This window comes from Protopterus annectens, chromosome 1.part0 (genome assembly GCF_019279795.1).
Source record: "Protopterus annectens isolate FY-2018-M chromosome 1.part0, PAN1.0, whole genome shotgun sequence".
Taxonomy (NCBI): domain Eukaryota; kingdom Metazoa; phylum Chordata; order Ceratodontiformes; family Protopteridae; genus Protopterus; species Protopterus annectens.
The window spans coordinates 1,988,411,859-1,988,483,947 of NC_056725.1; positions in this window are offsets into that span (position 1 = coordinate 1,988,411,859).

Below are 72,089 nucleotides of genomic sequence, written 5' to 3' on the forward strand. Positions count from 1 at the left end.
GAACAAATAAAAGAATCCTTTAGCATTTGTATTTACTTGCCCTCTAAATAAATCTTATCATAACAAACTCCCACTACATAAAAACTTCACAAGAATTGGGTGTTAGCACATAGTGAGTGTGTATCATTCCCAAAAGATGTTAACATAGATTCTTAGAAATATTCCATAAGACATATTTGTCCTTAATTAACTCCTAAACTTTTGGAATAGCAGATGTTTAAACGACTGACTAAAATCAATAATAATTAACTGGCATCAGTTAAAATGACAACAATTAGTAAAAACCATTATTTATATAAAACTTACTATGGATAACAGGTCCTAAAAGTGAATGACTCAAAGCCTGAATTAAGATAGAGATAGCTGTAAATATCTACCATAATAATAGGGTAATACTGAAACTCATAACTTGTTTGTTGTGTCATCACAAGTCATAGATATTACTGAGCTCTTTCCCTGTCATAAAGTGCTAATATACTAAAAGATATGACTTTATAATAACTGAAAACATGACATCGGAAATATAAATAATATCTAGGATACAATAAGGAAATCAACATATTAAATGCAAAGTAATTATAGTTCAATCAAAATTATTCATACATATATTTGTTAGTATTTAGTATGGTGTTTGAGTATCCTTACAGTTATTGCCATTAGTCATAAGCATTTCCTGCAAATGAATAAGCCTGTAATAAACACTTGCTAACTGCATAGGAAAGTTATTTATAAAGATCTATTCATAAAAAAAAAAAAACTCCAGTATATTCACTAGAAAAAGTGGCTATAATTAACTGTTTACAAGAAAAAATAACATTTCTGTATATATTTGTTCACAAAATATAGTCACTATTATAAAAGGGAACCATGAATATGTTTGCAGACAGTGTAGCTCATAATTCTTGTAAGAGAAGCCTGCTATGCCATTTTAACCAATCAGAGTTTTGACATTCACAGTTAAGCTTGCATATACACATTAGATGTAATGTAATCTGATCTGCATGCATAGAATGCATGATGTCATGAGCTAAATAAGAAAGCTTCATTTCTTAAATTTCAAACAGACACTTTCCCACACAGCACACTACACAGTACAGTTTCCTGACCTCACTTTAACTGTATCACAATGTCTGCTTATTTACAGTAACAAATGCAAAGTTTAACTGTCATATACTTCCAAACAGTAAAATAACATTCAATACACAAGAAATCACCTCCGGACATCACAAACCATACAACACACATAAAAAAACAATTTCATACAGCCTTTCCCATAACTAAACTCTATATAACCAGCAAATGTAGAACATCCAAACACAGTCATTTAAAAGCATTCTAAAAAAAAAAACACTTCTCCCATTACATAAAAACTTTCTAATTAATAGGCAGAACAGTCCATAAATTCATGTCATCATTCTTATTTTAAATACAAAGTCATTTTCTGAAGCAAGCACTTACCAGGAACACCAAGCACGAATGATCTGTATCACAGAGACACTCAGACAGCTACGGACATCTAGCAATAAACCACTGCTGCTAAGTAGATATACAAGAGATACATACTGCTAAAAATGCAGGAAACATAGTGTCTCTGCCAAATTCAAGTGGAATATAGCAAGTCTGTTGCCAATGAGAGGGAAAACAGTCCTTTAACATTAAACTCTACAGGAAACATAACTTGTAACCATCTAAAAACCTTGTGCCATAAAACATACAAGTATATAACTGCCAGAGAGACCCAATTTATGTCAAAAGACAGCAAACAGCTTTATGTTCACACAGGTACCAATATATATTCTGAAACAATCAGAAGTTATAAATATTAAAGAAACTAGTTAATATATACTAAATCCTAGATATGCCATGTTATCCCATGTATCCAAAACAGTTTTGATAAATTAATCTAAGCAGTGACTATCCCTGTGTAATAACTCAGAAGAACATTTAACAGGGCAAAGGGCTATATATTATTTGAAATAAATCATGCCATCATAAGGTCATAAAAGCAAAGATAGCTTACTGTTCAATTATATCACTCAATAAACCAGTAATATTATACTAATATAATAAAAAGCATAAACAGTTATTTAATTTGTATATGAACAAATAAAAAGTATAGAAATGAAAAAAGCAAAAAGAGAAAGAAAAACAATAAGAAAAATATTGTCATGACATACTTTACTTGGAAATTTAGCAAGTATAAAACAAATTAAAGTCCAGTTGCAATAGATGCTTTGAGAGATTTAGTGGGAACAGCAATCTTTGACTCAGTTTTTTGTTTTTTTCTTTTTAACATCAGTCCAAGAAGATTTATTAGCAACTCTCTTCAGAAATGCAGATGCCCATTCCAAATCTTGGGACTATACCATATAGTCGAAGTTTCAAAATTTCGAACCTCACATGAGTGAACTCATACGAGCGAAGTTCGAAACATCGACTATATAATAAAAAAAAATGTACTTTACCACTCTGAGCAGGGGGCCAAGCCCCCCCCCACACCCCCCTACTTAAATATACCATCTCCGAGAACGCACTTCAGTGCATTAAGGGAAAATTTCCCATTCTGCACGTGAAAAGCCGTTGGCTTTCACCTTCGACCTTTCTGACGTTCGAGTAAATGATGTCGACCATCTATGATTCGAGAATCAGAACGGTTGCTCATCTAATATAGACCCCATATCTTCAGGTAAGGAAATAATGTTATTGCTTTTAATAAAGGCAGTGGCTTCCTCTAGGGCATTAAATGATCTCATTTCATTCTGATATAGAATTTTTATTCTGGCAGGAAAGACAAGCTGAGTTTTGATGTTATTCTGCTTTAATAATTTTATTAATGGCCAAGCTTTTTTCCTCTAGCAAAACCCAGCTAGAATAGTCATTATTAAACCTAATTGGGTTTTGATTAAATTTTAATGGACTTTTCCTCCAGGCAGATTTTAGGACCAACTCCTTGTCCAAATAAGATAAAAACGTTATGACTATTGATCAGGGAGGAGTAGAGGAGGATGTTGACACTGGCTTTCCTAAAGCTGTATGAGCCCTTTCAATACCAAAGGACAGACCCTCCTTTAAATCTAAACTCTCTGGAATCCAGGTATTCAGGAAAGAGATGATATCTTCTCCTTCAGCTCTCTCAGGGATGCCAAAAATCCTTATATTTGACCCTTTCTCCCTGTTTTCCAGGTCATCCACTTTATTAAGAAGCCAAGTGTTTTGTTTGATGAGGAAATCTTTCTGGCTTTCTTCTTCATTCAGTCTTCCATCAAGATCATTCAGCATACTTCTAAGTGAGTTATTCTGGATTGATGCTGCTGTATAAGTTCCTTGAGAGAATCTGTTTGTTTCTGACAATTTTCCTTGAGGTTTTGTAAATTCTCCTTAAAATCGTCCATTTTAGTGAGAGTTCATATAGAACAGATGTCACAAGCTGCATTTCTTTTTTTAAAGCCATGTCAGAATGAGAAGTCTTCAAATTGCTCATCTCCACAAATGATATATTCTCCTTTATAATTTGACAAGAAAAATCTTTCCTAAGTTCACCAAAGTTACTAATAATATAGTTTATACTTTTATCTATCAATTCTAAGTATTTTTGCTAAAGTAAAATGAGGTATTTCCTGTTTTTTATACTAGTTTCATGGAGCTCTGATAAACTGCTGCTGTCAGTTGGCCATCTTGGCTCCACCCCTGTAAATACTTTTATAAAGCATTACAAGCTGAATTTATTACATCCAGGTCAAACATGGCTAGGACCATTATACAGGGGTCCTGGGTCCAATCAGCAGTCAGGGTGAAGGTGTAGGGGGAAGCAAGGTCTTTTTGAAGTTGGCCTGCTATTGTTTCCTAGGCAGAAAACAACTCATGTAGCTTAAGGACGTCTGCAACAGTGAGGATTTCGAACTTCTGACATTATAGGAGTAAGTGCAACTTACACAAATTCACTTTTACGCTACTTAATAAACATAGCTACTCTGAAGTAACTTAAGAAAAAAAATATTTAATTTAGAAACAGAAAGTCCATTTTTCATGATGACAGCATAATTACAACAAAAAGAAAAGGCACCAAAACTCTTGCCCATGACCTTTAAGTAGTGGTTGATCTAAGTGTGATTTAGACTAATTATTGCAGGCCATGGGCAGCTCAGAGTACGTGGGCTTCAGATGTCATTTGTTTTTCATTTGCTCTTTTGTTTTCTTGTTTAATACTTAGTGAGCAGAATGCAGATCAGCCTTGTCTGTTTGAGAAAACTGCAGAGGTCTGCACCATGTACACTCACTGTTTGACTAACTGCAAGAATTTAACATCAGAAAAAAAAAACACAGGAAAATCATTTTATTTTCTGTTGTGAGTAAATCTGTTAGACCTGGTGTAGAGATCATCTTAGATTAAGTAGTGATTAATCTAAGTAATGTTAAACTAATTGATACAGATCCTGTGTAGCTTAAAGCACTTGAGCTTCAAATTTGAATTGCTTTTTTTAAAATTAGTTTATTTGTTTTTGTTTAATGCTTACTGAGCAGAATTGCAGTGAGTGTAGCACCATGGTAGTGTATTTATGTAGAGGGTAACTCATGCGAGTAAATTCTCTCCCCTTGAACTATTGGAAAGGGTATCTGCTTCTATCTCATGTGAATGAGTTATCCATTTCTGCTCAATCTAAATACCTTTCACTGGCCTTGTCTATGCTATGGGAGTTCAGTGGCATTCAGCTTACTTAAAACTACTTGAACTGCTTTCCTAAAAACCTTTTCTTAGCTATTCTTGCCTTTCTACAGTCCACCAAGCTCCCCCTGAACTATTCCCACTGCTCCTCTTAAGTTCCTCAGTAACCTTCATTACAGAGCAGCACCAGTCATCATGGGAAGACAACAGACCAATCCTCCTTCCATTGCCGGCCTTATATAACTTGGTATCCTTTGACTGTGTAAGAACTATCTCACACTCACTGAAAACAAACTCTTAATTAACCCAAATGACTTTATCTGTGAGTAATGTAATTAACTGGCTAAACTAAAGGCATCCTTCTCTCATCCAGCTGCATGGTTTGAGCTTAGCACTGCCATTCCCCCCACCCATACCTACAAAAACCCATATACTGTAAATACAACACCATCTTATACTGATGCAGTTAGAAAATCTCTACCACGCTTAATAGAACTCTGAAATTTAGGTATCAGCGTAAAACCACAAATCTACCTTCTGTACACTTCAGGTCTAAACTAGCATGTGGCACATTCTGACACTACAGAAAATGCAACCGCAGGAAAGGTCACACAACCAACATACAGAAGCCTTGATGATAGCTGGACCATGCTTGAACATTTAGCAATGGTCTGGTCATAAGTGACTCTATAGTTAAACACACAGATGCTCCATTCACCAGGCTGAGCAAAGGCACAGTAATAGTTAATTGCCTTTCAGGTGCCTGGATACTCAATGTCACTAGAGCTCTCAAGTTCATTAACCCTAGTTAACATATGACCTGCTCATTACACATGCAGGAGTGAAGAATTTGAGTCACCCTTGAATCATATGAAAACAAATTTGATGGAACTCTTAGAATATATTTCTGAAATGGCTGGGGAACAATTATTGAGCAGTATCATGGCTTATCACGAATGATGCCTCAATACAAACAAATGATAATTAGCTTTAATCATGGGCATAGTTACTGGCGCAATTCTAGATGCTCTGATCTATATCACTTTTTGAAGAGAAGATTGACAACCTTGCATGTTTTGCTATGGATAGCCTACATCTGTCAAATCATGGCTTCTGTATATTGACCAAGAGTTGTTCCTCCCTCATAATGCCTTTTTATAGGTAAGGTCAGTCTCTTCAAATTACCTATGCAGTCAATCAAAATAAAAATAATATTAAGATGGCACTGGTCTGTACTAAAAGCCTTAACAAAATGTTGGAGTACTTATAGGCATTTGTAACCCAGAAAAAGTAAAGATATGAGTAGCTGAAACATGGTTTCAGAACAATGAAATCATCTCAGCAGGAATTTAATGACTGCCAATCCTTCAGACCCAACCCTGAATTGGAAGGTGTTGTTCAAGGTGGTGTATCTGTGTTTTCAAAAACCATTTCACCTCTAGACTCATAATGGTGGACAATGACCTTAAACTCCTCCAGTTCCTTCTTTCAACAAACAAAACCTATACCACATTGTTGCCAACTATTACACTCCCCACCATGATCCCAGCAAACAAACGACATATCGAAATGAATTTAGATTCCTCCCTATAGAGCCCAAATACTATCCTCTTGGATGACTTCAACTACCCATCCATTAATTGGAGAATCTATTCTATCAAAAAACAGGTATGTACAAAGATTGCTAGAATTCATTAATGCCACCCCCTTAAACCAACAATTCCAAACCCCAATGAGGGGCTCATAAATATTGTACCTGGTTTTCACCAGTCTAGCCCTTTCCCCATTGCTCAGTTCCTATAGTTACCAAAGCAATGCTTATGTCAGATCACCATGCAATAACACTTACATGAAGTGCGAGACCCAAGTTACCTCATAACCTTTCAATCTTCTGAAACTACCCCAGCCAACTGATGACCTGATGAAATTCAAACACCCCCTTCTCCTTGATGATCCTACTGCACATGCAGTCATATTCATATTCAAAGGTAAGTTCTATGCCTACCTCTAGGCTTGCTATGTGGCCTTGGTCTCCATAAGACATAAACACAATGGTACATCTAAGAGAAAAAAAAACATTTGATTGAACCAAATATTAAAAAAAGTATACAATAAGAGGAAGAAACTCATAATGTCTAAAACAGAGTTAACATCCCATCAGCTAGAGAACTCAAAAAGTTCAATAAAACCTTTGGAAACAAAATCAAATCCTCTAAAAGCAAGAACAAAATGAGAATTGCTGGTCATGCTAAGAATAATCACAAAGCCTTTTTCAGTTCTGTCTGGAACTTCAGAAGCAGTAACCAACAATGCTATGAGAAAATAAAAAATAATGCCACATACTCATCCCCTGAAGACACAGCCAACATATTAGCAGACAAACTCAAATCAAACTTTACTCTCCTATCTCTGCCTAATTATCTGTAGCATATTAGTATGTCTATTCTAGTTCTCTGATCACCTCTGAACAAGTCCTATGTGTTCTCTCCAAAACTTAGAACACTAGAACCATCAGCCCAGATAATGAGCCAGGCTGCCTTCTTGTCAGCACCAAACATTGTCTGGCCAACTCATCGTTATGTCTGTTCTTTTTCAGCCTCATCACTGGATTCATATCAGAGTTATGGAGCACTGATGCAGTCTTATCCTACTCCACAAAGGGTGACCCAGCACTGATCTGGAAACTATAGACCCATATGCCTCTCCTGCTTTATCCTTAAGGCAATGGAGTGCATCATTATGGAGATCATTACCAAAGACATAGGCAGCCTTCAAAACTTGGACCCAAGCCAGTTTGGATTTATCAAAGGCAGATCCTGCCTCCTAAATTTGATGCAATTCTTTTTAACAAGTCTCTGAGGCAATGGATTTAGGCAAAGTAGTTCACAGTGTATACATGGACTTGGGCAAAACTTTTGATACTATTCCACACTCTGGCATCATTGACAAGCTAATTGAACTAAATGTAAATCCTTATGTTACCCACTGGATAACAAACTGGCTCACCAACATTACCCAGTCTACTAGTACTGGAGGCACACTCTAAACAAAAAGAGTAGTTACCAGTTGTGTATCCCAGTAATCTGTACTGGACTACTCCTCCACCTTGGATTTTATTTTTCCAACATAAAGACAAACAACGATGGCCTGCAGTTAATGAAGCTTACTGCTGATTGTAAACTGAGAGGTGTCCAACAATTTCTTCAGAAGGGCCTCACATGTACTAACAGGTAATGCTTAGACCACACCCTTAAATTAAATGCTAAGAAATGCAGCATTGTGTCCTTTGACAAGCAGGGGCATGCATGTTCCTATCATATAAGTAACACCCCCTCAACATTGAACTGGTCATTAGGGATTTGGGCACTTTGACAATTAACTATCCTTTGACCTCTTTGTTATCATTGCTATTAGAAAATCATTTTATATAGCAAGACTAACCACCAGAAGTAGATCTTCTAGATCCAGGGAAGTCATCATCTTGCTACACTCTTTCCTTATAAGGCCAATTAGAGAGTATAATGCTCCCTCTAGTATGTACTTATCTAAGCATGAGCCAGCTTAAGAGACCACAGTATTTCCTTACTAAGACAATCAAGATCATTTCCACATTGAGCTACTCTGACTGCATTAAAATGCTCTCACTGTTTTCCACATGTGGACTGCTGCCAAGCTTACATATCCTTGAAGGTTCAAGTCATCTGAAGTGCCATGAACCATGAAAATACTTGCATATTTATTTATGTTTTTTATTAAACTTTTACTTTAAGTTGTGTTCAATTTGTCTTAGTCTTATCTACAATATGTATTACCATGCAACCTCCTTCACATCCATAAAGCTAATAACATCCTAAATATCTGCTTAAGAGATTTGAGCTTCCACTGCAGTATAAACAGAAACTGCTCATGTGATAGATATCAATCAGAGAGAAAACATATTTTTATGGAATACACAACCCATGGATCTAAAGCACATAATTCCCTGGTCCTTTTTAAATACAACCTGGATGACTGTATAGGTAATCATAAGTACACTCCCAAGACTGAATTCTCAAGACCAAATGGGAAAGGGACATAACTATGACCAAATAAATGATCTTGTAGGAAGTCTGGTATTAATTAATGTCCTGATAAGTATAATGAGGGATACTGTTGCTAGGCTATAAATATTCTCCCAGATCAACAGTTTAGTATGAACCTATAAGGAATCAAGGGCCCAGAATTATTACATTTAAAATATTTCACATATAGTAATTGTATCATGAATATTTGTTTTCTGTTTTGTGAATTTGTTCTTGAGAACAATATGTTTGAGTGTAATAGGCAGATCTACTTATAGAGCCAGAAGACGGTCATAGGCACCATGTATGCATCTGCCTCTCTCACATTAAAAGTGGTAACATTTATGCAGACAAGTTTTTAGGTTCATAGCTTCTTACTAATGCTATGGAAAAGTATTCCATCAAGAATCTCAGCCACATCACCCAGAACTGGTTGGAAACTAGCAGTACCCCAAATTAAGTACAGCTTCTCCACATGTTCCTGGTGAAATTTTGTGATAACCCATCCAGTTTTCAAGACTGCTTTTAAAGGTTGCTAGGAAAGTACTCTGCTTGATAGATAAGGGCAGTGCATTTCAGAAACCAAGCATATGCTAGGTTAAGTGCCTGTCATATCATCTGATTCTGCTGATGTGATAGTGTAGGCTTAGGTCTCTAAAATGGGTGCTGGCTTTACCACTTCTTCTATTTAGGTAAATGAGTTCAAAGAGAATCAGATCATTCATAGCATGGGAAGCTACAAAGGCATCACCCCATAGGAGTTTGTATGATACTGAAGAGTGTGACAGAGCTGTTTGTCTATCAGAGTAACTAAGGATACTGAGACCTGATATCTTTTTGATGAGAAAACTGTGAGGTCTCTTAAGCAGGTTAGGGGCTTGGTGAGGTACATGATGAAAGGTGCATTATAGTCAATGATGGGCCCAATAAAGGAAGAATAAAGTAGGACAAGAACTTCTTTGGAGCTTGAGGAGATGGCATGAAGGATAAGCTATGTAAGGCAGAAGGATTTTCTAACCATTTCTGAGATATTGTGATCAAAGGAGTGTTCGTTATCAGCACTAGTATTGCTAGATTTGCCAAAGGAGACTAATAATTAATACACAGATATTTTATTTTGCCCAATCCTTGCATGAAAACTTGAGTATCAGAATGGGATTTGATACAGATGTTGCTAAGTTAGAGTCATATTGTTGCTAAGTGCACTAGTGCTGGCAAGGCTGCTGAGACAACTATAAGGAATTACTGTGTCATCTTGATGAGTTGCAGTAATGCTAAAGATGTTATACCTTATTTTTGTCACAAAAGTTAAATAATTTAAGGGAATTGCTTGTGAAATGCAATAATAATTATGTAGTACATGTACTACCATTAATGCACTCAAATATCAGTTAAATGATATCCTGGTTCAGCACTAATATAGTGCGAGCGCTGACTTTAACAACCCTTAAAAAGGTGCTTAATAATGGTTAAACACTCTCTATGTTATTAACATTGCATCTGACACTATAGTTGTGTTGAAATAAGATGTTATTCAACTGATATCAGAATGTAAATAGCAGCAGAACATGAAACAGGTTAATGTCAACTCCATTTCCATGTGCTGTCTATATTATACTCACCAAAAACATACTATATTTGGGAACCAGCTGCTTCCCTCACATAGACAGTATGTAAATACATATATCAGTTCCCAACTGTATTAGCCAGCACAACAATTCCCTTTTTTTTTTTTTTATGTTTTTGAAGCTAGTATTACACGGAGCTGACAAATCTCCATGCACTACAATGAATTATGATCAGCTCTCTATTCATAATTTAAGATTACCTGTTCTTGACATGGATGCCGAGATTCACCTTTCAAGTTTCACTCTTGAGGTGAATTTCTTGACATCCATTATAAGCAGGTCATGATTGGTGACCTAATCATAATCCTCTATTTTTATGAAAACTGCATTTTTAAATATGGACATTGCCTATATTGACCAGACATATAACTTTATATAGCCTGATACAGTATTGTGGCAGGTATGTGGTTTATAAAAAAAATGAGAAGGGTAACATACTGCTAATTATGAAGCAGCATGATTATATAACAGAAATGTCTACTGCACTGAATAAAATGGAAAGATATGTTCAAGTTACCAAAAATACTGTTATTAGCATATGTAGAAGGATTAATGATGTTATATTATAAATGTTAAACAACATAGGATATTCATTTGCCTTTATGTGATTTATTTCACATCACAGAACACTAGACTAGGTTTCAGAATACCTAAATATCACATGACTTTGTTTCTGCTTGGAGCAATAAGACTGGAAGGCCAGGAATTTACTTCGACACTAAGATGAAAAACGTATTTGGAAAAGGTTCCTTCCCATACTAAAGATACATGGTATTTTTTGAACAGATTGAAGATGGTTATGAAAAAACAGGCACATTTGGATTTTTGTGACAGCTGGTATCATAATTTTATATTCAAACATACCTCATGAAGGAAGGCTTGGTGTTGTTTCCATCTTTTCTTAATGTGGAAAGATGGATTTACCTACAAGGAAGCTAAATTTTGTCTCTTGCCAGAGGTAGCCTTGCAATGAATTTATTTTGTTTTATGAATAATATATACCAACAAGTTAAGGGAGGGGTGATACAAGTGGTATGATTCCCAGTTATTCAAATTTGGGCTTGTAATGATAGGAATAATTACATTTGTATGAACATGAGTATTACAAATCAAATATTCTTAACACTAGATGTATAACTTTTTGGTGAAGGTTCAGATGAAGGTGTTTTTAGATTTTCAAAAGGAATTGGAGATGGAATCTTCTGTTTTAAAATTTATATACCAAATTCAGAACGAAGGTGTTAGTTATCTGGACATCTGTATTTATAGGGAGAACATGATAGAGGTTTAGGTACAAAGGTTTATAGAGAGGATACTTTTACCAATACATACCTCCATTTCAACAGTGCACATATCTTCCATAGCAAAAGGAATATCTCTAAAGTTCAGTTTGTGAACGTAGGTCACTTAATTACAAATGAAGCGGAATTGTCTCATGAATTTAATCACTTGAAACAAATATTCATGGAAAAGGACATACACTGAATGTTTGACAAAAAAGAGATTTTGCTGTGATTAGTGAGTTATGAGCTGAAATATTTAAAGTTATACTTAATGCTACAACAAGACAAAAGTATTAGGGACACACCATATGACTTGAGTGATGCCCTCTGTCTTGGTTACTTAGTGGCTGCACCATCAATCCAGAAAAATACTTTTTACACATCTGAAGATGATACTGGATAAACCTAACTTAGTGAAGTCAATAGGCATATTACCAAAGATTACCTATAAAAGAGGGAGAAATATAAAGAACTTTCCTGAGCAGTATGGTTTTGATACTAATGTATAGAGGAAAGCTACAATTTCATATGGTAGTTACCAGAATAAGTACATTAACACATCCAATTTTTTACTGACAAGAACAACTAAATATTTGAGAGGGGGCAAAAGGGGTGTTTTCCTGTACATCAAAAGTGTTAATTTATTTTATCAGCTGCATTAGCTGTGAAAGATTTTATGTGGGAATACTACTAGAAAATTAGCAGATTGTATTTGCAAATACAAGTATGCTATTAAGCAGAATAATACATCTAATGCACTGGTTAGGCATAGTTTATAGTATAATAATTTCAATATTTTTTTAATAATTGAAAGATTAGAACTAGATCTAAGATGACATTTTCCAAAATGAAAATGTTTGTTTAACGGTAAACTCTCAGCTCTACCAACAAATTTTCTGATCACATTCCCGAGCAATTCTTATTGCAAGTTTAGGAATTGTGGAGTGCAGAGTTTGAGATGATAGAGTAACAAGTGACTGTCCTTAGATTGGATAAGGCATACTTCAAAGACCAATACATGTAAGGTTCAGTTAAGGCACTTTAATTTACTTGCAGCAAGGAGACAAAAACATGCAAATACAAGGATTTCTCTAACTACTAACAGGAAGTATGTTCATTCTTAGACTATTTTATAAGACATGGCCTTCTAAGCTGACGTAATCAAACACAACTTTTAGCATTGTTCTACAGCAGATGTTACTTCAGATTTTCTGCTGACATGACTAGATTTGTGGGAAACTTTTCAGAAAAACAACCTGGCCTTGGTGACTATTGATCTGTTTACAAACGTCTATTGTACAGTGTTACTTTTCAAGGTACTTTTCTAATACAGATACAAGCAAATGCTGATTGCAGTTCATATTTTCAAGCAGACTTTGTACTAATTATCTGTAACTTCTACAGCTGTGTATTTTCTCATGGCACAGCGGAACTTCTTGTCTAAGTTTCATACAAGTAGTATTGTTCTATTCATTATTTTCCTAACGCAAGCAGAAATCACCTGCTTCTCAGTAAATTTCCAAGGCACAAGCAAGATTTTAGCTAACAGTACAAGGTCAGAAAGCAACTGCAGTTTGTACAGATTTATGCAGTATGAAATAGAATAAATGTGTTAACTCTTTTCAAGCTTCTAAATGCACTAAGCATATTGCTAATACACGCATTAATACATATTTTTCTAACATTTCCCCCCTATTAATATGTTTATTCTTCTTTCAAGATAAGCATAAACAGTTTGTTTTCTTCTCCTAACCTCTTCCACTCAAGATTTGCAGTTAAGAGAGTCATTCAGTTTAAACTTATGAAAGCTTTTTAGTCTTTTAACAGTTCTTCAAACTCAGTACTTTGATATAAGGTTTCAGAAACTGACATGTCTATAAGGTCTTTAATCAGTCTTTTCATGCAGGGGATACCACAACAAACACATACTCCCAGTAGGAGCATACCTACACAAATGGCAATCAGGATGTTCATTAGTATGGTACCCCACCCCCCCAAACCATGTGTGGAAAAAGTCCGTCAATGGGTTTGGGCCTGGTTGGTCATGGCCGACACTTGCTGAATTACCTCAAGATGATTGTCTATCTCGTGTTTATGGTCAGGAATATATGAACAACATTCTTCTTGGATTAATGCGCACGTACCACCTCTCGCCACTAGGGTGAAGTTGAGAGCCATGCAGTTTTGGAGCACTACAGTTCTCATAGCAGTCAGTTCATCAGTCACCAATTCGAGAGCAGAAAAAGTTGCGTTGCTCATTACTTTGAGAAGTTTCAACAGTTTTCTCAGCTCCCAGATCGATTTCACTGCTCCGTATGCTGGTGATATGCCTGCCCATGATATAACACTATCACTCAAGTCCATGTGTGTCAGTCCTTTACCTAGAGAGTGATGGTCTTTCCAATGTGCATCGATTTGTCCCACTGGATTTACAGGTTTCTTGATGACTTCTCGGACATTTCGAATTTTCCCATGAAGCAAAACTGCAGTGTGTCGTATGGCCAGAACCAAGTAACCCAAAAAACAACTGCCAGACCAATTCTCAGGTAATCATTTGTATGCCTTTCTGCCACACACAAAATAACAATCCTCTGCTTTAGTAGTAACCTTGCTATGAATGTACACTCGCCCTGCATGAAACATTTTTATATCAATTATAGACAGCTGTTTGAGTTATGTTTTACTTCATCAAGTGTTTTGTGCATCAATTCAAGAAATGAATCATAGTTTGTATTACAATAAAGATCTACTTTGTTACCTTTAGTGTAAAATCTATAAGGAACAGTCACATTGCAATTGCTCCAATCCACCTGAACAGTATCATTTTTATAAAAATACACAGTTCCCTTTTGTGGAACAGACAAGTGCAATGCTATTTTATCTTGTGCTGTAATGGTTGAGGTATCATAAATGAAGTTCTCCCAGGTCTCATTGACCTCTAGGGGGACTGTAGTCATTAATAACCCCCCATATGCTGTTGGCAAAGCTGTGCAAATCCAGCAATTCGAAACATTGAAAGTCTCAGCATACACATATTTAATTGCATGGTAAGTGTTAAAGTTTGGATGCCAGTTTATGAGTAACGCCTCACGTTTATTCAGTTCAGTCTGTGTGGCTGGGAAAAGGAAAGGCCACAACAAAAAGATTATTGTCACTAATACAGTCAACAGGATGATTATGCAATACTTCTGAGGAAAGAGTTATTCTGCATTCCTGTTTCTTCTGGACTCTATCATTTTTGCTCTTGGCATGTAACAAGATTTTTGTCCAGTTCAAAGTTTTTAACTAATTTACACTGCGTCAAGTGGATCCAAGAGGCACGTTCTGCAATTTTGACTGCAGTGGGTGTTGACAAAAGCACTTGATATGGACCTTCCCCCTTCGGAGACGCCCAATTTTTCCTCTTAATTATCTTCAGCCAGATCCACGCTCCAGGGGGCACTGCCACTTCTGATGGTCTGGTTCGTTCTTTATCTGAAACAGAATTTAACTGCAACAAATGTTTAGAATTTAACAAAGTATGCATATACTCTGCTAATGTACTGTCAGCTTCCTGGTCTGTGGGCATGAGAGATTTCCACTGAGATATATAGTAAGCCCTTCCAAAGAGCTTTTCAAAAGGAGTCAATCCTTTTGGATTCGGAACAGTTCTCATGCTCAACAGTGCCAGGGGCAGACAGTACACCCAGTTTCTCTGTGTTTCTATCATTAATTTTCTTAGCTTACTCTTTAAAATCCCATTATGCCTCTCTACTAGCCCTGCTGATTGCAGGTGATATGCACAATGATTCTTTAGAGAAATGCAAAAATGTTTACTTAACTGCTGTATGGCCTGATTCACGAAGTGTGTGCCGTTGTCACTGTAGAGCCTTTCCGGAATGCCGAATCTAGGGATGATTTCTTTAACAAGAACTTTGGCCACCATCGTAGTGTCTGGATTTTTAGTCAGAAAGGCTTCCACCCATCTGGAAAACATATCTACAATGACAAGACAATACTTCTTATTTTCACATTTATTCAACTCTATGAAATCCATACAAATAGTATGAAATGGATACGGTGGTGTAGGGAAACTCCCTTGCTTGGGCTTTAACGCCCCTTGTGCATGATGTTTATTACAGATGTGGCATAACGAACAACATTTTTTAGAGTAGTTTGTAAATCCGTACGTCGTGAACACTTGGTTCACCAGCTGTACATTCCCCCCTGTTGAGACATGGCACTGCCCATGGCTCAACAAAGCTGCATATCTGAACAAATTAGACAGCAACATCGGTTTTCCAACTTTAGAGATGTACAGCCCCTTTTCGAGAATTGCTCCTCGTTTTACCCATCTTTGTTTTTCAGTTTGCATAGTAAGTGTTTGCATTGTCTTCAACATTTCTAAGTCTAAAATCTCGGAGGGTTGTAGTTCCTCATTCAAAAGAAATACTTCTGAAGCTGCCTGCTTTGCAGCTGGATCAGCTCTCGCATTACCTTTTGAAATCCTGTCCTGTTGCTTGGTATGAGCTGTGCATTTACAAATAGCTACTTTCTGAGGTAACTGAATAGATTCTAAAAGATCTAAAATAAACTGTGCATGATTGATTGGTTTGCCAGTAGATGTTATCATTCCCCAAATTTTCCACTGTTGCGCAAAAACATGTACAGTAGAATAAGCATACTGGCTGTCAGTAAAACTGTTTACACATTTACCCTTTGCTAAGGTACATGCCCATGTCAAGGCAATCAATTCTGCTGCTTGTGCAGATAAACTATGTGGTAAAGATTTTGCTTCTATAATGTCTGTGTCAGAAACTACTGCATATCCTACTAGGTTCTGTCCTGCAGGACCCCTTTTGCATGAGCCGTCCATGTAGTATGTCACCTCGGCATCATCCAAGGGAACATCCGTAAGGTCTTTTCTAGGCAGTTTCTTTTGCTCAATTACCTGCAGGCAGCTGTGTGGTGTGCCATCTGCAGGGGTTGGGAGCAAGGTAGAAGGGTTCAAAGTCATGCATCGTTCGATTGTCATATGAGGTTGGCTCAACAATATAGTCATACAGGAAAGATGCCTAGCAGGGGAAAGATATGCTACCTTCTCTTGCAGTAAAATAATCGTGACTGCATGAGGCACTTTTAATGTGAGAGGGTGGAACAACACTACTGAGGCCGAAGCATGTACTGCCATTGCAGCTGCAACTACTGCTTGTACACAGTGAGGTAAAGACCGTGCCACTGGGTCCAGTTGTGATGAATAACATGCAATAGGGCATTGCTTGTCCCCATGCTGCTGTGTTAACACTGATGTCATATAACCTTGCTTACAATCTACAATTTGGAAAAAATGTTTATGATAGTTTGGTAATCCCAAAACTAATGAGGACGCTATTAACTGTTTCAGTTTGCAGAAAGCAGATTCTGCTTCTGGTGTCCATTGTATCAAATTCTGTGCTGCCATAGGCTTTTTATAAATCAGCTTAGTTAATGGTGCAGATTCCAAGGCATAGTTTGGAATCCAACTCCGAAAAAATTAGTCGTACCCAGGATGGACATCATTTCCTTCTTGGTAGTGGGTTTTGGTGCCTGCAAAATCTCTATTTTTCTGTCCTCATCTAATGTCCTACCTTCCTTGGATATTACATATCCTAGGTATTTAACTTGTTTTTTCCAAAGCTGCAGTTTATTTTTGTTTACTTTATGTCCTTCAGTGGCTAAAAATTGTAATAGCGCTATGGTGTCCTCTTTACAATCTTGCTGGGTGGGGGACGTCAGCAGGGTATCGTCAACATAAAGCAAAATCTGACTACCTCTTGGTGGGGTAAATCCCGCCAAGTTGCTTGCCATTTCTTGTGAGAATATTGTTGGACTTTCACAATACCCCTGTGGTAGTCGCGTATATGTATACCTTTTCCCCTGAAATGTGAATGCAAGCCGATGCTGGCTGTCAGGGTGTGTCGGTATCGAAAAGAACGCATTGCTGATATCTACCACAGAAAAATATTTCTGTTGAGGTTTTAAATCATTCAACAGGGTGTGTGGGTCTGGCACTGTAGGTGCCCTTTGTATTACTGCATCATTTACAGCTTGTAAATCTTGGACCATACGCCACTCTCCATTCGCTTTCTTAACAGGAAATAAGGGTGTGTTACATGGTGAATCAAGAGATTCCACCAGCACCCCTTCCTTAAGTAAAGCTGCTATAATAGGTTTGATTCCTACCTCTGCATCTTTTCTTAAGGGATACTGTCTCTTTTGTGGTCTAAATGCTGACTTTGGCATAATAGTAACTGGTCCTGCTGTACAAATAAGTCCTACATCTGATTTTCCTGTTGACCAGAGATTTTCTGGTATATTCTGTAAGGCATTTTCTTCCTCCTTCAATAGGAGTGCCACTCAGCTGTCCTTGCTAGACTGCAAGTGTACAGCTGGGTGGGTCTGAGTTATCCAATTCAATTTTTGCACTTGTATTCCCTGTTCTGACAGTTCTAACTCTGTCTGTTTTTCCCATCTCGTGACTTTTTCTCCTAAGTCTACCCATTTCACATTCTTGTCCTTGGTTAAGCTAACATGTGGTAATCGATTAGATTTATAAAGTGCAAATAACTCCTGGGGCAATGAACAGCTGACTACACTGTTCCCTTATGTGTCCCAGTACAGATTATGCAATACCAATCTGTTTGCACGATTTCTAAACAATTATTGCTCATATTCCTTATCAGGTCCTGGTGAATTACACTAATACAGAGTACAGTGCAACAAATGCTGTTTATCAATGTCAAGGGAGGGGAACTTGCTGATGGCTACGTTCATCAACTCCTCAGTCACCGCCCCAGGACCAGTCGTAACCAAGTCCTGGCTGTACCAATAAAACATTTCACCCTCTGATTGCACTGCAAAGGTATCAACTTGTCGCTGTGCTTCCATACCCTGCATAGTCGGAACTACTGCTATACCAAATAGCTGCATAAGGTCTCTGCCCAAGAGGTTTACTGGGCATTTTGCAGATACAACAATTTTGCTTTTTTGGGTCAATCCTGAAACAGGATCAGTTATCACAATATTATGGGAAAGGGGCTCCCGATACAGCTGTCCATTACCTGCTTTCACTAATATGTAATCAGGTGACTCTGAATTCTCTGGCAATTTGGAGGGATGTACCAGGGTCCGTGATGCCCCTGAGTCACACAAGAATCTGACTTCCCTCCCTTCTACCAGGAGTGTAACTTCTGGTTTCATGTCTGCTAAATAGAGCTCTAAGCTCAATAAAGCCAAATCCAATATTTCATTTTCTTCACTATCCGTGACTTCTTGCACTTCCTCTACTTCTTCTGTCACATTCTCTACTCCCTCTATCACATACTCATTTGTCCTTTCTCTGCTATCCCCTTCTAGTGATTCCTGACTACCATATATTCAGTCCTCACCCTCCTTATCCTCCGTGGTTGCCTTCTTGTTTTTCTTGCAATCCCTTGCCAAGTGTCCTTTCTTACCGCATTTAGAACATTCACCCCTTTTCTTTCTCCCTTCAAAGTCCTCTGATCGTTGATCAGATTGTTTGTTTCCCTGGGCATTTCTCTTTCCCTTTTTCCCAGACTGTACTACATAAACTTCTGCTCTATCTTCTACAGAAAATACTTGGGCTTTCTTTTTCTTTTTGCTATTAAAATGCCTTTCGGCATGCCTAGCATATTCAAGCAATGACTGTAACCTGCTTGTATGATGATCTACCATGTGTTTTGTAATAAAGCTGCTTATAGGTGTAATACTGCCTTTCAAAAATGCATTCTTTAACTGCTGCTCGTATGGGGAATCATGTGTCTGGTCTTCAGGAACCTGCATTCCACAATGGTTATTAAAACATTCTAATAGTCTGGCATAATATCAGTCACTAGCTTCACCTTCCTGTTGGATGCATTGATTAATGTAAGTCCAGTCTGCCCTAGGCTTCCATTTCTCAGAGATTCGGTCTGTAAGACCTTTCACTCTGTTGTCTAATTCTGCGCTGCTTTGTGGGAGGGGCCTGAGCACAATATCACGGGGATTCCAGTCGCCACTAATCATGTGCCAATCTGGTCCCACAATTTGTCTGACTACTTTTTCTACCTCTTCTCTGTTTAAATTATAACTCAGGCTCATTCCTTGCAAATCTTCTAAGAACTTTCTAAAATTAACTTTTGGATGGGGAATTATCTCAGTGGCTTTCTGAATGTCTTCCGGAGTCCAGGGTCTATACACTAGAATAGTTGGGTCCTGACCTTCTTGCCCTGCCGGAGGATTAGGCACTTCTATAAGTGGGCATATTTCTTCTTCACTCATAAATCGTGAATTTCTACCCATTTGATATAACTCAATGTCCCCTTTTGAGTTTCCTGCCCGTGTTCGAGACCTGGTCTCAATGGGATCTCTAACAAACGGTTTCACTTTTGTAATGTCTCTACTTGCAATGACAGCAGGATATTGCAGGGGTGGACTAATTTGTTCACTTGCCTCATATTCTGGTAAAGCAGGTGGAGGGGCTGACGCTATTACTAAGTTATTGTCCTCCTTATCTAAAAACATTGCTTTTGAATTATTACTCTTTTGTTCCCTTCGGTTTACTTCCTCAATCCACCTGTGTGCCTGAGGAATTCCTAATTGACGTTGCTTTTTTACCCGACCTCTAGAATCGGTTTTAAGCTGTTTGACAAGTTTGACAAGTGAGGATTTTTCTAGTTTACCAGCAAATTCATACTTATTAACCCATTTTGAGTAGTATTTAATATTATCAGCACGTTGTGACTGCATGTATTTCGCGTCTTTGGTTAACGGCGGATTTTGGGACCTTTTTGTACAATTATTACCCATTTTGTTCTGCCCTTTTAATTGTTATGTAACACCTTATTTTTTAACGTGGTACCACAGATGTTTTTATAGTCTCTTCAGAATGACTGCCTACCTGCTCTGTTTCCCTGATCTATGACAAGACAGTAATCTTTCTGTCCCTGACTTAAAAATAAAGTCTTAACAGAACAAATACAAATCTAGTCCCTGATCTAAAACAGAAAAAGAAGGTAGATTCACCTTACCTGAGCCTTCGTGATTGATCACCTGGTTCGAGTAAAGCCGTCCTTCAGTCGCAGATCAGAAAGTGGCTGGTCTCTTTTGTATGACAATTCAGTCGGAGGGCTTTTCAAGTAAGAAGAACCGATGTGGTTTCTTCCCCATACGGTTTCAAGCCACCTGGCCTGTCTGATCTTAGGTGAAGTGAAGGTTTCCAGTCCGAAGGACCAATTTGTCAAAGGAAAAAACTTCAAAGACCAATACACGTACGGTTCAGTTAAGGCACTTTAATTTACTTGCAGCAAGGAGACAAAAACATGCAAATACAAGGATTTGTCTAACTACTAACAGGAAGTATGTTCATTCTTGTGCTATTTTACAAGACATGGCCTTCTAAGCTGATGTAATCAAACACAACTTTTAGCATTGTTCTACAGCAAATGTTACTTCAGATTTTCTGCTGACATGACTAGATTTGTGAGAAACTTTTCATAAAAACAACCTGGCCTTGGTGACTATTGATCTGTTTACAAACGTCTATTGTACAGTGTTACTTTTCAAGGTACTTTTCTAATACAGATACAAGCAAATGCTGATTGCAGTTCATATTTTCAAGCAGGCTTTGTACTAATTATCTGTAACTTCTACAGCTGTGTATTTTCTCATGGCACAGCGGAACTTCTTGTCTAAGTTTCATACAAGTAGTATTGTTCTAGTCATTATTTTCCTAACGCAAGCAGAAATCACCTGCTTCTCAGTAAATTTCCAAGGCACAAGCAAGATTTTGGCTAACAGTACAAGGTCAGAAAGCAACTGCAGTTTGTACAGATTTATGCAGTATGAGATAGAATAAATGTGTTAACTCTTTTCAAGCTTCTAATTGCACTAAGCATATTGCTAATACACGCATTAATACATATTTTTCTAACAGCATATTACCAAAGATTACCTATAAAAGAGGGAGAAATATAAAGAACTTTCCTGAGCAGTATGGTTTTGATACTAATGTATAGAGGAAAGCTACAATTTCATATGGTAGTTACCAGAATAAGTACATTAACACATCCAATTTTTTACTGGCAAGAACAACTAAATATTTGAGAGGGGGCAAAAGGGGTGTTTTCCTGTACATCAAAAGTGTTAATTTATTTTATCAGCTGCATTAGCTGTGAAAGATTTTATGTGGGAATACTACTAGAAAATTAGCAGATTGTATTTGCAAATACAAGTATGCTATTAAGCAGAATAATACATCTAATGCATTGGTTAGGCATAGTTTATAGTATAATAATTTTAATATTTTTTTAATAATTGAAAGATTAGAACTAGATCTAAGATGACATTTTCCAAAATGAACATGTTTGTTTAACGGTAAACTCTCAGCTCTACCAACAAATTTTCTGATCACATTCCTGAGCAATTCTTATTGCAAGTTTAGGAATTGTGGAGTGCAGAGTTTGAGATGATAGAGTAACAAGTGACTGTCCTTAGATTGGATAAGGCATTCTTAGCAAATGTGCTACATCCCAGAATCCTCCTGTACCTTGACAATGTGTAAATGGCTACCAGGGTAGAAATATTTGACAAATCAGTGGCCACTGCAATAATATCTAAGGACTTTAAACATGTAAGAGTAGTAAGCAAACAAAAATGTGGTAATAGTCTAGCTTACTTAAGAGTACTAACAGGTGAAGTAATGAAGACAGAATCCTGAAGGAAAGGCTGCTTGAATTCCTAAATGATAACAATCCTCAGAACAAAATCCAAGGTATAAATATGTCAATAAGGATATGCCAATTGAATTTGAGCCAGTTTTATGATTGTGTTTAAGACATTTATAGGGCAGTATTGGCAGATGTCTATTTAGACTGCACCAAGGCTTTTGTTTCAATCCTGCACAGGAGCTAATAGAAAAAAAAACAGTAGGGGTCAGAGGTAGGGCTGAGACTGAACAATTGCATTACTGCATGTCAGACTAGCAGGAAATAAGGTGCTGTGGATAGATGGATGAATGTCTGGAATAAGTGAAGTGACTAATGAAGTAACACAGCAGTCATGACTATTTCTAGTGTTTTTCATTGTGTTCATTTGGACCTGTCTGATTAAAAGTGGAGGAGCCACTTTTGCCATGATGACACAAAATATGTGCAGCAATGAAAGACAGAGGATAAAGACTCTCAGAAGAGACCTGGAAAGAATAACAAGTGGGCAGAAGGATGGCAGTTGAAGCTGAATCCAGACAAATATAAGTAACAGATTTGAGACACGGCACACACATCCTATAAGACTAGCTCTGAAACATGGAACTATTGGAAAAATAGCTAGAAAAGCATCTGGGGGTACTGGTCATACCTAAAACTGTTCAGCGGCAGAAGAACCAAAATCTCACAACTGTAATAAAGAAAATACTGTGATGTATGCTGACTACATGCTTCAAAAACAAAGTCATAGCTAGGGCATCGTTGTACTGGTTACTAGCTTTTAGGAGGGCATAACTGGGACAATAAAAGATGTGCTAATCAGTCCATACAAGTCAGTGTTGTGATGGCTGCTACTGGGTAGTAGAGAGTAATTGGTAACTGACCCTTGCAAATAGAATGTCAGTAATAATTTATGCTTAATGATTTCAAAGTCTTTTTGTACATTGTGTGTGTGTGTGTGTGTGTGTGTGTGTGTGTGTGTGTGTGTGTGTGTGTGTTTGTGTCGCAGTATACATTTTATTAGTCCTCAAATCCATTTGTGGGGTGTCAGCTGGGTCATTGTCCAGGTCATCAACTGACCTAGCTAGAGCTGTGTGTAGGTGGTGCAAGCAGCCTTGGTGGGATAGGATCAGTCTATTACCCTGGGAACCATAAAGTATAGCTTTAACTAAGATATGTTATATTTAATGGGAATGCACGTCATGTTGCATAGTGAATCTTGTGACATGCACCAAAGATGTAGAGGTATTACTTTGTTAAGTCAACTGCTTTTGGAGAAATATTTTGCATGATTCAGGAAAAAAAAAGGATTTTGAAAAGCAAGATGTATGAGGTGGCACATAGTGGAAGAGTACAAAAGTTAATTGAGCTTGAACTGCCTTATGGGTTGTTAGCCCTATAAAAGAATACTGAAGAGGAACTTGTTCAGTTTAACACTGTAAGTTAGTAATACTGTAGCACAGTCACAAACTGCAATACGTCAGGTTACCATTGTGTTTCCTTTTAGTTATTTTTTCTCTTGAATTTTGGAAGTAGAACTTCCTATTGCAGTTTTGTATTTCTCACTGTCATTTTCAACACCCTTTTTTCCTAATTTTTACATGTGGTTAGGGTGTTAAATTATCATTACTCAATTGTTTGTCACTGTGTTTTCACAAGACTGCTGAATAACAAATTGTATTTATTTATTTTTTTTTAATTTTTGTATTACCGCAGGAATGGTCTTTCACCTAAATAATTGATTCATTGCAACCACTAAACTGTCAGCCTGCCAGGGAGCATGTTGCAAAACCATCCAGAATTCAAGCAGTACAGCACTATGAGTAGATTTGGTGAACATCCAGAAGAGTACAATGCTCCACATTCTTATGCAACAGAAGAGGGAACCATAAAGGTATTTAGTATAATTAATCCCAATAAGAAGGAATTTTGTAAATTGGTTCTTATAAATAGAAATTTAATACTAACTGTTAGCCAAAGAGAAAAAAAAGCTGCCAATTGCCAGGAATTTTGCAGGAAACAAAACTGTTAATAGTTACATTAAAGATGCAAGCAACAGCGCAAAAGATGGGTATCCAGTGAGTTTCAAGATTCAGTAATCAGAAAAAGAACTGAACGTGTTATTAATAATCAGGTAATAGGCAGATTATTAATATACTCACAAATTAATTTTGATAAAGCATTGGATGTATACATGTGAGATTATTATTATGCAGGTAAAATTAATACTAAAGAATGGAAGTTAATTTTAATGTCATCAACAGCCACCTTTTTCCAGTTTTTACATGAGGTCAGAATGTCATATTAACATTAGTCAATTCAATCAAATCTCCTAAACGTAATGTTACACTGCTGAGTAGATGAGGTAAAAATGAAAGTATGTAAGATTTAAACTTTAGTTGAAAATTAAATAACAATTAAGCACAAAGAGAAAATGCATGATTACAATTGAAATGCAATGTGGCATCTAATATGGAGTCTAGAAGGAGCTGTGCTAAAGATTAAATCCACTTGTAGCAGACATGTAGAAGCATGACAGAAGGAACAATATAACATTTAGGCATATGTGCAGGATATGTGAAGTAAAAATGATTCTGCATGAGTATGTAAGAAGTAAACTATAAGCTTTGTGTAAATGTGTCTATTATCAAATCAAAAACAGGGAACTTTTATGGAAACAAATGCAAAAGGAAAAGTCAGTACTTTGGTTGGGCAGTACTGAGAGTAACTGCTCATCATACATTTGATATAAAATGCTGTAACAAGGGTGAGGTGAAAGCAGCCATTGCCTGAGTGTATGCAGTTAAGCACTGTGAAAGTGGCTTTGAAAATATGTTGTTCTCGCCCTACTTAGAAGTGCATGCAGTCTATTAATGCATTTAAGCTGCCATTAATGCATAACTGACAGGAAAGAGCTATTATTTGGTACACAATAGCTCTTTGCTCTCTTCAAGCATGGACTTATGCTTAAATCAAATAGGTTATTTGCTTAAAAATGGTGGGATTTTTATTCATGTGATGTAACAGAGAGCTAGCCATTTGGTTTACTATGTGGCTGAAACTAGCATTACATTTAAGTGCAGTAGTATATGAACATGAATGTAGAGCACCAAAGTAAACAGGAAAGTTAGACTGAATATCTTTTTTTCTTGGCCCACATATTTGGTTGGGGTGAAACCAGTTTTGGAAATCACACAGCTCAATAAATGACTTAGCCAGATTTGTGGCATAATCAATGACACTAAGCTGAATGCAATATTTTGTCTTATAATTACATGCCACGTTCACTAAATCTGTGTGTTGTTTATAGACAGGCCACAAAGCAAAGTCTGTGGGTCAGCAATATCTGACATGCAAGTACATTAATAAGAAATATAAAGTGTTATTTCATGATGAGCCTTCAGACAATACGGCAAAACCTTTAAATGTATTTGGTACTTTTGTAGGTAAGGAACTTTGCATTGATTCATAGATGTAGAGACAGACACTGACATGTTTAAAAAACATGGCATCTAAAATATTTTAAAGCAGATTTCTCTAGCACTTTCCAAAATGTCTCCCTAAACTTAGACAAAAAGTTGTTAGAAGGAACAAAACAAAACAAAGCAACACAAAACAAAACAAAACAAGCATGTGGTAAACAGGAAACTGACAACATTTGTTCCAAAGCTGCAGGACATGATCCACGTTTTTATAAAAATATGATTTTTGTTTACTGGGATAGGATGTTTCCTAGGACAGTATGATATCAGTACATCTGAAAACCAGTACCAGTAATCCATGTTTGATATGAGTGCCAGCAACTATAAGGAAGAGAAGAGAGCAAGAACGTAAAAATAATAGAAAAATCTATGTGCAACTGTCAAACCATCAGAGCATACTGAATGGTTAACATTATGGATAAAGATGTAAATAAAGAAAGACAAGTCTGTGATACTTTTAGATCCAAGTCCCAAACTTAAAAATTCAAACCAAACTTAACAATTCAAACATCTTTTGTAATCAAGTGAAGAGGTTATGTCAGCTATACCAATAGCAAATACTTTTCTGTCCTAGATACTAAACAAGTGTTTATAGGAGATTAATCTTCAAGAAGCAAGACTGCATTACAGGTTTTCAATAATCTTTTGAAAATAGATAAATGTATTAGGCCATTTTTGGTATTTGATCTTCAGCAAAGGTGTTCAGAGTGCTGGAGTGTGGATCATGCAAATCATGCAACTCTTAGATATAACTGATCATAAGCAATTTTGAGTGAAATTGAAGAGCATTACTTGAGGTTGTTTCACTTGCAATACAGACTGAAAGCATTATATTCTAAAAACTGAACAGGAATGAATCTCAGATTTGCAAGACTCTTTTGAGGTACTTTGGCCATATTCTAATGGCAGAGGGATTGAAGGCAGATACTGAAAAAAAAAAAAAAGACCAGCAGTGCACATACAGATGTACGAAAATAGACAGGCTTTGATGATATTTCATAAATGGGGCAGCATTTGTCCAAGTACACACGAAAAAAAAAAAGCAACTCAGAGATCGCTATGCCTTTAATGAAACTTCGAGAGCATGATGTGAAATTAGAATGGTCACCAAAACAAGAGAGGAGCTTGTTCAAGGCCGAAGACTTTTATAACAAAACCACCAACCCTTACGTAGTATGATGTAGTTTAACCAGTCATGTTGGAAATCAATGCTTATTAATATGTGCTTAGAATTGTATAAATGAAAAAATAGACAAGTGCCATGTGATATACAATCACTTAAAGAAGCAAACATTACATTTGTTCATAGTGAGAAAGACATCATGTTAGCCATTATATATAACTAGATAACTACTAAAACAGTGTTACTTGAGACTAAGCTTGAACCTTTGTAGAGTATGTCTAGATATCATTACATGAACCAAATCATAGATTGCAAAGAATATTGTTTAGTTTGTTAGTGTAAAAGGCCCTATACAAATTAGACAAGCAAATTCATGTTGAAGATTTGCTGTGCAGATCTTATCTCATGGAACAGAAAGATCTGTTAAATGAAGACTTCGATCCTTTCTGGGTTATTCAGTTCCTTGTGTCACAAGATAAAGTGAAAGAGCTTCAGAGGTACATACAAGATAGAGAAAGGTGACTACTTAAAGAAACCACTATGAGTGGATGGTCTGACTGGTAATCAAGAGTGACACAGAACATGAGTGTACTACCTACAGAGAGTCAAAAAAAGTAATAATAACCTACCAGATAACAAGACATATAGAGGGACAGCCAGAGATAGAGAGATATAACAACATTCGATGTACAGACAATACAGAAACATATCAGAATGACTTCTTCCACATAGCTCCAGTGTCTGACGTTCACTCCTTACCTCTAGTCATTGTCTTTGTGGAGTTTTACATATTCACCTCATCAACAGTGTAAGACTGTATTCATATTTATCCTTTTTAACCAGGTTAATCCCACTTTTAGTGGAGACTGGAGGAGGTGTTGATACTACTAGGGGATATTTGGCTCAGGTATCAGGGAACTTCCACTTCTCTTTTTCATAGGTTCACTGGGGTCTTTTACATCCACCTGAGCTACCACCAGTTCAGGCAGATAGGGCCTGAGTTTAACAGCTTATGTGAAGGATGACGCACTCAGGAATATCACACCCTCCTTATGCTGCACTGCAGTTTCAGTAATTGATCTACCTGGTATGGGAATAGAACCCTCAGCCTTCTGCACCAAAAGTGAATGTGATACATGTTGCATCACTGACACCCAGCTGTTACTAGACATGTGATTCAGAAGGCCACTTAGGAGACCACTATGTGGTTAACTGACATCCTCGGAGTCACACAGTAAAAAATAGAGGCTGAGGGACTGGACAAGAGGGAGCAGCTTGTTAATGATGCACAGCCGTAATCCTCTGCAGTAACTCAAACAATCAGAATCCTATAAAGAAATTATGTCTTATGACATTTCAGAAACGCTTAGAATAAACTTGAGATTTCATTTTTTCCAGTTTTCAGATGGCTGTTAACTGATCTATGTGTGTTATTGTTACTCCCAATTTTCAGAACTAACGAAGCTAATAGATATTGTGAGCACAAGTGTAATGAATGTTGTGAAAAGCGTGTTTCTCAAGATGCAGAATACCATACACTGTAATGACTGAACATAGACCTCTCAGTTCAGCAGTCTTGACTTTAAAAAAGTTGAGACAAGATGATGATACAAAGAGTGAAGAATCTCAAAAAATCTAACAATACTGAAAGGAATTTTATTGTTGGTCTATGTTAGACTACAGAAGTACATCATTACAAGGATAAGGCTTAACACCAATACATTAATTAGTGAGTAAAATATTAGGAGTAAACTGTTTGGAGATATTTAGCAACAGGGATGAGGTAATATGATATGGTTAATGAAAGTAACTCAGATGAAGCTAAAGTATTATTAAGACAGAAGTGTCACACAGCTTTCTAGTATAAAGAAAGAAGCATGTAAGACAGCAAGGGGCTCCAGCATGTGCCTTACACAGACTGACCAAAGTCCCTATCACTATATTCCGTACCATATAGACTTCTTAGGGGAAACCTATGCCTGGCCCACAGAGCAATCCAAGACCCAAACATAATGAACTTGCTGCACATCTGTAAATCAAATGGGACTAGGACTACCCATTACAAGGGATCTAAATATGGCCTGCAACTTAAATAGGATATGCTGGAGGGACAGATTTGACTCCCAGCAACTTCCATGTCTTTGGAACAGGCTAACAATTCATTTGAAATAGAGCACCCCTGTGACACTGTTCAAGAGGAATCTGGATGAGTGGATGGAGCACCATAAATTCTCACCAGGGATAATGCCCACAACCCTCCTGAACATAGCCAGTCATCACTAAATATAGCCTTTGGTATTGACTAGCATTCCTATGGTATTACATTGGGATGAAACAACTAGGCTTTAAATGATCTCCGGGTCGATAGCCTAGGATCCTATGATTCTATGAAGAGTGTCGAAATGTGCACAGAGGTCAAACAGAAGCATCAGCTTTTTCAAAATACAGAATGAATGATTTATCCCATACACAGATCAGATCTTTAGATATGTAGAAGAAATCTAAAACAACTATTTGGGGCTGTCAGTAATTAATCCAATTTTCTGAGTCAAAGAGCTGAATAAGATAATTTTTTTCTGGATATACAACTCTCAGAGGAAATTATAAGTTTATACATGCCCATTGATTATGGTTTCAAAGAAATGTTTGAACCTTTGTTACAAACACAAAGTCAATGTCCAAGGAGAAATTTTGGAATTGTCTTGAGCAAATGCTAATTTCAGAGACAGATCAAGGAATATTGTACAGCAACCAGATGTAATCTGATGATAACACACTGCACAAGTTACAAGGTTTGGAAGAACAATTACAAAACTATAAAGAGAAAGTGACTCTGCAATTTCATATAAAGTTTAATACTGTTTTCTAAAGAAAAATATTACCCGTATTTTAATAATGTATGTAAAATCATTCGAGTGTGAAGGAATTACATGTAGTTGTCAGTGTCATGCTGGTGTAAAGTTAGCAACAGTCTTTATAACATTTTCTTATAGTGAATCTGCCTCACATATTATTTACTAGTTTTATTATTGTTTAGATTAGAATTTTTCATAGCTTTAAGAAAGGGGTGTTACATTTAAGAAGGATGCATGGCATGTGGTATGCCTTACCTTGTGACTTTCAGTAAAGTTCTAGAAGTGTTAGGAATTATCTTCCCCCATGCTTCATTTAGCTAGCTTAACTATTTCTATAGGGAGAGTGATGTGTGCTGTATTTACTGCATTGCTGGCACCTAGTGGAGACCAGGGTGCACAGCAGCGGTAGTAGTAGATTAGTTGATGATAGACTATTCAACCTGCCAAACCATGTTGTTGCACTGCTTCTGGAAAGAGTGTGTATATAGAAACATGCACACTACTGGAACTAGTATTGCTGACCCCACTTTGGCAGTGTGCCTGCCATCCACATACAGTGCACAAAATACATAAGATACTGTGGTGCTATCTTTTGGTGATCCCACTATGGATGAATGTCTTGTAGGATGGGAAAAAGGGACAATTGTTCATTGGGGATTATGTTTCAATGAGAGAACATGAGTAGTTACAAAAATGAAAATGAATGCTGCGGATTATTTGGAGTATGATAGATTCCAGAATTAAAGAATTAATACTCTTATACTTATTTTATTCTTATCTTGTCCTGTTCAGTCTACAGTTCAACTAGCCCCTGCATTCTAAGTGGACTTCAAAACCCTGAGACATCAGGATGCTGGAAGATGTCCAGACTTGAAATGACAGGAAGAATGTGTGGGAAGGAGAATAAATGATAATGCCAGAGACTGGAAGAGCAGTACCTGTACTCAGCTGAGCAGAAAGGACAGGTAGGGAAAAGGAGAACCAGAAGCAGCAGAGTGTTGAGAATGACTATTCCCTGTATCTGTAAAAGTATGTCTCTTGAAAGATGGTTATGGGCACATGGCTATATAGAAGGGAATTCTAGAATGTGTTGTAGAGAAGGAATCCTGGAAGGCAGAGGTCATAGGACAGTTTGAGAAGCGCCAGATAAAATGGAAGGGTGGTAGAATGTAAAATGTTCCTATGGGCAAACTAGATAGAACAATTGTCACTTGCTGTCCTAATGTAAAGTAAATAAGACTGTTCATTGAAGTTCCGATGTTACAACTTTCCATTTGTACATGACTGTATGCCTGATCAATGGTAAAAGGCAAGAATGCCTGTTGACAGCTAGGAAGACTCAAACTGCTATGGGGTAGAAGGCACCATTTCATTATCTGAAACATCCAGTACATGTTCTCAGAAAGCCCAGTGATCTGCTCTTTTCCCATGTGGAGGCTATTTGGGAGCTCATCTAGGCTAGATGGTATCATCAGGTGTGATGATTGTAACATACTGATGTTTTAGAGGAACCTCCACAAATAGCACAGATGCCATGTATATGCTTCATGTCTCTATGAAATGTTTATTTAGACTTCTTTCTAGAAGGAATGTATACCATATGGTTTGCATCTCCCTGTACCTAACACTGGCATATTTGAAACTAGAAACTTCCATTTTCTATTCTTTTTTTCTTTTTTCTAGCTATAATACATATGTCCACCTGCTGAATGATGGACAGCTTATGTAACACACTGTTCTGACCCTCCGTCTGATGGCTACAAAATGAAAATAAATGCAGTTTGTATTAAATAATTTTTGTAAGTGATATATTCACAGTGTAGAGACAATGGGCAGGATTCACGAAACCTCCGTGTAAGAGTTAATATGTCTTACACGGAGGCTGCAGTCTAACGGTATGACGTCAGCATGCCATGCATATTCATGAGGGCATGCTGAATCACACCCTAGGCTAACACGGTCCGTGTAGGACAGTAGGGGGCGTGTCCGAATGCCGAGTTCTGCAAAGGGACACGCCCCCAGAAGAGTCAGAGTCCTGAAAGTAAATTCCCACGAGCGAGTCCGCGGAAATGTCAAGGAACACAACACCACACATGCCCCACAGACTATAAACCCAACTGTAATGTAAAACGTAAAAATAGCAGTTTAATTTTTTTTTTTATAATTTCCAAAATGGTTGCCCATAGTTGCGCTCGTTTGCGTGGGTATGCTCTCCGTTCAGTCACAGTTAGCAGTCATTAAAAAGCGTATAAGATCTAAATATGCAAATTAAGCCAAGTAGCAATAGCGTAGCGGGACATTGGCCAAAGAGGAGGTAATCACGGTTCGAGCCCCCACAACATCATTTTCTATTTTTATTTAAATAAGCATGAAACAATCCCCTGACATATATGTATATATATAACTATAATTTAAGTAAAATGTGATGAAATGGGCCATGTATTTTGAAGAAATCCGACACAAGAAAATATAAAAAAATTGTATAAGTGCCCATAGCTGAGCAAGGCTTTACAAATCTGACTATGAGTGCCCATAGGTGAACAGTGGTCTAACAAGCGTAATATGACTGCCTGCAGGTGAGCAGTGGTTTAACAGGTGTAATATGAATGCCCGGTATTGAGCACCACTTTAACACGCTTAAAATGAGTGCCCGTAGCTGAGCAACACTTCTCACAATGTAATATGCGTGCGCATAGCCAAATAACGCGTTACCCAACATAAGCCATTTGCGCGGAGCTGCGCAGTGCGCTAACCGGCTTACCAGCGGGCAACGTCAAGCAAGCTGTATCTAAACCGCCTTTACACAGACACACCTCCTACCCTGTCTAGACAGTAGTAAAAACAAAAAAAAAGCAATGCCCAGGCTCGAACCCAGGATACTGTGCACCATAGTCAAAGTACTGAACCACTAAGCCATGACAGTTGTCTTGAGAAATGCAGTATTAGCATATATATAGGAATGAATGGAAATAGAAGCATGACAAAGCAGGTTTTCTTAAGCTGATAAATATCCAAAATGGCCAATCACAGATAAGTGCGGGGGGCATATATAAGCCCCATAGGCGGGAATAAACAGCATAACTGATTGTGGTACCCATTTGCAGTCAGGATGGCAGGTGCAGGAGAGGGAAGTCGCTTTAGAGCACAGAGGTGGGGTGTTGAGGAGTCCAAATATATGGTTTGGCTCCTAGTCCACGATCATGAGGCTCAACTCATGCAGGGCCAGGTTCCCTGGGGTGCATACAAGGCAGAGGCATGGAACCGGTTGGCACATGATCTCACCAGTGCCACAGGCATACCAAGGACTGGTGAACAGATCTGTCACCACCATGCGGACCTGAAGAGACGTAAGCAGGACCAACTGAACCGTTGGATACAGGAGGCCCGGAAAATGCCCAACGCCCCACTACTGAGTAAGTATCCATGTAATTAAGTATGTAAGAAATTATCCTAGCCTATATTATGGAGATGTATGTTCCAATATTACTTCATTTATATTACAGCTGCAGGTGCCCATTCCATGAATCAGCGAGCCTATGCTGATAGGCTGCTGAGGTTGTGCCACCAGGCAGGTTAGTAATTATTTTGCTGGAATTGTTATAGAATATAAGTGAGACAGCTTGTAAAAGAGTTCAGTGTTGTTACATATTAATAAAGTTCAAATAAGCCTATAAGAAAGATTCTGCTAGTACTGTAAGATTAGATAAATGATGCAGCCTGTAATCCAGAAATAAACATTAAACAAGTCTGAAATAGAGTTTTCACCTGTATTGTAATATCAGATAACTGTTTCACCCTGAAATGACTGGTAATCAATCTACAAAGGGTAGACATGTGTCAAATACATCCCCTTTTAAAATCTGCCATATGAAATAAGTGAGTCTGTTGGAAAAGATTGTTGTAACCAAGTAAGAAATGTTAATAACGCCTAGAATTAAGTACCATCTTGAATTGTAAAAATAAAACAAGGGAGAGTGTGAGAAAGAGGGCATGAATCGACCAAGAAAGCTCTAATAACTCTGGAATAAAGTTATACTGCAGTCAGTACATAATGAAATGAATGAAACAGCTGCAACCAAAGAGTGAAATGGGTGTAATAAAGTACTGATCCTGGAATGTGTCTATCCCACAATTTGGATATGGTGCTGTACCCTTGCAATATGGAAATAGTATGGTTGTATGAAATACTGAACATCCACAGTTATCTAGAGCCATATAAATCAAATGTAGCAGGATGCTGTACCTGAACACAGCCAGATATTAACATGTATGAATAAAAATGGAATGTATATTAATGTAGCAGTAACATTCCCATCACCAACATTCCTAAGGTTACATATAGGAAACTGTACAAAGACATGTAGGGGATATATATCTGCAGCTACTAGGAATGTACAGCATATGTATAGGTAGTTTAAGTTGTTAATGTAATATTTCTTCACCCTACCCCATTTTCACAAATGATTCCATTCCACACCAAACTGGGTATGTGTATACACAATTAATTCCCATGGACATTTGTCCTGTTGGTTCATACATATCTGCATGTACCTTGATGCATGTGCCCTGTTCACATATCCAAACCTGATGGCCTGTTGCCATCAATCAACTGTGCATGCTGTTGGATTGTGTACTGTTGTTCTAAATATGTATGTGTTATGCTTGCTGTTCAATGTTTGGAATTCATGGGTGTTTGGTTAATGGGAATACTGATGCATGATGTTACAACTAATTTTGAATGGTGTTGTTTGTTACTAACCCAAAATGTCATAAAATACTGATAAACATAGGACAACAGGGAAGGCGGGTTCCAGCGGACCCACCTCTCCCACCTCAGCTGGCGAGTGCACCTGGCAATAGTGCCCAGGCTGGAACCTCCTCTGGTGGCCCTGTGCCACCTTCAGGTGGAAGCGCTGCAGGGGATGGGGCTCGTCCCCCCTCTGCAAGCGTGGCCGGAGGAGAACGTCCATTCACCCTCCAAAGTGTCCGGTCTGTGGTGCGTAGCGAGATCAGGCATTCTGTGCTTGAACTCCTACGCCAGCTTGAGGCGAGGGTGGTGCAACTCACGGGTGTGCCTGCCCGTCCTATACAGCCCCCAGCACAGCCCCGTCCTGGGCAGTGAAGGTGCAGTGGTAACTGCCCATGGGTGGGGATCTCAGTTCCACTGTTGCCATCTGTGGGCTCATGGGCTCGCGATATCCAAACATCCGTCCCCGTCAATTGTGTATCCCCCCACATGTGTCATACTCTGCCCCTGTGTGCATCTTGTTTGTCTTGTCTGTTAACCTCCCCAACCTACCTCCCCAAATATACCTAATTCCTGTACCTCACATTCCACTCTCACCTGAAAAAAAAAAAAAAAAAGGGCACTCTGTTCCTACAAAAAAATTATGCCCCATATATAGCTGCCCATTTTGCAGACATGTCTGCTGGACATGTCAACTGATAATAAAAATTGGCTGTACAACATATTTTGTTGTCCTCACCCCTCCCTCAGGGGTGGAAGGTTTCAAATTTCACACCAAATTACACACATATGCACAGCTGTTGCTGATAAAGAAAGGGGCAGCTATGGGCATTCCCTACATCCTTCCTGCAAATCCCGAGCTTGTTTTCCTACTGTCCTACCCTCTTTGTGCCCCCTTTTTCACCACTGTCCTATCTCTACATTTTCTTTTCTTTAAAAGAAATTAGCATGGGTGTTAGCGAGAGTAAGCACTTTTAAGCAGTAGTCAGTGGGTGTGCGCTTGTGTGCGCTTAGCTAAGCAACTGTGCGCGTAGCTAAGCCACTGTGCGCATGCGTGAGCCCCGTGCTAACCAGCGCAAACCCGCTTACAACTGCTTAAAAGTGCCTTAGTCACTCTGTATGACAAGGCCTGTAATCTGCTCATCAGCAAAATAAAATTCCCCTGTCAGTCTCAAACACAGGACCTTGGAAACACTAGTCTGCATGACTTATCATGGTGCTGAAAGAAATATATCATGAAATACAAGGAGTGAATGTAAAAGGAATATAGGAAGGCCATTACACAAAGCTTGTTCCCTGTATGTTTACTGGCAATTCTTGTGGCATTGCAATACATTAGTGTGATAAGAGAAACAACCATGCTAGGAGGTAATAATGTTACAGTAGCACCTTACAAAACACACACGGTATCAGAGCAGGATAAACACCACCATATTTGAATAGGTATGAGGCCAGACATCCCAACTGTGACTGATTTACAGGGATGTCCTTCATTTGTCAAAAAATGTTACCTGTGCCCCACTGACTCCCTGTGTAATGTACTAACAGTAGGCAGAAAGGTGGGGAATCCCACGTAATGTACACTATCAATAAGTTAATGTAGACACTACTTGCATGTCAGAAATGGTGTTGTAATACATATGCTCAAAATACCCCACAGTCACAACTGCAGAATATCTGAAATATATCACGAGTGCATCCCACTGATATGTACCGTTCCCTGAGGCTGGTCAAATATATACCTGAAAGTATCTCAGGCCTGGAAGTGTCAGAAACACACAGGCATATCAGCCTGTCTGCTGTTACACACTCTGCGAATAGCTGTAGAATTGCTTCCACAAGCACACCCTCATGTAGGAGTACAACCCAGAAATATCAAAGGATGTAGTCATCTAACAAACTAAGGACAGTATAGCAGTTTACAAGCACTGCATATGCCTGATATTCTCAACTGTTAGTGCAAAGTACAAGGCCCTACTACTGCTCAGCAGCAAAATAAGATACCCTTGTAAGTGTCAAACCCCAGACCTTGGCCTCACCAAACTGCATGCAATGTCACCAAACCACACCAAACATATAAGAAATTGCTGCTGAAAGAAATATATCATGCATTACAAGGAGTGAATGTAAATGGAAAATAGGAAAGCCATAGCAACACATTCCAGTAAAGACAAATATCAGGCCTTCAAGGAGTGAATGTAAAGGCAAAATAGTGAAGCCATAGCAACACATTGCAAGAGCTACTGTTGTATACCAGTTAATCCACGAATCCCGCAGGAAAGTACATACTCCCATGTAAACAGTGTTAGCATTATTAGGTGTGAGTTAACATACACACTGAGAAGAATGAACTGCAAGAAGCAACAGTCAGGTTTCAGTACAACATGCATTTCAGTGGCTACAGCACAGCCTTAGATATGAGAGACATACCAACCTTTTGACTGATACAACAGTGTCCACAGCAAACCAGCATGGTCCCCACCTTGCTAAACTGAAAGGCCTACGCCTACCTAACCTAACATTCTATAGCACTGTCCTGAAATCACAGTGAGAACTGCAATTACCACACAGCAGGCTGCATGCAATTAGTAAATGCTGGCCAACAACTGGTGCAGAGGCCATCACATGCACATGCGCAGATACCTACAAAAGCAGCCTGTACTGCCACTCCACATATGCAATAATATCATTGCAGCCACTGGAGGGACAGAGAGAGACAAAAAAAAAAAAAACAAGCCATCAAGCCATCAAGCCATCAAGCCAGCCATCCAAAAAAGCTGTCAGAAACAAAGGTAATGTAAACTACATAATCTAATAATCTACATACTGTGAACCCTCTATATGTGTTAGCAGTCTGTATCTATATGTATATGAAGATGTGCATAGGGCAAGGGACATACGGCAACTGTTAGTGAAGACTGGACATACATATGTAGTTGAAGGTTGCTATGTGCACATATCAATGTAGGTTGTAGTACAATGTACAATGAACAATATAGGTTGTACAGCAATGGATGATTAGAAGTATTTTAGTGCGTGTATGTGTATATATATATATATATATATATATATATATATATATATATATATATATATATATATATATATATATATATATATATATATATATGTACATAAATAGAGAGGTATGTATAAATAGATAGACATATATAGATAGAATATATATATACATATAGATGTAATAGACACATACATATATAGATATATATAGATACATACACATATACAGACAGATATGAATGTCTATAGATATGTATGTATATGAATATATCTATATATATATATATATATATATATATATATATATATATATATATATATATATATATATATATATATATATATATATATAGATGTATATAGAGTGAGAGAGGCACATGGGGGCAGATGTACTGCAATGGGTGGCTGGTGACAAAGGCATGGACTGAACACAAGTGTAGATACTGGAGTACCATACCCCATTCCAAAACACTTTAACCACTAACTACCACATAGGTGGTTGCCTGCCTACTACAGGAGGTGTCAGAAGGGAACATGGGAAACAAGTGTACAATAGCCTCCCCTTTGATATTCACAGTGGCACACTAGTCTTGTAATCCCTGTACATGGTATGTGTCATCACAAATGGTGTGTCAGCTAGGGAAATGTAGGTCAGTGTACCCCTCTACTCCTCACAATGTCCTACATGGTATGTACCTCCCATGGCAACTACAGCAAGGGAAAAGGCCACAGACATACCTAACAAAGAGTGATAATGCCCGCAAACACATTCCCTATGCAGAGTGATTGACAAAACCACAGATAGAGTGCCTTTCATACGACCTACACAGAGGTTACCACTGCTGGATATACAGAGTTATGTCACACCCATACCAGTTGGCCAACCGCCATGGTAACACCTCACAACTTGTCCAGCCTAAATGACCAATGGCCCTCATCCTTGTCACCACAGTAAAGAGCACATGCTGGAGGTAAAGGTTCCTATCCACAAATAAGCCTTACCCTGGACTAAACCACCCAGCATTAACAAGCAAGGCTCCTTATTAGTAGATGTCAGACATACCCCTGATGAATCTTATGGAGATAGGTAATATGCCGTATGAGTCACCTCTGTGTAACTGTTTGACAGGAGCAAGTACAATCACATTGCATGTGTCCCAAGGGGCAGAGTAGCATAAGGCTATGCTGCCATAGGCCCAGGGCCAATAGCATAGTACCTACCTATGACAATGCACACACACATGTACTCATTGCAATACCAACTATGTGAGGTGGAATGAGTGTGACACTGACTGTGTGCAAGGTCTGTAATGGTGTGATTGCTCAGCATGACTTTGTGTCTGTCATGGTAGTGTGTGTCCTCGGTGTGAGGCCAGAGAAGGATGTGTCAGTTATTGGGATACAAACATACTACATTGCCATATGTTGTGCTGTAGTTCACAGTGTACGACTGCGGTGTAGGTAGGGGTATGGCAGCAAAGACTAGGGTGGATTACCAGTGAAAATGTAAATGTGCATTGCATGCATTGCATGAGATGACAATATTCTCCATCCATTAGCTTGATACATACCCCTAGTGTGAGGTTGTGCATTGTACCTCAAACAGTGTGCCGAGTGCTGGTGTGTACCAGTTTGTTGTATGGAGTGTGCCAGGCACTGTCACACAGTTGTTGGCTGAGCAGTGATACGTGGTAATTTACATGTGTATCCCCTGATAGACAGACAGATGCTATATATGGCAGTTCAGTGATATCAGTACAGTAGAGTATTACATGTGCCATATTACTTGCTCACATATTTTTCTTTTCCTTCCAGGGCGATGGTGCATCAGCGCAACCGCTGGTATTCAGCTGCAGAGGATGAGGAGATACACCAGAGCCTGGTGCGGGATTTTTCCACACTGTTTTCCAGGGCCAGCCAGAACCAGCAGGAGAGGGCTGCACTGTGGCAAGACCTTGTCCGTCGGGTAAATGACATAGGCATGCATAACCGGACATATGAGCAGGTACGCCATCACTGCAGTGATTTACTTAGAAATGTCCGTCAGCATGCATCTGATATCCACAGACAACAGCTTGCCACAGGTGGTGGGGTACCTATCCACCCCCCCCCTCACCAGAGTGGAGGAGCTCCTCCTAAGTGTTGTGGCTCCAGCCCAACAACAACAACATCCACAGACATGTGTCATGATGGAGGTTGGAGCCACCCAGCATGTGGACATGGAGTGTGCAGGTAACATGCCATATCTGTAGTTGACTGTTCTCTGCACTGGTAGTTCGTGCATGTGTGAGATGTGTACTGTGTGTGTAGCTGTTATCCTGCCTATTCTTGTGCAAGATTGATATTCTGAATATCATCAATACACCTGTGAAAGCCAACTGTTGTACTACTGTACTGTATCATACTCACAGTATCAATGGCACAGTTGTGGCCACTGACAATAACTCTCTTATTTGTGCAGGTCCCTCTAGAGTAACAGCAAGGCAGCCAATCCATGCTGGTGAGTGTGTAATAACAATACTATTAATACTAATAATAATATTAATACTTATAATACCCTCAAACAGTATTGTGTATGTGTTGGATTGCAGGTGTGTGTGTGTTTGTTTGTATCTGCTGTACTGAGTAGTGTGCATGTGTGCCCATGTGCATGTGTGCATGTGCCCGTGTGCATGTGTGCATGTGTGCCCGTGTGCATGTGTGCCTGTGTGCATGTGTGCCCGTGAGCATGTGTGCATGTGTGCATGTGTGTCCCTGTGCATGTGTGCATGTGTGCATGTGTGCATGTGCCTGTGTGCATCTGTGGTAACATTGTGTACACATTGTAAACTGTGTTTCCTGTCTTCCTCTCACAGGTTCTGGTGTTGCTCTGTTGCCGTGCAGCAGGGAACCTGAAGCCACTGCTGGGGATAGTGATAATGATGAGACATGTGTAATGGCACAGGGAGGTGTGACAGGGTCTGTTGTTGGTCAGCCAATTGACAGTACACAACAGTCAACCCCATCAATGCGCACAGTCATCCTGCCGATACATCCATTGTCACCAATGTCCATAGGTGAGGGACAGCATACAGTGGGCATTGACCAGGGTAATGTGGTATCAGTGGCACATGCATCCCCTCACAGCAGCCATGGCCAGAGTCCTGACATGGTACCACACAGGCAGATGTCCAGGGGTTCTCATGGGAGCATCCATGGTCGTACTGCCCCTGTCAGATGTGCCCACAGAGGTCTTTCAACCTCAGCTATGTTCCGGGCTGTAATGCAGGCACAGGCACATATGGAATGGTACACCAGATAGGGTCTGAGGGAGCTTAGAGCACATTGCACTGCTATGAATGACACTATGCGTGACGTTGCGGCTGCCATCCATACTGTCGGCGAGGTCATTGACAGACATTGGGGGGACACATTAGATCTGTTCCACAACTACATGTCCATGAGCCAGGGCAATGCAAGATGGTTGAAGCGTCGACGTGGATGTATGCCAGCAACATCAACATCATGTCGCGGACGACAACAAACCCGCAGCCGCTCCCATAGTGCCAGTACCAGCCCCAGCAATGCTGGGTCTGTGCTGTCATCAGACCGCCCTAGAAGACCATGTGCACGTGGCTCTGGACAGTCCCAGCAGGGACATGTGTCCAGTCATCAACCAACTGCTTCTGATGACAGTACCCAGTCTGGCTCAGTACCTGATACTGTCCGTAGCACCCCTGCCAGGCACAGGTACCGTGTCCATGGCCAGAGACAGTGATCTATATGACCTGGCAGGTACAGTCTGTGGCTGTCCACAAACACCCGTATATGGCAGCCATGTGGTGGAACTGTGTGCATGCATACACACATGCATAATGCTAACACCTAGGGCTAACACATACACACACACACACTGCATCAACATTGCCCCATTTTGTACTGTTGTCCCTCACTAACACACATACACATACATGTTGATTGGATGAGTCAATGGCAGACTCTGGCATACCAAGTACACACCCTGTGCATATGATGAAACTGTGCCACCTCCTGCAATCTGTAACATTGATGCAGGAACAGGATAGCATGGTGCTGATGCACAGGGTAACTACATAGCACTGTAGTAATATTATCATGTTGTTTACAGTACAGTGTAATGATATCAATGTGGGTATATCCCAGCATGTCTGATGCATTAACAGTATGATTGTCATTGTAGTGTTGTTATACACCAGTGTTAATTCCAAAAGTGTAATGTCTGCACATGTTTGCATTCTGGTGGTAAGGCTGAAAACACAAACCCACCTACATAGGTATCACAGGGGATAAGAAACTGGAAGTAATGATACTCAGTGCCAGACATCTAAACCACAAGATGCATGCAGTCCAAACTCTACTCAGCATGGAGAATGTTGATATCTGTGCAGTAACGGAAACCTGGTTCAAGGCTCCCAAGAGCACCCTAGCACTACCAGGTTACACCTCATACCATGCTTTACAGCCCCAAAACATGGAACTAACTACGAAAGGAGGGTGAGTATCAATAGATGTCAAGGATACCCACACCCCCAGGTTGGTGCCACAGCATGAAGCATCACAGACTATTCACGTGCAACTAACAGTGGGTAAAACTGCCTTCCCGTTCATAGCCTGCTACAGACCACCCTCCTAAACCCAGGTAACCCACTTGGCCTACTTATGAACACATGTAAATATCAAGGTGTCTCCAAACAACATTATATTGGGCAACTTCATCTACCCACACATAGACTGGGAGCATTACTGTAGCTCCAACACCCTAGGCCAAAGGTTCCTATAATTCATAAACTCAAATGCTATGGAACAACTTGTTACCACTCCCACAAGAGGGGAGAACAGACTGCACCTGATCATCACCAACATGGGGACTCTATGCTCCAGACCAGAAGTGTATCCCTCACTGGTAAGATCATACCATAAAGTAATCTCACTGTATATTCACATACCAACCCCAGCCCTTGGCCAGAAACCACAGTGAAAAAGTTGTCTAAAGCAAATTCCGCACACCTCAAAACTGAGACAGAGGTGGAATTCTTCAAAGCCCCCGGGCCTGTGGAAAATACGGCCCACACTGCTGAATCCTTTATAAATGCATTCTATGAACACCTTCAGGAATGCACAGATCATGCAATTCCATATATAACCATGACCCAATCCTCCAAAGACAGGCATCCTTTCTGGTGGACCCCAGCCACATAACAGAAAACAATAGAAGGAGGAAGCAACTACATGATCGAGCAATATCGCAGAAAGGGAAGGCATCTCTGATCAGTATTTTGAAAACATTATGGGCACTTATAAAATCGTCTAAGGCCAGCTTCAAGAGAAATATTGCACAAGACACTAAGGATAATCACAAGGCTTTCTTTACTTATGTTAGGAATCTGGGTGGGAATTACCAGATATGCTCAGAAGTTGTCCTAAATGACAAGGAATACACCTAAGCCACATACATTGCCAACATCATTGCTGACAGGTTCAGCACAAACATCTCACCCCCCTCCCCACCACAAGGGCAAATATATATCCCAGCAGAGTGATGTCCCCCTGACATCTGAGATGCTCAGTCACCCTCTCCAAAGCAAAAACAGCATCAATGGGAGCAGACAGTGTCCCAGGCTGCATCCTACATGAACTCCAAGAAGATCTAAACACAAACATAAAACTACTGTTCAATCCCAGCCTTACTAAAGGATATGTACCCAAGGAGTGGTGTACAGAAACAGTGATCCCTGTCCACAAAGGTGGTGCCTCAATGGATCCTGGAAATTATCACCCCATACGCCTGACAAGCTTGGTCTGCAAAGCTTTGGAAAGGATCATCATAGATCTCATAAATAAAGCTATTGGGGACCTACAGACACTGGATCCTACCCAGTTTGGCTTTGTTGAGGGCACATCCTGCCTCTTAAACCTGGTCGATGTCTTTGAAACAGTCACCAAGGCCAGTGACAAGGGGAAGGTTTTCAACACAGCCTACCTGAACCATTAAGTACTGTACACATGATTAGGGACCTGGGGACCCGAGTTGATAGCAAACTCTCATTTGACAACCACATGGTTGTAGTGGTTACACAGACAGTTTATATAGGCCACCTAATCATGAAGGGATTCACAGCTAGATCACGGGAGGTCATCGTGTCTCTTCAGTCATCCCTCATCAGGCCCATAATTGAGTACAATGCCCCTTTTGTGGTGTACCTTACCAGACACCTGTCCTGCAGCAACTGGAAAGTCCACAAAAGTGCCTCACCAAGGGGATCAAAGAGCTCCAACAGATGCCTGACATATAGAATCATGCCCAACCTGGAATTAATGGACATGCTGCACCTCAGAAAATCCAATTTCCATGGAGCTATGCGCTCGTGACACTTGCACCTCAGCACTTACATAAATAGGACATGCTGGAGGGACAGATTCATAACCCAAAGGCTCCCTTCACTCTGGAATAAAATCACAATCCAGGTTAGGGAGAGTCCCTTAATGACTCTCTGCAAGAGGACTGTTGCTGAGTGGATGGGAGATTGTAGGTTTACCCTGGGTTTCACTTCTGTGTCACTGTTGCACAGAGGCTGAGTATACTAACCTGGAAAAAGGCCATATGAAAATACATTTAAAATAGGTGGCGAAAGACAAACACAGTCTGGCTAGGCTTATAACTGCCCTAGGGCAGATAGCCTAGTATGAACCTATGAACCTATTACTTGATGTATCCTCAACTGATACACAGATGTAGGAAACCCAGTGTCAGTGATATCCCTGCAGTACTACACTATACCAGTAGCCATTCTTACTGAGCCCCACACATCTCTGGGAAGAATACTCTTTGGCATATAGCAGTCTCACGTACATGCCAACACACTAGCGATATGTTCATCCATGACTGGGAATGTGTACAGTGGCCTACAATGCAGTCTGCACATGACACACATGACCACCAGAAGGGTATCATACAGATAGATACCTGTTTTCCAAGCCATGCTCTATTACTGTAATGCAACTGTAACTTTGTCATCAGCATGTACTTAACATAGTATTCCAGTAGTACCATGTAGGTGGCAGCATCCATCATGTAGAACTGGTAATGGTGTGTACATATGGACAAGTATTTTCTTGTCTATCCTGTGATATTCACATTTCCAGAGGTATTGTGCAGTCCCTTGGTGTATCGCCTAAGCAAGAAGGTGTCTTTATGTATATCAGCAACAGTTGCCATACACCTACACTGGATGCCCATTACTCACAGACTTTGCTGTGTTATAACATGTGTAACATATACTCCAGACATGAACCCTCACCCACATTAATATATCACAGCTTTCATGAGTGTGTGTCACCCAGTTGGCCTAGGACACAGATCACTGCAGTAGCCTGCATTGTCAACAACATACATGTATGGTGTACAGTCTGGGAATCTGCAGGACATGCTGGCACAGGTAACAACTGTATTCATATGAGGCAGGCTTCACACATAGGAACTATTGAAGGTCACAGGTACATATCGGTATGTGGCACACACATACCTGATGTGTGCATTACACTTACTGTTATACTTATATGTCATACAATAATAAAAGCAAAACCCATCATACATTGACAAACTGTGTGCCAAACGCACACATGGCTTTTGTAGGATTCAAACCTCTACCTAACTATGTTATAGCACTTGAGAGAGACACATTAGCACAGCACGCTATTCGCATTACTGGGTGGTTTCCCTTCTCCTGCTGGACTTATAGGGTGCTGACATCATCAGTCTTTACAAAGAGGAATGTACATCATGTAGTGTGTTATTCCAGTTGTCAAAAGGGACATCTCTTTCAAAGAGAATTGCACACATCCTGCCCCTCCCAACACACACACACTGAGCATTTGCAGGATTCAAACACCTACCTAACTATGTTATAACACTTGACAGAGACGCATTAGCACAGTGCGCTATTTGCATTACTGGATGGCTTTTCTTCTCCTGCTGTTCTTATAGGGTGCTGACATCATCAGGCTTTACTAAGAGGAATGCACATCATGTAGTGGGTTATTCCAGTTGTCAAAATGGACATCTCTTTCAAAGAGAATTGCACACATGCACACCCCCCACACACACTAAGCTTTTGCAGGATTCAAACCCCTACCTAACTAACTATATTATGACACTTGAGAGAGATGCATTAGCACAGTGTGCTATTCGCATTACTGGGTGGCTTTTCTTCTCCTGCAGTATATATAGGGTGCTGACATCAGTTTTTACAAAGAGGTATGTACATCTATTACCATCCCTCAGTATGGGGGATAACAATATATATGCATTAACAGACGCCTAGTTCAGGGTCACATATGCACATCAGCACTGCCTGGTTATGTTTTATACCATGCTTTGTGAACACAGGACTTGTAACACACAACACAACCAGGGAGTGTATCCATATCCATATGCTCTTCAGTTTTTCCCTTAGAACTGCTCTACTTTCAATCTAAATAGACTATTCTCTATCTGAAAAGCCCAGCACTTGCACCTAAAGCCTTTTTACACAGGTAAAGCAATCTTAAACAAAAATAAAGCACTGCATCCACCTACAATCCCCTTGAGTACCCATTTGCCTATAGGTCCTTTCTGACTCAGTTACACAGCAATCCCTTACACTATTCTAGCATGTCGAAGGGTCAATTACTGGTGTCCTCTCCAATTCAGCTGGTGAATCTGGGAATCTTGAGGCAATGTTACAACTGCCTCATGTACACAGACATCCCTCTCCTCCTCCCAACAAATACAAATATATGTGAGAGATGCAACTATATAACCAAACTGGAGGCTGAGCTCTCTCGACTCAGTACTGGCAAAACCAGTCAGGAGGAGAAGGTAACCACACACACCACAAACCCAGTCTCACATAGACCTATCACAACTGCAAACCAAACACGTAAACACACAACAACATACTCGGAGGCTCTAATTAAAAACTACCAAAACAACAGAGGCCTCCAAAGCAGACATCCAAGCAACCACTACCTCTAAACATAGCACATGCAATACATAGTTCAAAAAGTCAGTGTGCCAAATAGTCACAGCCCTTAAGGCCATACAACATGCCTGATACAGTTGTAATAGGTGACTCCATAGTCAGACACACTGACGTCCCGCTCACCAGACTGAACAAGGAAAAGGTTATAGTAAGCTGCCTGTCGGGCGCTAGAATCTGCCACATAACACAAGCACTCAGGTCACTCCAAAGCAAGTACAAATATGACTCAGTCATTGTCCATGCCGGTGTGAATGACCTGAGACGTACCTCCCTGGACTACATGAAAAGAGACATTGAGGAGCTCTCTGATAATGTAGCCCAGGTCAGTATGACCCTGAACCTGAGCAGCATCTTACCCTCACCAAGGATGATGCCACAGTACAAAGACAAAATGATCAGCTTTAACAATTGGCTTAATTACTGGTGTCATTCTAAGGGGATCCAATGTCTGTCTGCTTGGGATGACATGCTTGACAAGCCATGCTGCTTTGCAAGGGACGGCTTGCACCTGTCACCCCTGGGCTTCTGGATATTGGCCAAGGCTCTTGCCACCCCCATAGTGCCTTTTTTAGGAAAGGCTCAAAAGACAAACCCACCTCCCTAGAAAACACAAGTGGAAATAACTAAGGGTAATGCTGCTCAACGCCAGAAGTCTAAACCTCAAGATGCACGGTCTCAAAGCCCTCCTCAGTATGGTGAACATCGATGTCTATGCAGTGACTGAAACCTGGTTCAAGGCTCCTGAGAGCACCCCAGCACTACCAGGTTATACCTCATATCACGCTTTTCGGCCCCAAAACTTGGACCGAACCACAAAAGGAGGGGGAGTATCGATATTCATCAAAGATACCCACACCTCCAGGTTAGTGGCAACACACGAAGCATTGGAGACCATCCATGTGCAACTAACTGTAGGCAAAACTGCCCTACAGTTTGTAGCATGCTACAGACCACCCTCTCAAACTCAGGAACCCCACTCAGCCTTCCTGAAGACACTGGAGAGTATGAATGTCTCTCCAAATACCATCATATTGGGAGACTTCAACTACCCAAACATAGACTGGGAGCATTACTCAAGCCCCAACACCCTAGGCCAAAGGTTCCTAGAATTCATAAACTCAAATGCGATGGAACAACTAGTCACCACTCCCACAAGAGGAGATAATATACTAGACCTGATCATCACAAACATGGAGACACAATGCTCCACACCGGAAGTATTCCCCTCATTGGTGAGATCAGACCATAAATTAATCTCACTGGAAATCCACATCCCGCCCCCACCCCCAGCACAAAAGACCACAGTGAAGAATTTCTCAAAAGCCGACTTCACACTTCTTAAGACTGAAATGGTATCCTTCAAGGCCCCTGGGCCAGTGGAAACCATAGCCCACACCACTGAATCCTTTATAAACGCTTTCTACGGACACCTTCAAGAATGAATGGATCATGCAATCCCAAATAAAACCAAGACCCATTCCCCCAAAGGCAGGTGCCCTGTCTGGTGGACCCCAGCCATTAACAAGCTGTACAACTGGAGGAGGAAGCTACTACATGGCAGAGCAAAATCCCCAAAAGGGAAGGCATCTCTGATCAGTACTAGCAAACAACTACGATCACTCATAAAATCATCCAAGGCCAACTTTGAGAGAAAAATCACAAAAGACACTAAAGACAATCACAATGCCTTCTTCAGTTATGTTAGAAACCTGGGTGGAAACTCCCGCATATGCTCAGAGGTAGTCCAAAATGACAAGAAATACACTGAACACACAGACATTGGCAACATACTGGCAGACAGGTTCAGTGCAAATTTCTCACCCCCTCCTCCCCAAAAGGAGAAATATCTATCCCAGCAGAGTGTAGCCTCCCTGATATCTCAGATGCCCAGGTGAGAGCTGCCCTCTCCAAAGCAGAAAACACAGCATCAATGGGACCAGATGGTGTCCCGGGTTGCGTGCTACATGAACTCCAAGAGGAACTAAACCCGCACATAAGGCTGCTGTTTAATCTTAGCCTTACTACAGGATAAGTACCCAAAGAATGGCATACAGCAACAGTGGTCCCACTCCACAAAGGAGGTGCTTCTACGGACCCTGGAAATTACCACCTCATAAGCTTGACGAGCCTGGTCTGCAAAGCTATGGAGAGGATCATTATGGAACTCATAAATAAAGACATTGGGGACCTACAGACACTGGATCCTACCCAATTCTGCTTTGTCAAGGGCAGATCCTGCCTTTTGAACCTGGTTGACTTTTTTGAAACAGTCACTAAGGCCATTGATGAGGGTAAGGACGTTCACACAGCCTACCTTGATCTTGCAAAAGCCTTCGACACAATACCCCACTCGGGCATCATAGACAAGCTCACCAGCTTAACTGTAAACCCATATGTCATAAGATGGGTTGCAAACTGGCTCAAGGACAGAACCCACAAGGTCAGAATTGCTGGAGCCATGTCAGACACTAAGCCAGTCACAAGCGGTATCCCACAGAGCTCAGTCCTGGGACCCCTCTTGTTCGGCATTTATTTTTCAAACGTGCAAGCAAACATAGGAGGATTGTGGTTGACAAAGTTCGCAGATGACTGCACACTGGGTGCTATAATTGATACTCCAGTGGACATAAGCATCCCTCAGAAAGGCCTCATAGAAATGGATAACTGGTGCCAGAGCCATGGCCTTAAACTGAACGCCAAAAACTGTATAGTCATACCCTTTGGGAAAAACAAATTACCCACAAATTACCACAAAGGTGGTAATCCATTAAGTACAGAAGACGTAATCAGGGACCTAGGGACCCAAGTTGACAGTAACCTCTCATTTGACACTCACATTGCCAAGGTGGTTAGGAAGACCTTCTATATTACCCACCTTATCATGATAGGATTCACATCTAGATCAAGAGAGGTCATCGTGCCCCTATACTCTTCCCTTATCAGGCCCATAATTGAGTACAATGCCCCATTTGGGATGTACCTTACCCAACACCTGCAGCAGTTAGACAGACCCCAAAAGTACCTCACCAAGAGGATCAAGGGTCTCAAACATATGTCATATGCTGCCCGGCAGAAGAAACTACAGCTCTATTCAGTCGCATACCGCCTACTCAGAGGCGATCTATGCCTGATGTACAAGGCCATGTCCAATCTGGAATTAATGGACATGCTCCACCTCAGAAAATCCAAATCCACCAGAGCCATGAGAGCGAGGGATTTGAACCTCAACACAGAAATAATTAGGACATGCTGGAGGGACAGATTCATAACCCAGAGGCTCCCTACACTGTGGAACAGAGTCCCAGTCCATATTAGGCAGAGCCCCTCACTGACTCTCTTCAAGAGAAATCTTGACGAGTGGATGGGAGTTCTTAGGTTTACCCCGGGGGTAATTTCTGTGTCACTACTACACAGAGGCACAGTAAACTAAACCCTACATGGGCATAGTATTCTCATTCCAAGGGGTGGCGAAAGCCACACACACTCTGGCTAGGCTTATAAATGCCCTAGGGCAGATAGCCTAGTATGAACCTATGAACCTATATACATCACAGATACACACACCTCTGGGTTGTTACCACTGCAGTAAGCATGACAGGCCATACATATACAACTACCATTATGCAAAACTGCCTTTTGGTTTGGTGTGTAGTTCAGACTACCCCCTCCCATATCCAGGAACCACACTTGGCTTCCCTGGGAACAGTGTGGGATATGAAGGTGTTCACATACACCATTACAGTGGTTAACTTCAGGTACAGGAATATTGACTGGGGGAACTACTCAGGCCTCAACAACATCGCCCTACAGCCCCTACAATTTGTGAATCCATGTGCTATGGCAGAACCAGTCACCACAGCCACAAGGGGGAATACATATTGGACCTGATCATCACCAACATGGGGACTCTATGTTCCACACCAGAGGTAGACCACCATTGTTGAGATATGACCATAACCAACTTTCCCTGGACGTCCATATCCGATCCCCATCCCCAGGCAAGGACATCACTGCTAACAAAGTATTTCTCAAAAGCAGACTTTGCACTTGTGAAGACTGGGGTGGAATACTTCAAAGGCCCTGTGCTGGAGGATTATACAGCCCAATCTGCAGAATCCTTTACAAATGCATTCTATGAGCACCTGCAGGTTTTCATTGATCATGCTATCCCAAATAAAACCAAGACTCCTCCACAACAGGAGACCTGTCTGGTTGACACCAGCCATATATAAGCTGTACAACAGAAGGAGGGAGCTAATACATAACAGAGCAATATCCCACAGAGGGAGGACATCTCTGAACAGTATTGGCAAGACACTTCAATCTCTCAAGATCATCACTTGCAAGTTTTGACAGTGAAATTGCCCAGACACTAGAGATAAGGCTCCCCTCGGTCTGGAATTGAATCCCAGTTAATGTTAGACATAGCCCCTCACCAAACCTCTTCCAGCAAACTCCAGCCACATGGATGTGACATTGCAAATTCAACCCTTGGGATCTCCACTGTGTCCCTGCTTGACGGAGGCACAGCAAACTAGCCTTAAACGATGCCTTCTGTGACCTACTTTACAGAGGCACAGTAGGCTACTGTACTGGGGAGGCAGACACCAAATACACTCTGGCTAGGCTTATGTATTCCCTAGGGCAAACAGCCTAGTATTGACCTCTGAACCCATATGTTTATGTTTGGGATGCACAATATTTGTTGCTGATAAACTGTTTGCAGGTCTTTACTGCCATAGCTTTCCCTGTTTCTATGAACAACTTGTGTATCTGTGGAAGATGTTTGATCATGACAGGGTTCCAGTATATTACTTATGTCTCTATTGTCATTTAACTGTGTGCACTGGGCAGATTGCTGTATTGTGGGAGGTTCCTGGCTTAACACATACAAATGCCAGATATGTGTGGCCGACTGCTATACTGAGACATGGCCTAAGTGTGTGAGCATGCCCAGTTCAGGCTTTCCTTGGTTTGTTGTCTGACATATGTCTCATTTATACATATGTCTCATTTATCAAAGTGTGTGAGCATGCCCAGTGTGACCTTTCCATATGTTGAGATATGAGGTCCAGTACATTTGTGGTTTTGTGTGAACTTGAACAATAGTTGACATTTACAGTGTGTGTGTGTTGGAAGTCATGTTGTGTTCTTACTGCCCAACTGCTTTGTGTCTGAACCCAACAGGGATTATGCTGTGCCTGCAGGTTTTCCATGGGACAGTTTGCATACACTTGACAACATTCTTTCATACTAACCAAATACTGTAATATTGTCATAGTGTAGTGGTTCAGTCCTTTCACTCTAGTGCACAGTATCCTGGGTTTGAGTCCCATCACTGCTTTAAATGTTCATACTAAGCACACCAGACTAAGGTATGACCATGTTGCATTTTGTTCAGCTATGGCCTACTTAAACCAGGCTTGTCCAACATTACTAGTGTATTCCGCAACTTGGGTGGACATTGACAAACGCTAGGCTATGTGCCCTAGGGCATTTCTAATCCTAGTCAATGTGTGTTTGCCCTTCAACACACATTTTAACTGGTGTTTGCCACGACATTTTTCAAGATTAGTATACTGTGCCTCTGTCTAACTGTGACATAAAAGTGATACCCAGGGTAAACCTACAATCTCCCATACACTCATCAAGATTCCTCTTGTAGAGAGTCAATGAGGGACTCTACCTAACCTGGACTGGGATTTTATTCCAGAATGAAGGGAGCCTCTGGGTTATGAATCTGTCCCTCCAGCATGTCCAATTTATTTCAGTGCTGAGGTTCAAGTCTCTCGAGCGTGTCGCTCAATGGGATTTGGATTTTCTGAGGTGCAGCATGTCCATTAATTCTGGGTTGGACATGGCTTCATACATCAGGCACAGATCGCCTCTGAGCAGGCAGTATGTCACTGAGTAGAGCTGGAGTTTCTTTAACCGGGCAGCATATGGCATCTGTTTGAGCCCTTTGATCCTCTTGGTGAGGTACTTTTGGGGTCTTTCCAGTTGCTGCAGGTGTCTGGTAAGGTACATCCCAAAAGGGGCATTGTACTCAATTATGGGCCTGATGAGGGATGAATAAACAGTCATGATGACCTCCCCTGATCTAGATGTGAATCCCTTCATGATTAGGTGGGCTATATAAAATGTTTTTCTAACCACTTTGGCCACGTGGTTTTCAAATGAGAGATTGCTATCAACTTGGGTCCCCAGGTCCCTTATTACTTCTTCTGTACTTAATGGATTACCACCTATGTGGTAATTTGTGGGCACTTTGTTTTTGCCAAAGGGGATGACTATACACTTTTTGGCGTTTAGCTTGAGGCCATGGCTCTGGCACCAGTTGTCTGTTTGTATGAGGCCCTTTTGGAGGATGCTTGTGTCAGCTGGAGAGTCGATTATGGTGTCCAGTTTGCAGTCATCTACGAACTTGGTCAGCCACAGTCCTTCTGTGTTGGCCTGTACCTCCGAGTAATATATACTGAACAAGAGAGGTCCCAGGACTGAGCCTTGTGGGACACCACGTGTAACTGGTTTGGAGTCTGACATGGCTCCAGAAATTCTAACCATGTGGGTTCTGTCCTTGAGCCAGTTTGCAACCCATCTAGTGACATAGGGGTTTATATTTAAGCTGGTGAGCTTATCTATAATGCCCGAGTGGGGTATTGTATCGAAGGCTTTTGCAAGATCCAGGTAGGCTGTGTGGACCACCTTCCCCTCGTCAATGGCCTTGGTGACTGTTTCATAGAAATCAACCAGGTTTAAGAGGCAGGATCTGCCCTACACAAAGCCAAACTGGGTAGGATCCAGTGTCTGTAGGTCCCCAATATCTTTATTTATGAGGTCCATGATGATCCTTTCCATAGCTTTGCAGACCAATCTAGGCAGGCTTATGGGGCAATAGTTTCCAGGATCTGTTGAGGCACCACCTTTGTGGAGAGGGACCACTGTTGCTGTACGCCACTTTTTGGGTACATATCCTGTAGTAAGGCTGAGATTGAACAGTAGTTTTATGTTTGGGTTTAGCTCTTCTTGGAGTTCATGTAGGACACAGCCCGGGACACCGTCTGGTCCCATTGATGCTGTATTTTTTGCTTTGGAGAGGGCAGCTCTTACCTGAGCATCTGAGATGTCAGGGGGGCAGCACTCTGCTGGGATAGATATTTGCCCTTTTGGTGGGTAGGGGAGGGAGAAGTTTGTGCTGAACCTGTCAGCTAGGATGTTGGCAATGTCTGTGGGTTTGGTGTATTTTTTGTCATTTTGGACTAATTCTGAGCATATCTGGGAATTCCCACCCAGGTTCCTAACATAACTAAAGAAAGCCTTGTGATAATCCTTAGTGTCCTGTGCAATTTTTCTCTCGAAGCTGGCCTTAGACGATTTTATGAGTGCCCGTAGTTTTTTGCTAATACTGATCAGACATGCCTTCCCTTTTTGGGATTTTGCTCTATCATGTGGTAGCTTCCTCCTTCTATTGTCTAGTTTGTTTATGGCTGGGGTCCACCAGACAGGACATCTGCCTTTGGAGGATTGGGTCTTGGTTTTACTTTGGATTGCATGATCCATGCATTCCAGAAGGTGTTCATAGAATGCGTTTATAAAGGATTCTGCGGTCTGGGCCATATTTTCCACAGGCCCTGGGGCTTTGAAGGATTCCATCTTGGTTTTGAGGAGTGTGATATTTGCTTTAGAGAAGTTTTTCACTGTGGTTTTCAGGGCAGGGGGTGTAGTCGGGATGTGAATATCCAGTGAGATTAGTTTATATTCTGATCTTACCAGTGAGGGATACACTTCTGGTCTGGAGCATAGAGTCCCCATGTTGCTGATGATCAGGTCCAGTATGTTTTCCCCTGCTGTGGGAGTGGTATCAAGTTGTTCCATAGAATTTGAGTTTATAAATTCTAGGAACCTTTGGGGTAGGGTGTTGGAGCTAGAGTAATGCTCCCAGTCTATGTTTGGGTAGTTGAAGTTGCCCAATATAATGGTGTTTGGAGAGACCTTCATATTTACATGTGTTCATAAGTAGGCCAAGTGGGTTACCTGGGTTTAGGAGGGTGGTCTGTAGCAGGCTATGAACTGGAAGGCAGTTTTACCCACTGTTAGTTGCACATGGATAGTCTCTGATGCTTTGTGCTGTGCCACCAGCCTGGAGGTGTGGGTATCTTTGACAAATATTGATACTTCCCCTCCTTTTGTGGTTTGGTCCAAGTTTTGGGGCCGAAAAGCATGATAAGAGGTATAACCTGGTAGTGCTGGGGTGCTCTCGGGAGCCTTGAAACAGGTTTCTGTTACTGCACAGATATCGATGTTCTCCATGCTAAGGAGAGTTTCGAGTGCGTGCATCTTGAGGTTTAGACTTCTGGCGTTGGGTAGCATCACTCTTAGTTTCTTAACCCTTGTGATACCTATGGAGGTGGGTTTGTCTTTTGAACCTTGTCTAAAAAAGGCACTATGGGTGTAGCAAGAGCCTTTGCCAATAGCCCTTTGATCCTCCTGGTGAGGTACTTTTGGGGTCTTTCCAGTTGCTGGAGGTGTCTGTTAAGGTACATCCCACAAGGGGCATTGTACTCAATTGTGAGCCTGATGAAGGATGACTGAAGAGGCACGATGACCTCCCCTGATGTAGATGTGAATACCTTCATGATTAGGTGGGTATATGACATGTTATTATAACCACTATGGCCACATGGTTGTCAAATGCAAGATTTCTATCAACTTGTGTCCCCAGGTCTCTTATTACTTCTTCTGTACTTAATGGGTTACCACCTATGTGGTAATTGATGGGCACTTACTGGTTTTCCAAAGGGGATGACTATACACTTTTTTTGCGTTTAGCTTGATGACATGGCTCTGGCACCAGTTGTCTGTTTCTATGAGGCCCTTTTGTAGGATGCGTGCGTCAGCTGGAGGGTCAGATATGGCGCCCAGTTTGTAGTCATCTGCAAACTTATTCAGACACAGTTCTTCCATGTTAGCCTGTACCTCCGAGAAATATGTACCAAACAAGGGGGGTCCTAGGACTGAGCCTTGTGGGATGCCAGTTGTAGCTGGTTTGGACTCTGACATGGCTCCAGCATTTCTGACCATGTCAGTTCTGTCCTTGAGCCGGTTTGCAACCCATCTAGTGGCATAGGGGTTTATATTTAAGCTGGTGAGCTTATCTATAATGACCAAGTGGTGTATTGTATGGAAGGCTTTTGCAAGGTCCAGGTAGGCTGTGTGGACCACCTTCCCCTCATCAATGGCCTTGGTGACTGTTTCAAATGACTCAACCAGGTTTAAAGGGCAGGATCTGCCCTTAAGTAAGCCACACTGGGTAGGGTCCAGTGTCTGTAGGTCCCAATATCTTTATTTCTGAGGTCCATGATGATCCTTTCCATAGCTTTGCAGATCAAGCTAGTCAGGATTCTGGGGTGATAGTTTGCAGTATCCATTCAGGCACCACCTTTGTGGAGAGGGACCACTGTTGCTGTACAATGCTCTTTGTGTACATATCCTGTGGTAAGGCTGAGATTGAGCAGTAGTTTTATTTGGTGTTCAATTCTTCTTGGACTTCATGTTGGACACAGCCCGGGACACCATTGATGCTGTGTGTGTTGCTTTGGAGATGCTGGCTGTTACCTGAGCATCTGCAATGTCAGGGGGCCAGCACTCTGCTGGGATAGATGTTCGGCCTTTTGGTGGGGGGGGGGTTGCACTGAACCTGTCAGTTTGGATGTTGGTAATGTCTGTGGGTTTGGTGTATTGTTTGTCATTTTGGACTAATTCTGAGCATATCTGGGAATTCCCACCCAGGTTCCTACCATCAGTAGAGAAAGCCTTGTGGTTATCCATAGTGTCCTGTACAATTTTTATCTCATAGCTGGCCTTAGAGGATTTTATGTGTGGCCATATTTTTTTGTCATAATACCGATCAGTGATGCCTTCCCTTTTTGGGTTTTGCTCTATCATGTAGTAGCTTCCTCCTTCTCTTGCATGGTTTGTTGATGGCTGGGGTCCACCAGACAGGATGCCTGCCTTTGGAGGATTGGGTCTTGGTTTTATTTGGGATTACATAATCCGTGCATTCCTGAAGGTGTTCATACCATGCATTTATAAAGGGTTCTGAAGTCTGGGCCATATTTTCCACAGGCACAAGGGCTTTAATGGATTCCACCTCAGTTTGGAGGAGTGCATAATTTGCTTTACACATGTTTTTCACTGTGGTTTTCTGGCCAGGGACTGGGGTCAGGATGTGAATATCCAGTGAGATCACTCTATGGTCTGATCTTACCAGTGAGGGATACACTTCTCGTCTTGGCCATAGAGTCCCCATGTTGGTGATTATCAGGTCCAGTATGTTTACCCCTCTTGTGGGAGTGGTGACAAGTTGTTCCATAGCATTTTGGTTTATGAATTATAGGAACCTTTGGCCTAGGGTGTTGGAGCTAGAATAATGCTCCCAGTCTATGTTTGGGTAGTTGCAGTCACCCAATATAATGTGGTTTGGGGAGACCTTCATATTTTCATGTGTTCTCAAGTAGGCCAAGTGGGGTTCCTGGATTTAGGAGGGTGGTGTGTAGCAGGTTACGAACTGGGAGGCAGGTTTAGCCACTGTTACTTGCACGTGGATAGTCTGTGCTGCTTCATGCTGTGGCACCAACCTGGGGGTGTCGGTATCTTTGACAATTATTGATACTCACCCTCCTTTTGTAGTTTGTTCCATGTTTTGGGGCTGTAAAGCATGGTATGAGGTGTAACCTGGTAGTGCTAGGGTGCTCTTGTGAGCCTTGAACCAGGTTTCTGTTACTGCACAGATATCAACATTCTCCATGCTGAGGAGAGTTTGGACTGCATGCATCTTGCAGTTTAGACTTCTGGCATTGGGTAGCATTACTTCTACTTTCATATCCCTTGTGATACCTATGGAGGTGGGTTTGTGTTTTGAGCATTACCTATTCAAGGCACTATGGGGGTGACAACAGCCTTTGCCAGTAACCAATAGGCCAGGGGTGATAGGTGCAAGCCATCTCTAGTGGAGCATCGTGTCTTGCTCAGCATGTCATCCTAGGCTGACAGGCATTGGATCCCCTTTGACTAACAACAATAGTTAAGCCAATTGTTGTAATTGATCATCTTGTCTTCATATTGTGGCATCATGATTGGTGAGGGTAGGATGTTACTCAGGGTCATCAAGTTTGCATATACTACATGATGTTACATTGCTTAACACATGGCAATCATGCCTCAGGTGGTTCTGCAGGGCTGCCTATGTTGGATGCACGTACTACACTCCCTGTACATGTTTGAAAGCAGGTTGTGTCAACTTAGGCATCCCTTTTACTATATGTGTGGTCAGAGAGAGGTATCATTTCCAGGGTTCCTACTGAGCCAGTGTATGTGCTATGGGTTGCCTCTTTGCCAAGGCCAAGGCATACTGGGCACACCTCCTTCTGCCTACTGGGGCAGGCTCAGGTTGTTCCTCCCCCCGAGTCACGCTCTGCCTGTGATGGCCTTGGCAATGGTGGGGGGCTGTTTGGGCTGGGCCTATGCTGGTCCTGCTGCAGCTGTTTTCTCAGAATCATATTATGTAGCATAGCACATACCATGACAATTTGGGTACATGTAGTTGGTGAGTACTGCAAGGCTCCACCAGATGTGTCCAAGCACCGGAACAGTGACTTGAGCAGCCCAAACACATGCTCAATTACATTACGTGTTTGCGCGTGTGCCTCATTATGGCATTCCTGTTCAGGTGTGTGTGCGTTTCTGATGGGTGTCATCAGCCACGGCTCCAGTGCATAGCCAGCATCCCCCAGTAGGTGATCATGTGGGATGTCCCCATTGGCAAATGTCTGGTACAGCTGCGTCAGATGCCAGATATGGGAATCATGGTAGCTTCCAGGGCGGCCAGCACACACATTCATTATTATGCCCTGGGCATCACACACAACCTGGCAGTTGATGGAGGGGAAGCCCTTGCGGTTAATGTAGGCCCTACCCCGCTCACCGGCTGGTGCTTTGATGCATATATGCGTGCAGTCTATTGCACCCACTACCTCAGTGTATTCCGCTATTTGCTGGAAGAGATGCATATTGCTGGCCAATACCTCATGGGAATTGGGGAAATATACATGATCACCGACATGTGCTGACATGGCATCCAGGAACTGGTGCAGTACCCTGGATGCTGATGCCTGTGATATCCCCATCATATCACCAGTTGGTCTCTGGAAGGTACCTGTTGCTAGTATTCTTAGGCCAACACATACCTTGGTTTCCACTGGGATGGGTTCCCCTCTGTTGGTTCTGTGTGTGAAGCGTGGCCTGCACAGCTTCACAATTTGCTGCAGGAGGTCTCTGTCCACTCTATAGCGCTCCACTATCTCCAGCTCATGTAACCCCTGGTAGGTGACCCTGGGCCTGTACACTCTTCTCCGTCTCCTCACTGTGGGTTGTCCGGCAGCATTTGCATTGTCACCACCCTCAGCATGTTGCATATGTTGCTTTATAACAGCTATGGCAGCCCCTAGCATTTTTTGTCTGAGTGAAGCTTTTTCAGTTTTCACTTCTAGTAGCTTACTTCAGTGTTGTAGTGTCTGTTGAGAGAAACATACTGCACTGTTGTTTGCAGAGTTTTCAGTGCTGGGCTGGGCTACTGTTCTGCCTGTGTAATTGCCTGATTCTGATTGTTTTCACCTGCTAGCTATGCTAGTACCTGGTACCTTCCTACAATTTGTTGTGCTTCCTTTTTCCTCTCTGTTTCCTCAGGGTGAAGCGACGCCCATACAAGGGAAAACACGCGCACAGCAGCTAACACGCGCGCACCCATACTTAGATGGACTACAACCTGCTTATTCAGGTTAAAACGCGTGCACACCAGCGGAAACACGCTTATAACTCTTTAAACAGCCTTATACATGCTTAGTCCGGCTTAAACGCGCGCACTCACGTTTACATGCGTGCACTCCATCTTACTTGGGCTTCCCAGCGTGCACACACGTGCATGCACACTCAGCAAGAAACTTTGGTGTTATCCACAGTGTACACCTTCCATTTCTTGGCTTTCCCATGTCTACCTGTTGACACACCTCTTTCCTTGATGTCTAACTGACAGCTTTCACATCCCACTCTGCTCCAATGAGCTTCATTTCTTTCATACATACCCCCTGTGATGTCACCTATCTCCTACTCTGTTACTCCCCCTTATCCTACTCCTACACTCCAGGGAATGTGCTCATATGCTATGTAAAAGTGTGATTCACTATCCTAACACTTATTTACATAGGATTGCTTACTAATGCTTAGTTACATTTCTTACACTGAGCTTCCCCTCTTAGCAACCCTACTCGGAGGCCATGTTGTTTTCAGACTGCTATTCCCTTACATTGTATATTGATGGTTTGCATAAAAGCCACGTTTATGGGTTTTAAATATTTTTCTGTTGATTTTTTTTTTAGCGCAGCCCGTTTGCGCGGCGCTGCGCTACATTTAAACAAAAAAAAATACATTTTTATTTTAATTTTTCATGGAGGTACATTGCTAGTGGCCACATATTTGGCCATTGGCATGCTTCCTGGAACATATGCAACCTTTATTTGGAGCTGACAAGGCTCCACTGTGCTATTTGCAGAATGGTACTCAGTTGTCAACTGAGTACATTTCTGCAGATAACACGGCTCTTACACGGACAGGTTAGTGCTTCCTGGATTGCAAAATTACCTCATTTGCATGCCTTTTGGCTGCAAGTGAGATAATTTGCATATCCAAGCCCTGTCCATGTAAGAGCCGTTTTAGGAGCTCTCTTACACGCCTCTGCAGGCTGTTCGTGGATCGCTCGTCGGACATGATGGCTGCATGGAGTCTTACACTACTCTTAGACTCCGTGCAAGCCATCATGAATCCGGCCCAATATTCCCATACCCTCAATCCATAAATAAATGACATCCAAGGATGCACCAACTCGGAGAAAATGGAATACATTAGTGCAATTTTTCTTCCATTCAGTGTGAACTCAAAACTGCTATATTTACAGACTGATAGCATAAGACAGACCCTGCTCACTATGGGCAAAAGTGGTTAGCTGCAAAATGTTTTGGACATCAAGGTTTGTTAAAATACTGCAGTTTTATCCTGGGAACAGAAAACTAATGTCACAGGGAAGTAATGATTGGCAAGTCAAAGCAGATCCCTACTTGTCATGCATTCTTTGGAGAAGCATGCATTACACCGATCATTTTAAATGAAAACGGGCTCCACACAAAGCATGTTTTGGGCTATTTACATTAAATAACATATTTCTGCTCACATTCAAAAGAGATTTTAATAAATGCATCTTTCAGTATTTATTATTATGATCAACTCTCAAAGTAGCCATATGTCTGTCCAGGCTTGTCAGTGGTCCTGCAGATCTAGACCATTAATATCACTATTTTCTGGGCATCTTATTTTCTGTTTTGGACAGTTCTTGCTGTCCTGGAGCTTTTCTTGCAGACTTGAACTGAGTAGCCTCCTTGACTCTCTCTCTCACTATCTATCTCTGCAGCTCTTCAGCATCATAGTATCACTGTCTCTAATGCAGTGGTTGTGACCGTTTTAGTGGCAACTGTTTCTCTGTACTAGGTCAACTATGTGGAAGTGATGGGGGGATGAGACATTCAACTGCCACCCCATTGATTGCAGCTCAGGAGAATGCAAAAGCTCCATTGGTACTTATTGAAAAAGAGTAGGAGAATTTTCCAGTGTCTTGGACAAATTAGCATCTCAAGATTCAGCCCTGATTGACTTTTTGCACATCTGTAAAACAAATAGCATCAGAAGCACTTGATCCAAAGTTTTAAACTTTTCTTGCGATGTAAACAATACATGCTGGCATGCCATATATGTGTCTCAAAGGATCTCCAAGCTCTGGAATAGGCTCTCCATCCATGTGAAGCAGACTCTATCACTAACCCTATTCAAATGTAACCTTGATCATTGGATGGGAAATCACCACCAGACTGAACCCCACGTCTTTCACAGAGGTTGATAGTAAATATTCCCTAACAAACATACTCCTCCACTAAACCTTTAACAACCTCCCAAATAACATACCCCTCCAAATAGACACCTATGTTATATGGGGATACAACTGGTTTGGGTTGCATGGCTAGGCTAATAAAAGCCCTGGTGATCATTAGCCTATTATATACCTATAAAACCTATGCACCTACACATTTACTTGGGTCTCCCCTGAAAAGAGGCCACACACCTAGTGAGGCTAATGTAGTTAACAAAGGATGGGCAAATAAATATATACATTTCAGCTTCAGGCTGCAAACTCTTCCTACTCTGTCTCTAGCATGTAAATCTGGTAGTTTCCCATAGTTTCTGTCAAAACAGTATTCCTACCTCTCTTGACTTATTTCCAGAATTTCATTATTTTCTTTTTGCTGATTATTTAACATCTTAACATGCAATGTAATTTATTCTTTAACCCTTGTTGAGTTGGTGAGAGACACCCTACAACAAAATATTCTTAAATTCCAAGATTTTGAGAAGATAATGTTCATTGGTTTTTGTTACATCCATCTCTTTCTCTCTTTATCTCAGATGAACAGTTTTTTTTTTGTTTGGATATTTGTTTACAGCTGTGGACTTGAATGTGGATGGTGTGTACTCTACATTGGATAACCGAATTCCAGTTCATGCACACATCTTTTCATTTCTTGACTTTTACTTTGCAAGCCTTTATCAAACATAATAGCATCAACATGTACTGTATGAACAATGCATACTTTAATTAACTAACTTGCTTGCACTTGTTGTGCCTGTCAGTTTGGTTATTTCAGGGAACTTAGAATAATAAACTAACTACACCTATAAGAAACAGAGCATCTTTAAACTGGAACACATTTATGCCCACACAACCATCTGAAAAAAACTTTGTATACTCAAACAGGAGGGCCAAGGAGTGTGTCAGTAAACAATTCTTCTTCTGGTTTGCTGTTGTGATATGACTGCAGATGTTACACCTCTGTATTACTTATTCTGTAGGAATAATTTCTGGTTAATACATAACATTACTTTCTTTGTAATGCAATTTTACTATTACCTAATCTTATTCAAACATTCATTTTTCTTGTGTGATTAGGAACCATTATTTTGTCAGATTTAAACATTAAGACAATAAAGCCTGGACACAATGTCTTCCTTGAACTAAATATCCAAGTTCCTTTCCTTGCAGATGATTTTGCTGAAGTCGACATCTTATTGTCACTTCTTTCAGTAACTGATTTACTATGACAGTAGCAGTTCATTTCTTGAATTTTTCTCTTTTGCTTCTCATAATTGTAACCACAGTATCACAAAAGATTATTTAGTTCTTGTTTTGATGGGTATTTGGAATGCCATCAATAATGTTAGGTGGGAATATTTGGTTCAACTGTTGAAGCATATAGTGGGGAAATAAATATAGTTGAAAGGTGTGAAGGTACTATATAGGAGACCTTAGGTTAGGATTTTTGTTAATGAGGAAAGATACAAAAAATGATTCTTCATAGAGGAATGAGGCAGGGGTGTTCATTATGCTCAAACTTACTTTTGCCTTATACAGAGGGTTATTCTGGAATAGTCTCCATTGCTAACAGCACACTTTTCCAAACTGCTGTTCTAGGCACAATCTCCCAATGCACCAAGAGCCAACTTTTCTGACAAAAAGGGCCATATTCCTCATATTATTTATCAATTTATTAGAATCAATTGGTCATTTACAACTATGCCTGTATCTCTAGGTAATCGAAAGTGTAATGTCTTACAGAGCAGAAACTGCTAGAAATTAGTTAGCTTTTATTTCTCCTGCTGACCAACACTGTAGATAAGCAAAAACATTCATGTTATTTCAAATATGCGTATTTTCTTCAACAAACTTAAACTACATCCTACTCTTTCATTTAAAGGGGTCTCCTGCAGCTTAACATGATGAAAAGAAACAAAGTATATAATATATGACCACCAAAATCAGTAGCAGAGCAATCCACAAACCATGGAATTCATGTAACAAATCCACCATGAAAAATATAAAATCCTTTTATTCCTCTATAGGTAAGCACTTTCACATATGAGCTTCTTCAGACCATCAAGCAAATACTGGTCTGCAACCATTTAAATAGTCTTAATGAACCAATCAGTTCATATTAAACAGTAGCAATCCACTGTCTTAAAGTGACAGTGCAATCTTCAACATTACAACACACTTAAACAACATAAAAACTAGATATAAAACTATAGGTATATAAAAATGTGAAAACAGCTAAAACATACGCATAGAGGCTATGAAATACATTGATATAATTTCAGGGGTACTTCTTAGTTAACGTCCTAGATTTTAACATGGGCTTAATAGAAGCCCTCTCATTCAGACCAATTCCACGGTCTGCTCTAAGCCTCAAAATCCACTTGACTTATTTACTCTGTGTCAAGTTACATATGTCCCCTTCTCTGACGGCCTAACCAGATCTACCACCAAAAATCTGAAAGTGTGCTCATCACCTTGAGCCATAACATGTTTAGATAGGGCGCTGGTAGTGGTTTTAATTCTAATATTGTAAACATGCTCCCTAATTCTATCCTTGAGTGGCCTGTCCATTTTACCAACGTAAAACGACCTGCAGGTCACACGCTTGGCCAAATAAACTACATGTAGGGTCTTACAACTGGCTTCTACATCAAAACAAAACTGTTGATCAGTATCAGGGTGAAAAAAATCCCTGTGGTATCTAAATAACCACAGAAAGTACAGCTCCCACAAGGGTTGGTACCTTTCATACTATCAGATTGTCTAGCTCTGTCTCTGGGATAACATAGTATTCTTTTTAAGTTGCGTTTGTTCTTAAACATAAAAAAGAGGTTTTCCCCTACTACTTCCTTTACCATAGGATCCGTGGTCAATACCCGCCAGTTCTTCCTTATGATATCCATAATAGGATTCACATCAGTGGTAAAAAATATCGGAACTTTTGTGACATTGGAACTAGAGGCTTCTCTATGTGTATCAATGGGTTCAGCATAATGAGAAAAATTGGGTTTGTCAGAACCATACCTCAAATCACCAATCCCTTCAAGGTTCCTGTCCACTTCAAAAGGACTATATCCCCTATCTACTAACCTATCTCTCAGAGTAGTCAGTTCATGACTAAAGCCCTCCTCTGAGGCATTCAGCCTGGAAGCCCTCATTCCTTGTCCTCTGATAATATTCTTGAAAACATACTGAGGGTGCATGCTGCTTCTATATAAGTAGGTATTCCTATGGCACTGTTTCCTATACGCACCAGTATTGATCGAGCCATTGTTCAACCTTTCAATGTATACATCAAGAAATTTTATCTTAGTTAGGGAATAGGTCATAGTAAATTTCAAGAACTCATATGTACCGTTCAGCTCAACCAGGAATAACTCTAACTCTGTACACATACCCACCCATAAAAGAAAGAGGTCATCGCTGAAACATCAATAGAATTTCACATGCTCCAGATATGATCTCATTCTGAACAGAATTTCCTCTTCCCAACTTGCCATAAACATGTTGGCGTAGCTATTGGCACACAAAGTGCCCATAGCTACGCCATCACGCTGCAAGTAAATAGTGTCTCTAAAAGTGAAGGCATTATTCTCCAGAATAGTTTCCAATAACAAGCATATTAAATCAATATGTCCGTTCTCATAAGTGCTGTATCTATGCAAATAATCATGGACTGACTGCACCCCTATAGCATTGGGTATAATAGTAAAAAGAGACTGGACGTACAATGTTACAAAATAGAACTCAGATACTGAGTCTAAAGAGTTCCCATGTTCATATAAATCCACTAGAAATTGCTTGGTATCTTTCAAGACAAATACATTGCTATTCAAAACTGGTCTCAACCATCTCTCCACATATAGGGAGTAGGGTTCTGTAACCCAACCTCTTCCTGCAACAATCAGTCTCATTGGAGGTTTACGGCCATCCTTATGGATTTTAGGGAGACCTTGTATAGATGGTAAAAGAGGGTAGTCAACTTTTAGGAATTTATACAATTCCATGTTAATCAATTCACTCTTTAACAAATCTTCTGACATAAACTTAATACAACGCTGCAGCAAATGTACCCTATCCAAATCTACCCGTAGATAAAAGCGGGCATCATTTAACAGTATTCATAGCCTCAACATAATCACTTATATCCATTAAAACTACTGGACGCCCTTTGTCCGCAGGCCTTATCATAATAGATTCATCCTCCTGTAAACATTTCAGGGCCAGTCTCTCATTGCAACTCAAATTGTACCTCACATTTCTATTCACATTTAATGGTAGTTTATCATCATAAAACTTATATAAATCATCTTCTACCATTTTATTAAAAGCCTCTACAAGTGGGTGTGTGTTCAACATGTATAAACTAGTCTTCCTAAAATTATTAACACAATTAACTTTAGAATTACCAAATTCAAATCTCAACATGATATTTCTGCTAAAGCATTTAACATCAATCATAGTCTCCATAAGGTCACTTGCCCTAGAAGGAATAAAGGTTAGTCCTTTGTTTAAAATAGACATTTCATCATGACTAAGGATTCTCTCAGAGAGATTCCAAGCTAGAGAGTCCCCACTTGACTCCACATCTTCTTGATGGTATGATTTGACTGTCTCTCTGATGATAATTTGTGCTTCTGCCACCCCCAACTCATTGATTGAGTTCTCACAGGCCCTTTCTCCCCACTGATGGCTATAGGGAATGGGGGGCATGAGGCAGTATTAGAAGTAGATGGTACAACAGGTCGTGCATCATGTAAGGCATGTGTAACTTTAGGCCATACATCTCCTTGAACCACATGTCCATTACCTTCTATCATAACAATGTCAATATTAAATGAAGGTGTATCGTTGTTGGCTGAAACATTGTCATTGTTACCCAATGAAGCTGTAACCTTTTGTAATACACCTTGTACTTCATGTGATGTCACAGTCGTATTCCCTGATATAGGGGTATTAGCAGGTCTCACAGTTCCAAGGGTATCTACTCTTGGCACAAGGTTAGCAGCCTTAGACTCTCTGGTATGGCCTGTTATCACTACCCTGGGCCATGTAAACACATGTTCATTTTGGAAATCACACATATCTCTATCAATTTTATCCTTCTTTTGTTGTAGCAGTCTTCGTTCAAAGACCACTACCCCATCAAGCAGCCCTTCAAGAATGCGATCTATCATGCTGGCAGGAAACATGCTGTAAAGCGGTAGCTGTTGTTCTCTAATTGAGGCTCTTAACTGCTCTTCTTCTGGTCTGAAAAAATCAACAAGAATAGCCAAATACTTGGTGCTTACCTCTAAATTTAACTGTGACACTTCGCCAATAATTCCAGATATTGTGTGCCATAAGTTGGCATCTTCAACACTCTGAGGCCTCTTGGGACGATCTTTCTTGAGAGACACACCTCAAAATGTTGTCTTTGCATTTGTAAATGCTTCAACATCAAAAAATCCCTCTCAAGTTTGTCCATAGCTTGTTTCAGCTTCTCCTGTTGAACTGCATTGACTGGTGCTGCCGTTTCACTGGAAGTGATGTCATGGATCAACAGCGGATTACCTTCCGCTCTAATAAAGGCTAAAAATCTGTCTGGAATACTCTGAGTTACCTCTACAGGTCTACCGGGTCTGTAATCCAGTTCAAGATCTTGTAGGTCTCCTTCAGTCATGTCCCTTCAAGGTGTGATGGTAAGCAAGCAAAAACAATAAAATAACCACAGTAACACGCCGTGAAGAGCAAATGTGGAACTGCTCAAGTATAAGAAACAAACAGTTACCAAAATCAGTAACAAAGCAATCCACAAACTATGGAATTCATGTAACAAATCCATCATGAAAAATATAAAATCCTTTTATTCCACAATAGGTAAGGGCTTTCACATAGGAGCTTCTTCAGACCATCAAGCAAATACTGGTCTGAAACCATTTAAATAGTCTTAATGAACCAATTGGTTCATATTAAACAGTAGCAATCCACTGATTTAAAGTTGTGCAAGAACAAACAACTGATAAAATATAATCAGATCCTGCAGATAGACTAGTGGTGGACCGTAGCTGGGATAGCTACTAAAGTTCAAAAAAATGACACGGATATATGAAACTTGAATTATGTCACTGGTAAAACAGAACGAAAAAAAGATGAAAAAACACTTCTTTTAAATCCACAGAAACCTCACTGCTTCGCCGAATTGGCAAGATGTTGAACTAAAGTGTAACAAAAAGACTGTTACACACTGATGTTTAGCAGTTCAAAGTTAAGTAGGACTAAATCTGTTTATATGCCAGGCATATACATTCCTATAACTTTTCCCAATGATGCAAAGTAACTTGAACACAACTCACAACAGTCTGTGTGGGGAGACCATAACAAGCATAAAAAAGTACCTTAGAATGTTTGTAAAAGCTGATGAAATGTTGTAGAGCAAATGCCTGGTTGCTCAGGAAGTCCTGACTATCCGTTTAGCTTGTGGTAGAGAAAACCCAATCCAATACTTTGTAGTTAGAAAAACACAAGAAGCTTCCCTTTGCAAACTCAATAGTTCCAAACTTGCAGGAAGCAAATGAAGCACTAGAAGCACTAGCACAATTGCTATGTAAACAAACTCAGAAGTTCCAAACTCATGCACTGTTATACACTGATGTTTAGAAGTTCAAAAGTAAAGTAGGACTAAATCTGTTTATATCCCAGGCATATACATATGTGGATTTAAAAGAAGTGTTTTTTCATCTTTTTTTCGTTCTGTTTTACCAGTGACATAATTAAAGTTTCATATATCCGTGCCACTGATTTAAAGTGACAGTGCAACCTTCAACATTACAACACAATTAACAAAAAAAAAATATATATATATGTGTGTGTGTGTGTGTGTGTGTGTGTGTGTGTGTGTGTGTGTGTGTGTGTGTGTGTGTGTGTGTGTAAAAACAACTAAAACATACACATAGAGGCTATGAAATACATTAATATCATTTTAGGGGTACTTCGTAGCTAACTTCCTGGATTTTAACATGGGCTTAATGGAAGTCCTCCCATTTAGACCCATTCCACGGTCTGCTCTAAGCCTCAAAATCCACTTGACTTCTTACGTATGTCCCCTTCTCTGACTGTAGGCTTAACCAGATCTACCACCAAAAATCTGAAAGTGTGGTCATCACCTTGGGCAATAACATGCTTAGATAGGGCAATGGTGGTGGTTTTAGTCATGAACTGACTACCCTGAGAGATAGGTTAGTAGATAGGGGATATAGTCCTTTTGAAGTGGACAGGAACCTTGAAGGGATTGGTGATTTGAGGTATGGTTCTGACAAACCCTATTTTTCTCATTGTGCTGAACCCATTGATACACATAGAGAAGCCTCTAGCTCCAATGTCACAAAAGTTCCGATGCTTTTTACCACTGATGTGAATCCTATTATGGATATCATAAGGAAGAACTGGCGTGTATTGACCATGGATCCTATGGTAAAGGAAGTGGTAGGGGAAAACCCCTCCTTTATGTTTAAGAACAAATGCAACTTAAAAAGAATGCTATGTTATCCCGGAGATAGAGCTAGACAATCTGAAAGTATGAAAGGTACCAACTCTTGTGGGGGTTGTAATTTCTGTGTTTATTTAGATACCACAGGGATTTTTGTTCACCCTGATGCTGGTCAACAGTTTTGTTTTGATGTAGAAGCCAGTTGTAAGACCCTACATGTAGTTTATTTGGCCAAGTGTGTGACCTGCGGGTCGTTTTACGTCGGTAAAATGGACAGGCCACTCAAGGATAGAATTAGGGAGCATGTTTACAATATTAGAATTAAAACCATTACCAGTGCCCTATCTAAACATGTTATAGCCCAAGGTGATAACAGTTTTTTATCCAGTTTTTATGTTATTTAAGTGTGTTCTAATGTTGAAGGTTTCACTGTCACTTTAAATCAGTGGATTGCTACTGTTTAATATGAACTGATTGGGTCACTAAGACTATTTAAATGGTTGCAGACCAGTATTTGCTTGATGGTCTGAAGAAGCTCCTATGTGAAAGTGCTTACCTATTGTGGAATAAAAGGATTTTATATTTTTCATGGTGGATTTGTTACATGAATTCCATGGTTTGTGGATTGCTCTGCTACTGATTTTTGTGACTATTTGTTTCTTATACTTGGGCAATACCACATTTCCTCTTCACTGTGTTTTACTGTGGTTATATTATATAATATATGAATTTTCAAAAAAATAAATTAATCAGATATCCACATGGTATCTCACTACTAAGTCCACTGGAGACTAATTTTAATATAAATCTTGTTTCCATTTTATGTAATTCAAGACAAGTCGTAGTTGTTAAGTTCCTCTACTTCCTGTCTGATGCATATATCTAAATCCACATGTAGTTACAAGGATACATATTAACTGAAATGGGTAGGTAGGCTTTAGAACAAACTTGTCTTTAGGCTAAGGTCCATTTTACAGAGCCATGTATTCAGGCATGGGTTAAAGGATTGTTTCAAAAGACAAATGAAATGAAAATGAGATACAACATCAGGTTTGTATATTTTTTTCTACATCTGCTTTACCCAATTATATCCAATTTTTTTTTTTCTTTTGACTATATAGTCCAAATGTTTATTACTGGTAAGCAGATATGAACTCTATTAGCTTAGGCTGATCTGTATTTTTCAGTTTATTTGACTGCAGAGTGCACTTACAACTCATAATATCAATGTCCATGTATAGCCGACACCTCTCAGCTACAGAATTAATATGATCAGGGCTGCTTCTTCCATAGTTCAATTTTTACACTAGTGGTCTTCACCTGTGCTAGGCCCCTTAGCCAAGGTCTGTAGCACAACAGTTGCATAGCGTACAGTCCCATGTTGTGTTTATCTTGTCAGTCATGGAGGTCCTAGCACTTGTCCAACAGTGGTGGCTAATATGGAGCCTGAGCAGTTTGTGAGAGATGAGTCCTTGTCATATGCCATCTGTGGTAGGCAGAATCTGAAAGCCTGATTCACAGTGATGTACTGAGGCTCGTCATCTCTTTGGCTGACATATTTTCATAGACTGTGGCAGCCATGATAGTGATGGGGATGACCAGAATGTTCTGAAGCTGTACCTGATGACTCTTCTGATAAGTTTTTGATTGAGCATGTGTTTGGTCAATGCATCACTCATGCACATGTGGATGATCATGATATAGGCATTTTGAGGCAAATGGTGGCACTAACTTTACTGGACAGGGAGGTTGTGCAGAATATTTTATAAACAGAATATTTTCCCATTATAAACATATGATTTATTAATCTCAAGCCCTTGAGTATTATCTATGTGTCCTATTCTCAGTTCACAGAGCTCTGGGATTATGTATGTCGACCACAATGAGTGCTGTGATCAGTGTTGACATACAGTAGATCACAGTGGCTAATCTATTTCCATGTGTTATATATGTGCCAGAGAATGCTTCATAAATGCTAGAAGCCATACAGCCCTACATGCCTGCATGACAAAGGTTGCCAGATTGTAATAGAACTAAGGTGAAAAGGACCATGTGCAGACTGGTGGATAAGGCTGGCAACATTACTTTCCATGTTATTAATATGGCAGTTGGCACTGCTAAAATGACTAGTCACTGAATTGACAGTGTTTGTCATGCATTCACTTTGGCCCTTGGTGCTCTTAACATATCAAGGAACACAGCTGAATATCTTTGTCATTCATCTACCATGGAAGATGACACTGCTAACACAGCTAGGCACATAGTTGTCATTCTTTCTTATGCATCCACTATAATTCTTAATGGCAATAGTATTACCATTTTTTCTGGATTTTCTTTCACATATACTGACACATGCTGACATGCATGGAATTCTTCTTCCATTCCTATGTGGCTGTGAGATATAATACAGTAAAAGACTAATTGATTATTCAAAGCCAGTTTCTTCAAGACCAGTGGAATACTGGCCATCAATGTAATCTCTTATGTGGGTGGGAACGCAGTTCCAACCCTCTCCATGTAGGGTGCTGTGTCCCTTGTGCCCCTGTTCTAAGTCTAAAGTTGTCAGACTTGAAAGTTGGTTTAAAATCATTAGATGATTGCCCCTTTCATTTTATGAGCCTTGACTAAATGGACTTCAGTTAATTGATGTTAAGATGGCAATATGAGCACTGTAATGTGTCACTGCTGCCACCAGATCTGCGATCACCAGTTGTTTGGGACAAATAGCCAGTGGCACCCAGCAGCATTCCTTATCATTTACCAGCACTGCTCTGGTGTCACTAGCTGTTGTGGCTTTGCCTGTGTTTTTACCCAGCTTATTATTTGATTCTGTGGATGTAGTTATTCTTATTGATGTCAAGGATAGTGAACTATCTTCAGTGAATGGTTGAAGTTGGTGCTGTCCACAAGGATGGACACCACTGATGGAAGTTGGTGGCATCCACGAGGATAGACGCCAATTCTCTGCAAA